The 72,089-nt window shown below is 45.4% G+C and overlaps 1 protein-coding gene across 1 annotated transcript; it reads right to left on the bottom strand.

Moving 5' to 3' along the window:
- Nucleotides 1–23,579: 23,579 nt before the first annotated feature.
- LOC144766837 (perforin-1-like) lies at nt 23,580–62,451 on the bottom strand. The gene is made up of 2 exons (XM_078650556.1): nt 61,877–62,451; nt 23,580–24,891 (listed from the first exon to the last, which is right to left on the bottom strand). Exons 1-2 carry the CDS (start codon nt 62,449–62,451, stop codon nt 23,814–23,816), a joined length of 1,653 nt encoding a protein of 550 aa, XP_078506682.1. The 3' UTR covers nt 23,580–23,813.
- Nucleotides 62,452–72,089: the final 9,638 nt, after the last annotated feature.

The raw sequence follows: 72,089 nt of genomic DNA, 5'->3' as shown, positions 1-72,089 counted from the left end.
TGTTATGCTATGTTATTATGTTAGACAAATACTTGAATATGCAAGATCATTTCAGTGCAACTACTAGAGTAGCCAACAATCACCTGAACACATTAAGGAAAATAAAGCCCTTCCTGCTCCTGGACGATTTTTAATCAGCAGCCCAAGTCCTAATCATCTCCCAACTAGATTAAGGGAGTACTGCTCTTACAGGCTTACCCAAAGCAAAGCTGGCTCCATTAGAGGTGACTTTCGAACTGAGTCGTTTGGATCTTCTGGATTCAGTGATAAGCCTATCAAATTACTCCAGCTCTAAACCATCTAAAATGACTCATGTTTGAAGGAAGAATCCAGTTGAAAATAGCTTGCATGACTCACAAGTTCCTCCATCATAACACCCCCAAAAACTCAATCTGGGCCGGAGAGAGGCGGTCCTTAAGAAGCACCAACTCCTTGTTGCTCAAACCACAGAAGTTCAATAAAAAGAAAACGTACAACTGCTCCTTCTCTGGTTTAGCCCCAATAATTTGGAACACTTTGCCACCTGAAACCAGGACAAACCCTTCTACTTCTGCCCTTCTACTTCTGCCTTAAAAAGAGAAGTAAAAATGCTTCTGATGAACAGATTCCTTCAGGAGCAGTCCTAAAGTCACTCAGCTTGTCCACTTGATTGTTGATCCTCACCGGTTCACCGAACCTAACAGGACGATTGGTATATTGTATCTGTATTTTTACTGTTTCTCATTTTTATGATCTGATCTCTATGTGCAGTGCTCTGATACTCTGAGGGGTCACGTTTGCGCTATATAAAACTCTGTAAATAAATAAAATAAACAGAATTAAAATGCGGACAGGGCAATTGTGCTTTTCAAATATATGGCTAGCATTTAATCCGGAAAAGCCATGGGGGATGTGGAATCTGAATTGTGGCTGCTATAGATGTCCTTGATGCAGTCAACAGCCACTACTCATATGGCTACACATATCAACCCTTGCATTCTTGTCCCGCCCAACAAGGGTGGAGGGGTGGAGGGGGGGGGGGGTTGTGCCAAAAAGTAAAGGACCCAATGTTGGGCCATGCTGGAACTTTAATAAACGTTTCCGCTCTAGGCACCCCTGCAAATTCAAACAGGAGTGTTCCAAATCTGAGGGGAGACAGCCCATCAAACAGTGTTTCACCTTGGCTAGACCATCGGAACAGTGGCAGGTGCCAAGGGGAAGGGAACATCAGGGACCAACTGGGCATAAGGGCTCCTATGCCAGTTATGGTAGAGTGGATGATCACCTGGCTGGAGGTATACCGTGATAGGGAGGTAGTTTATACGTTGGAATGGGGTTTTCGGGAAGGGTATCAGGGACAAAGGGAACGCAGGTGGGCAGAAAATGTACAATCAGCGATGGAGGCACCAGAGGTACTGGCAGCTAAACTGGAGGAGTAGTGGAGAATTGCAGGCCCTTTCTGTGACTGGCCCCTAGCGAATTTGAGTATCTCCCCCCTCAAGAAAGTGCTGGGGAGTTAAAGATGATACACCACCGGTCCTGGCTAAAGGGAGAATGATGTTATCGCCACATAAGACACATAAATCAGCTGTACCCAAATGCTGTTTGCAGAGTTCCAGGTTGCCCGGCATGCTGGCTGGTAGTGTACCAAGAGAAGGTCGGAAGCTACTGCTGCCGGACTCACCCATGCACCGCCTGCAGGGCATTTCTCTCTCCAATCAGCTGCTGCAGCTCTAGCCACTGAATATCGAGAACGTGCTTGGAGAAAGATACTATTCTAGTGATTTTTCAGCACATCAAAATGTACATCAAACTTTTTGAAAACCATGAATATAATGTCCCTCTATGAGCACTTCATCTGGGCAGGAGTGTTGGCCCATCTATAAAAAGGCAAGGGCACAGAGGTGGGCCATTCCTCATCTATTGCAAGAAGGTAGGTAAGAAGGCTGTTTCTGGGAGAAGCTTCATGAAGAGTTGGCTAGATTTGGGCTCCAGGGTCCAGAGTGAACTCAAGTTGAGCCAGAGCTAGGAATCTGGCTCGAGTCTAGCACAAGACTTATGTGGCTCACCAACCTCTATTTGTGCACATGCCTGCTTCATGACGCACTAGTGCACAAGTCAGGGTGTCCACATAATGATGCATTGACATGTGTACATGCACATGGAACATTAAATTAAAGAACAAAATAAGAAAAATGAAATGGCATCTGCATGAAGATGCCATTTCATTTTTCTTATTTTGTTCTTTAATTTAATGTTCCAAGATGCTGGGTATCCCATCTTAGAGCAGTAAATAAAAAAAAAGAATTTAAGGATGTGCATGAAAGCGCATTTTGTGAAAGGAGCGACCTGGCAGCAAACTGCAGCCAGCGGGCTGCAGGCAGACCATCATTCAGACAGAAGAGCATTCTGTTAATACAAGACCCCTGAAAATTACTGTGAGCATAAACCAACTTTGGTATAAAACAACAAGTCTACTCTGCAGATCACATTCCAAAGGACATAAATAACGACCATTCAGAATGCACTAAAAACCATACAAGCATGCAGAAAAAAAAGTTTAAGCAAACATTACAGTCCCCTTAAGAACAGTGCTTTGCAAACGTTTGCATAGCTCATTATAGCACAAGGCATAATCATGCTTTTATCCAAGGGCAAACAGAGATAAGACCCTCCCTACAATGACAAGTCCGAGACAACAACACCACTGTCACCCCTACACTAATAGCAGCAGAATTTGTAATCAACCGAATCCCAGACGTGTCTCCTTGGAAGGGGAATAGATCAGAACACCAAGGCCACATTTACACCAGAATAGGTATCATGTGGGAAAGCAGATATTTTACACAAAAGGAACATCCTTTGTTTGTTATCATATATACAGAGTTCATCACTGCTAACTTGATCACAACGTTAGATGACAATTCATGACATCAGCACTGTTTTCAGAAAGGGGGCAGCTCTTGTCACATTAAAACTCTGGACTAACTCAGAAGTTTCGTTTTTCAAGACAAATTTGCTCAATGGGAAATGAAAGTGGCCACAAAATTTCCAGCAATATTACCTCCACTGGCACAGATGGCTGTATTAGATTCAGCCCCCCAAACTACCATACCAAGCATTGGCATAGCCAATAGGTCTCGCCTTTGGGACCTTATCAGTGTTTGGCCATGCAACAGTTGATGTTGTTGCACCAAGGATATTGTGCTGCATAAGTAAATATTTATAAGGTCCCAAAAGCAAGACCTGTTGGCTATGCCAATGCTTGTTTAACATGCTAGAATATTTAATTTTTTAATATCATGCTACCAGTTCAGTTCATAAACTTTATTCGATTCACATAAGAATCATAAAAGTCAAATAATACATTTCAAAACATACTTTAAAATTCATTTAGAAGCAGTTTTTAAATTTGTACAGTAAATTAATAACATACATTGATTAATAGGGAAAGTTATGGCCATTGCTTGTTCGATCAGGTTCAAATAATCCAGAAAAATAAAACAACAGTATACCTGAGCAACAAAACTGGTTCTAGGAGCCAAAATTAGCTATACCGTTTTCTGATCATGAGTGACACACGTATAAAATTTAACATTGCACAACAAACATCAGGTGTAGACAAAGCTAACAAATGGTCATAGCCCTCTTTATAATGGCAAAGTTGTTTTTCCTTAAGGATCGGCTTAATGAACCTAGTTCTCGGGTCCTTATATAAAGAACAGAAAAGAACAACATGCAACGTGCTTTGGCTATCTTTGTTGTTACAGGGACAGGGGGGCAGTCTCTCACACCAGCTCCCCTGTTTAGGGAACGCAAAAAGAAAGTGCAAAATGTGTAACCTAAACCTTGTCAAATAGAATCGCCATTGCACATGATTTATAAAGGTTAAATAAAACTGGTGATATAAAGTAACCTTAAATTCTTGAGGGCTAGCCAAAGGGTGCACAAGTGAGGATTTCAGATAACTTTTTTTGATAGCAGATTTGATATCCCCCTGGATGTTTTCAGGACTATCAAAAATATCACCCAGGCCTATTTTATGAAGTGTTTCATTTACATAAGACAACCATGGGATCTTATTCATGTGTGTCAATTTTAGGCAATCCCGAAGGATGTCTCTAGACAATTGTAAGTCCTCTGACAGCCATATTTTGCCCCATAATAGAAGAGGGGAGAGACGGATTGTGTCACTCACATAACTCAAACCTACCTCATCATGGGCAAATCTATTTGACGAACTTAGTGGAATAGCCAATACTCGTTTTAAAAATTTATTCTCCATAATTTGTATTGCATCAGGACTTTCGGTTCCCCAGACCCCTGCCCCATAAGTAGCTATTGACAAGCATTTTGCTTTATACAGGGTTTTTAAATGCTTGACGGGTTTTTGGCCTAACTTCCCACAGAAACGAAACAGTCCTTCAATAGAGCGGCTAGCACTCTGGACTCGAGTCTTAATTACCGGGGCCCAACTTAGTTTGTTATTAAAAAGATTTCCCAGATAGTTAAAGTTTTCCACTTTTTCAATGGTGCAGTTGTTTACTACAAACTTTCTGGTTTTGGTGCCCTTTGGGCCACAGACCATTACAAAGGATTTGGTGAAATTTACCTTCAGGTCTAGGTCCAACATAAAGGTATAAAAGGCATCAAGACAATGCTGCAAACTGTTCCCTGTGAGAGTCATTAATACCGTATCGTCGGCATAAGAGAGCATCGGTACACTCCTGCCATTAACCCTTGGAAAATCATGGCAGTGGTCCAACAGGTATTTTTCCAGCCCATTAGTGTAAACTAAGAACAGGAAGGGGGCTAAAATACATCCTTGACGGACGCCCTCAGTCGAGGGGATAGACTTTGTTTTCTCTCCCCCTGGCCCGAACCTTATGGCTACAGTGGTTGCTTCATGGAGTCTACGGAGCAGAAGAACCAAAGGTTCCTCGAAACCCATATCCTCCATCATCTTCCACAGCTTGTTTCGGCAGACAGTGTCGAATGCACTTGAGAGATCCATGAAGGCAAGATGAATGGAAGAATTCTTTGCCTTCATGTATTTCCCTATAATCAATGCCAGGTTTAGGCACTGTTCGACAGTGCCTTTGCCTTTCCTGAACCCATATTGCGAATTTACAATAAGGCCCACCGAATCTGCCCATGTTTCCAATCTGGCTAAAATAACCCTACCCAATATCTTACATGATGCATCAATTAGTGAGATTGGGCGATAGCATCGGGGGTCAGATCTATCGCCTTTCTTAAAAATTGGCACCACTACTGCCTCCTTCCATGACGATGGAATACGACTAATAACAACTGCTCTAAATACATTTAATAAAAGAGGGGCCCAAATCTTGACATTGTGTTTGAAAAAATCCAATGGCACTAGATCAGGGCCGGGAGCTTTTAATGACATACCTTTCAACAGAGCATCTTCTACTTCCTGCAAGGTGAGTGATAGGCTCAGAGACAAAGTTGATTGCGAAACCACTAATTCACTAGGGTCTCCCAATAACAATTCATTAGGTGGAATTCCATGTGGGTTAAAAATAGCCCCAAAATGTGATTCCCATGTTTCACAAGGAATCTGCATCACAATATTATCCTTACCATTACTTATGAAAAGAGGGCGATTAATTACTTCCCAAAATAGCCTACTGTCCTTCAAATCAGAGGCTTTTTCTAAATCTTCCCAAGCCAGATTTTTTAGGTCCAGCTTCCTTGTTCCTATTACTTCTTTATAGGCCTTTCTAGATGCCCTAACTAATTCTATATCCCTAGGTTTCTGATTTAGTGCCACTTTCAGGGATCTATGTGTGGCCGAGCATGCAGCATCAAACCATCTGGGCCCTGACCTTTTGTTTTTCCCAATTGGTTTTGTAAGGCGTTTGGCTACATGCCCACATAATGTTTCAAAATTCTCTATAACCTTTTCGGGATTAGATGTCGGTGATAGGCATACATCATATTCTGAGCTATGTTCAGTTATGATCTCTGCCTCAAGACCTGCTGCATCTATTTTACCCCATTTAAGAGTAATGCCTTGATTCCTGTTACATTTTATGGGTTGATCCCAAACAGAATGTTTGAGTTTAACAGGACAAAAAAGGGATAGGATTAAGGGATTGTGGTCACTGGCAGCATTAGCAACTACTTCCAATTTATCAACATAATGGAAATACCCATTGGAAATAATTACAAAATCAATAAAACTCATCGTACCTCTACTTCCCTGAAATGTCGGTATCGGGGCCAAGTCTGGACCAACCCAGGGTTCCACTATAGCTAGGTCATTCAAAATGATGATATTATTTAAAGCGTCCCCCTGGGGTGTATGTTTGAAATGTGTCAAAGGAAGGTCGTGGGAATCTCTCAATCATGCTACCATATCCTAGCAAGAAAAAAAAAGAAAAACGAAAACATGAAGAAAGTAAGTACATATCTTAGTATATGTTAACTATTAACGCCACACAATTTTGCCTTGAAAATATATCCATCAAGGTACCTCCGCATGGAGGTAAGTATCATAAACCTATATTCCATCATATACTTATCATGGTGCTATTTTGAGGGTCGATGTTTTTGATTACAATATTATGGCGGCACAGCATTAAAAACCTGATATTATGGCATCATATTTTTTTTTAACTAAACATGCATAAAAACTTCAAAGTGACCCAACGAAACCTGTTAATTTTGGGAACATCACATCAAAACGGCGGACCAAATGTCTGTCAAGATTAAACGAACAGCTAGAAACAAACCATTTGAACTAAATTCCATGAAGTTTGCCATTTTTAGGCAGAATCCTAAGTTATAACAAGCACTGGCAACAGCCACCCACCCACAACGTATGGTGGAGGTGAAGCACCCCGAACACTAGATGAACCGGTGCACAAGCAGCGGGCCTACCTCAGCCGGGTCACTCAGCGGAGAGGTCACCTGTGGTCCAGGTGAAGCGTCTCTGGATCTGGCATCTGCATCACGACCTCTCTTTTCCCTCGCGGCTATTCCGTTGTACTTCATCACTGTTGGGTGGTGTCGCGAGGACCTCCGAGAGACATGGAGGTGCTGTGTGAAGGTTTCCGTTCACACACTCTGATACTGATTCGTTAAAAATGGTACTACCCCAAAACCTACTGTTGTAATGACAACATGACAACATGAAACGGAGACAAGATGTAGGTTCAAAGATTTATTCAGGTACAGCGAACACAGCGTCAGCGCACCGCCACCTTCAGCCAGCAACCGCTAACTGACAGGTCAGCGTGCGCCTCACAGAAAAGAACCTTTGGACATCAACATTCCACAGTGATGCGAGGAGCGGAGCCACGATGTAAACGAGATCACAACATACCCCCCCTTTCCTCTACACGCAGGTAGGGAAATAGAAAGGATACAATGAAATAGAATAGTGAGAAGAGAGGGAAAGACCAGGACAGAGAGAGACAGAAAAGCAAGACAGAGAGGGACGGAAAAGCAAGACAGAGAGGGACAGAAAAGCAAGACAGAGAGCAATGAGTCATCCCACCATGAAATCATGCAAATGTTGAGGAAGTCTCCTGACCTGCAAGGGTCTCTGGTAAGGTGAGTGCCTTCAAGATCATGAGACTCCTCATTTACGGTAATTGACCTTTGACTAGTGTTCAAGTTGTCCCCACCGGGGCCTGGTGCACTCGTCTCTGCACCAGTACGAGCACTGTTAAGCAATTGATGATCGTAAGCCAACATGTAGCCTGAACATGAATTATTTCTGACAAAGGTTTTTGGAGAATGGTCTCGTGAGCAACACTTTGCTACTCTACGTAAGTTCCATTTTTCTCCATTAGCCAACACAAAATAAAAGGGATGCACCTCCCGAACATTGAAAGGACCATGAAACTTGCATAGACCTCTGACCCAACATCCAGATCGGACTTTTACCCAGTCACCTACATGAATGCTAGTCGAGTTCTTCTCCTGGGTGGGTCCTTTCATGGAAGCATGCATGGGGTACTCTTGCCACTACTAGTTCTCTTCTACCAATTCTCTGATCCATGGAGGCACTAATTTAGAAGATGGTTTTCAGCCACACATGGCAATGAAGGGAACTACTCCTGTAGTGGAATTCTCAGTTGTGCGATAATCCCATACTAATTTGTTCAAAGTTTCATCAATGTCAAGATTATTTGGGCGAGCCAAACTTATAGCTCCTTTAATCATGCGATTGGCCTTTTCCACAATACCATTGGACTGCGGGTTGTACAAAGTGGTGAGTGAATGTTTGATACCACACTCACTTAGAAATTCTCTCATTTCATTAGAGGTCAATTGGGTCCCGTTGTCTGTAATAAGGACAGTGGGAAAACCTTCCTCTTTGAAAATGATGCATAGTACTCTAATGGTAACTCTAGTGGTTATTTCAGGGAGGAGATTCACAATGAGCCATCTGGAGTGGACATCCATTACGACCATGCCAAATCTTTTACTGGGGTGAACACCCGGCATAGGTCAGATAAAATCAAGGCAAATGCTGTGCCAGACCACCCCTGGGTCATGGATTGAACTTGGGACAGATTGGGGTCCCACCTTAAGTCTTTTCTCGCTCTCGCAACACTCACTGCATCTCTAAACCCAATCTACCACATCACTATTCATTCCTGGCCACCAGAATTCATTTGTTAAACGTTTCTTTGTAATGGTCTGGCCCAAGTGTCCTTCATGGGCTAAATCAAAAAGTATCTTTCAAATACCAAATGGGGGAATTATCTTATCACTGAGCATGACAACTTGTTCTGCGACAGTGGATAACTCGTCAATGACCGCATTGAAGAGTCTAATGCTGACAGGCAAAGTGCTTTCCCTACGTCTGCCCTTCAAAATGAGGTTTAGGACTCCTTTAAGGACCTCATCTTGAGACATAGCCTCTGCCCATTCGTCTTTGCTGACTGCACCACCACTCCACTGAACCACTTCGTCAACACTAGAGATGGTTCCTTCTCTCTCTCTCTTAGACACGCCAGTCTTGTCTACTTCTTCCCAGTCTAAGGACAGACGCGACACACAATCGGCTTGGACATTGCGCCAGCCTGAAATGAATTCAATGTTAAAATTATATTCCTGTAGCCTGGAGGCTAACTGAGCAAGTCAGGCTGATCCTTTCTCTGTTCCACATGGTGACAGTATTTTTAGCAAAGGTTTGTGGTCAGTGCGCTGCAAAAATCTGCGCCCCCATACATACATCCTGAAATATTCCACACTCCAAGCAGCTGCTAGGGTTTCTTTTTCTATACCTGAGTAATGGCGCTCAGTGGGAGTCAAAGTGCGAGAAGAGAATGCCACAGTTTTTTCAGAAGTGCCATCATTCTGTGATAATACAGCACCTATGCCAGTGTCACTTGTCAAAAGGAACCAAAATGCCTGCATTGCATATTTCTAGCTTGATGTTATCAAAACAGTTTTGCTGATCAGCTCCCCAACAAAAGTTGACACCTTGCCTCATGAGTACCTTAAGGGGTTCAATTTTACTAGCAAAGTTTTTTTTACAAACTTTGAGTAATACTCAATTAATCAAATGAATGACCACAATTGGTCTATGTTACTAGGAACAGGAGGCAACTTCATAGATACCAGTAAGTCTCTCTTTGGTTTAACACCATCAGACGAGATGGAATGTCCTAGGTACTCCACCTCAGTTGCAAGAAAATAAAAATTTTCCCTACGTAATGTTAAACCTGATTCCAATATCCTGCCAGGAGCATCTTTCCATCCTCTGAAATACACTTGCAGCCGAACACAACCCGAAGGGCATCCTGGTGAACTGAAATATGCCTTCAGTGGTGATGAAGGCTGTCAAGTGCTTTGAGGATTCATACAATCATATCTGATGATGAGCATGACGAAGGTCAAGCTTAGAAAAGTATTTGGCCCCTTTAAGTAATACCATAAGCTCATTTATGTTTGGTAGTGGAAAAGTGTCAGGAATTATATTTTGATTCAAACTCCTCAAATCAACACAGAAACGCACATTTCCATCTGCCTTCTCCGAAATTACAACTGGAGAAACCCAAGATGAGCACTCAATCGGCTCAATGACTCCACTAGATAACATTTTGTCTAACATTTTCGTCACTTCCCCTCTTACCATGATGGGAACTTTCCTCAGTTTGTGTTGGACAGGAATGGCATTATGTTTGAGTTTTATTTTGTGAACATAGCCCTCCAAATTGCCAAGCTGATCTCTGAAAACACCTCTACCTCCCTCCAAAATATCTTCTACTGAAAGGTCGTCCACCACCATGACTTGTTCAACAGCGTGTGGGTCAATTCTAATATGGAGGTCATATTGGTGATCCCATCCTAAAATAGGGGGGCCAGTTTCAGCTATGTGATTTATAAAAAGGGGTAACCCTGTGTCCCTCAGAACCTGGGTATATGCGATTAACAAACAAAATGGTTCTGTTGGGTAGCAAAAACAATTCCTTTGGGAGAGGCTTAGAACAGCTCAAAAGACAAGCAACAAGCACACACTCTCTGATATACAAAGTTTTTATATGTATTAAAAACAGAACAAAAGACAATATCCTGGAATTACTTCATTCCGTTACATTGCTAGTAAATGCATTAACTTTGTGAAAAGGTGACAATGGTGATTAAGGTGACAAGTGTAATGTATACAGTGACACTTATATACACAACAATTATTTACAATAAAACCTTAAAGAGAAATGACCAGGGGCGGTGGGGGGATTGGTTTGGAGAGGAAGGAGGAAAACGAGGTATTTTTTGTCGTTTAAGAGGCCAGTTTTTTCAAGTAGATATTCCAAGGAAAACAAAATGGTTAATATCCAAGTTCCTGGATTTTTTAACTTGGCCAAGGTAATAGCGTTTAAGTTGGCCAAAAAAAAAAAAAAAGGCTGAAGAGAGGTGTTACCTCGAAACCGGTCCGGTCCTCGGATGCTTGATTCCGTTCTGGGAAGGACATGGCGTTTGTAGTTCGGACTGGACTGTTCCCATGGGGCAACAGGGTCAGAGCTGATTTGCATATCGCCATTGTCTAACCCAGGGTGGTGTGGAGTGCAAAAAAACGATGGATTTGGGCCCAGATCTTTTGACTGGGGGAGTGTGTGACATTGATCCACATTCAGTCCATCACTTGTTGTTTTTGCAATGGACTCCCTGGTTGGCTCAGAAAGTGAGGAGGAGTAGATACCGCTGAGACATCAAGAGCTGTGACATCCATTATGAATCACCAAAGGATGGTACAATGGTAATTTGATTTGTAAATAATGGTGTACATGTCTGCCTACTCCTCTGAATGTTGAGGTGTTTTTGATGAAGTGTTTCTTCCCAAATATAGGGATTGCATTCAGAACAATGAAAAATAACAAATAAAACAAATCTCTGCTTTGGATCAGTAGCAGTTCACTTTTCTCCTATTTTATACCCACTGCTGTTTTCAATGCGATCACTTTAGCAATATAGTAAAGAACTTGCGTATGCAATCTTTGTGCACCAGATGGCAGTGTTTCACCACAGAATAATGCAGACCTCTGCTCTCCTTGCCGGCAAGATCACTATTCTGACAGAAATATGCTTTATCTATTGTCTACGCGTGTCAATTTCATTCAGCTGGCACACGCGTGACCTCATAGTTGCCCGCAGCGTCGCTCCTCTCTCAACTCGCACCACAGAGATTCTGACATAAAATTTTCTTCAGCGCGTCTATTTCACACCTTCAACACGCCCGTTTTCTGTCGCTTATCTGCTATGTCACTCCTCTTCCAAAGCTCACAGCAGAACAGGATAAACTTTCGATGTGACACGCCTCATTACCGGCATGCTTCCATTCGCACACGTCAGTTTCACACAGCTGATGCTCAGATAGCCTCACGCAAATGCTTGACTTTATGTTTCTTCACACAATTCTCCACAAATCATCACGCGCTGCTCCACGATGTTCACTTCAGCGATGATGACTATGTGTGTGGGAATTCTTCTGTGCTAAACGTGCTGTGATTATTTCTAAGGCTACACTGTGTGTGTTTCCTCTCCCCTGGCTGTCCAAATCTCCCTGATGGTGAAGCGCTACTTGTACTCACTGAGGGATTATGAAAATACTCATCTATGTAGCGCCGGACTGGTGACACGCAGTCTGTCACGCCAGACATTGTCTCGCCTCACTGGAAATTCAACGTTGTTACTTCCTCTGTAAACTGCACATGCTGATTTTCCGCTGTATGCCGGGCCGCCTGCTGACTGAAGAACCCTCGTCGCCAAGAACATGTTGTAGCGACAACATGAAACGGAGACAAGATGTAGGTTCAAAGATTTATTCAGGTACAGCAAACACAGCGTCAGCACATCGCCGCCTTCAGCCAGGAACCGCTAACAGACAGGTCAGCGTGCGCCTCACAGAAAAGAACCTTCGGACATCAACATTCCACTGTGACGTGAGGAGCGGAGCCACGGTGTAAACAAGATCACAACACCTACCACCCGATTGATTCAATAGGTGTAGTCTCTCATTGGCGCCTCCCGATCTATGCTTGATCCAGAACGGAAATGACGTAGAGGGCGCCCTGATTTTAAGAGAGCTTAAGGGTCATACAAATGGAAGAAAAACGCAAAACAAATGCACATAAATGAACACGTATAAACATATACGCTAACACTGTGGTAAAATGTTGAGTCTGACCAATCACAGTCCTGGCGATAAAGCGATTAGGGCTCAAAGTGCCCATGTTGCACCCTGGCCCAGTGGGCAGCGTCACAGTGTCTGACCCTGGCCTGGCATCTGGTTATGGCCCGAGGAGCCACCTTTCTCACCGAGCCCTTTGCCTGCGCTGATGCAAGGGTCTTGCCAGGGTGCCATATGGGACACCATCCAGCAGCATCAGGTCAAACCCTGGTTGGTGGTAATGGCTGTGGTGCCAGGGGCTGCCCTCGGGGGCCAGGACACAGGCAGTCATGGCAGCGCTTCCTTCAGCTTCTTGGCGCTTTTATCTAGCAAAATAACACGCATTAACCAGGCCCTGTACAGTGGACTTAATGAGCCGCAGCTCTCAAACGTCCACTGACTGCTTCAAGGGATGTACATCGAATTACACGAGGCTCGAAGCAGTTCGAAAACACAACTGGTGACAAAATGCAGAATGAGCCAAAGAGATGGGTGGATGTAAAAGAAACCGGAGTGGAACATGTAAAGAGTGGGGGATAGAAAGAAAACAAGAAATAAGGGGCATGGCCATCAAGGGAATACATAAGGATGAAAGTTCTGGGTAAGGGGGTGAGATGAGAAAAGGAGGAGCGTTTAACAGGCTCTACAGAAAGATGAACAAGCAATGGCCGCGAAAGTGAAAGTAATGGCGGCCACGCGGCCAGAATGAGACAGAAAGGCTTATAATTCTCCAAACGAACTAAGAAGACATAGGGGAATCAATCCCAGTGTTGTAAACATTAGAAGATTTGTGCAGGACCTGATAGAAATAATTTGCAAATGCAATGGGACAGTTCCCACCCGCACAGACAGTGCATACAGAACAAAGAGTGGGACGAGAACCCAAAGAAACCAGCAAACATTCTAGCTTGGTTGAAGCACTATGAAGAGAAGGAGGAAATCATGAGAGCAGTGTGGTCCAGCCGGAAAAACAGAGCAGGGATCCAGATCTTCCAAGATCTGTTCACCATAACCCTCGTTAAGTTACTGGCTTTAACATGGCAAAAACATTAAATATAGATGGTTCATCCTTTCCAACTCTACTTAGAATGACAAGGGAGGAAATGAGCCACAAAGGCCCTAATGGTGACATATTGGCCTTGAGTCCCACAGGGCAAGGCCAGTGAATTACCACATCCGAAAAGACCAGATTGGCCGGAAGTGCTGAAAGAACAGAAGTGCACCAAGAAGAAAGTGGAAATACTAACTAGGTACAAAGCAGCACTGAAACACATAGAGAAGGTCAGCAACACCCAACCCCAAAGCAATATAGATCTGGAAAAGGCAGAATTACCTAACGAAGAGTAGTAGACAAGTGCAGTCACAGAAGCAGAAGAGACTAAACGGAATAGCCCTCATGATCAGAGATTTCAAAATAAGCAGACAATTGAGATTTAGCCCGCTGCTAAAAAGGCGAATTGAGGACCTGAGGTGAAGTCAACATGCCTGATGATTCACTTTACTTTTGTTACTCAGATTGCAAAGTGAGAGGAGTTAATAAACACCAGTCCCCATGTTTAAAACCTAGGCAGAAATTGGTCAGAAGACATAGCCTGACATTTGACTGTTGTCTTTGAAGTGCAGAAACCACTTCAGGCTGGACTAGGCGCTCCCAAACTTCTTAATTAAAATTATGCCTCCAGGTTGAGCTTCATATTGCATTGGACCAAAAGAGCCCAAACAGGGATGGTGCATGATAGACCAGATGTTGATCAGGGGACCATTATGGGAATTTCTAGAGAAACCAAAGATCCAGAGAGACCCCTCAAGAATTATAGGTCACCAGTGACGAGGGCTAAATTACAGGTCTGAAAGCGGCTTTGATTGTTTCCCTCCATTTTCACACCTCTATGGGGAAATAATGACTTCGCAGTCTAGCCTAGATAGGTTGACCTTTGTTAATGGCAAGAATGGGGAATGCAAAACAGAAGTGAAAACATTCGAGCACTTGCAAATGGAATTTAGGAGAAGAGAAACAAAACGCTTCTAATATAGCCTAGTCAGACACTGGCTCCATTATCATATGGAGGGCAACTAGAGAGCTAAACCCTTTTGAGAAATACCTACTGACATGTGAAGGCGAGAAATACACCACCTCTTGAACATATAAGAGCATAATAAAACGGGCAACGGAGGTAAACTCCCATCTAAAAAAGCATGTGAAAAAGAATTACAGATATCTTTAGATGATAAATAGTGAAACATCCTCATTGTAAAGTAGTGGGGCCTAGGCCCCAATGCAGTAGGAGCAACGACATGAACACTGTATTATACTCAGTAGAACTGGCCCAGGGCACGTGCACCCGACCCCTTTTATTAACAGGGTCACATGTCCTGTGAAGCCTGTGTTGAATGGGTGTGGGGTGGGGTGTAAGCCAGCCCTAGGGGAGTGACTGGTACAACTGAAAGACTAGACCAGCAGGTCACTACACTCATCAGAACATATACTTTTTCGACACAAGCCAGAGAAAGAGAATGGTGCAACTACACTACTGTTGCACACTATACCCCTGCAACGCTGGCAACAACGGACACCAGAAACGGAAGCAATGATTGAGGGGTTGTGGAGAAAAGAGGACCCTTCGCACATATCCTCTGTTCCTGTGCTTTTGCTACCTTCTTAGAAGGAAGTTCTGCCAGCACTTAAAGAGATTACAGACTCTGGGCTGGAGGGTTGCCCAAAAGTGATAAATCTGGGTAGATCGTGGGCCAAATACACCCATTGAAAGGAAAAAATAAACAACTCATTTTGCATCAGCTTCTAGCACCATAACAGATTATTTTTGGCCCTTCCGGTCTAGCTGACAGGACCCACTGAAAACAAGTGGTTGCGTAAACTTGTGTGGATACTGGAGCTGCAAAAACTTAAATCGACCCAAGGAAAAGAAAGATTTTAAAAAACAACAGTGCCCTCGTTTGGACGGTTTTGGAGGAGACTTAAAATAATTGTTATGCCCCAAGATACTCAGATCACTAATTGTACTGGAAAATCTACATTAGAGTAATACTAAAAAATAAAAAACGATACAGGAACAAGGTACAAATATGCCTGTGATCCGTGATTCATACAAGAACCAGGCGAGTGGGTCAGGAATACTTGAGATTAGATTGAGAGGAAGGGGATGGGTGGAGTGAGGGAGGGTCAGTGTGAAGGGGCTTAAAGGAAGGTGGTGGAAGGAAAGTTATAATGTTTGCTTCTATAAAATGGGGGGGGAGATGTATAATTATAAAACAAATTGGTTCCAGCAATATTTTGGACCACTAGTGGCATACAAGTCTATTCGGTAGTCATAATCTCTCCGCAGACAAATGGTTCAGTTAAATTGAGGTTATTATAACACTAGTATTTAAAGGGTCTCAAAGCCGCGACATTGTTATACTAGCACTTTCAGCTGCCCACACAGCCTACATGTCATAGCTGACAGATAAAGAATGTTTCAAGGAAAGAGAAGTAGCGGGAAAATTAGACTCAAAATACACGGAGAATCCGTCCTGCTAACGTGCTTCCGACCCTATTGCCAGATCCCATATCCACTAGATAAACTAGATAAACTGAAAGCTGGTATTCAACAAAAAAGAACAGTACCTCGCAGCCAGATCATACCATCCACACTTACAACAGAGGGAGGTGATGTGAGTGTAGAGCAAGCATTCACATTCGGAAGACTGCAGGGAGACCCAGCGCCACCCCCAGAAGAGCAGATCAATTCAACAAAAGACGGCAAGTGGGATTCATTCACTGCCCAAACTCCCCCAAGTAGTTTTAGATTAAGGTTAGTTTCTTCTGCCTCCCTGTAACCATCCTCCAGACCCGTGTATATGCCTGCCTCTGCCTCTGTGCTCACAGCAGCGCTCTCGGTGGGAATACAACTTGAGGGGAAGGGGAAAAACAATGAGAAGAGAAAGGATACTTAATAGGACTATCACGTATGCAGGAGCTCCGTGAGGTAGGGATAAAAACCAGCACAAGCGCGAGTCTCGCACTTATGGCGCCGCACGCTCCCGCAAGGAAATCGCCAGACGTGCACGCATTGCCATTGCAAGCAATGGAACGTGTGCACGTTTTTGCCCCCAAAGCTATGCCGATGGCATTAGGTCTCTCTTCTATGCTGCGCATGTGTGCTGCGTAGGTGAGACCTAAAAAGTACCCTTGGTGGCACAAATCCATTCCCAGCCTCTGGGCGCAACTATGTTATCACACAAGCGACAGACAACGTAAGGACTAATTGTTTTTTTAATTTGTTCTACTTTTGCTCTGGGGCAATCTGCACGCCTAAGATCTTTGATGCGTGTTCTTTTTATCTTTAAAATCACGGAAGGAAACCCTAGCTTTAGCCTACCTGCAGCCTGTCTTTTTCCGGCTTCCAAGGGCTGTCCAGCTGAAATCGCCTAACGCCATACCAATTTCCATCAGAGCGAGGGGTGGTGAGCGGCGGCCATTGGGGAGGTCAGCGGGCTAGTGGTTGGGTCAGCTGATAAATTGCGAGGCCAATGCGACCGCGCAGCCATGATCACAGACAAGGGCATGGCAAAGCATTCCACCAACTGCTCCCGTGCTCTCCCCTTATTGGGCTGCTTCCTTGTAACTCTCGGGTCCAGGGTAGATGGGAAGCCGGGAGGCAGAAGGTAATGGACGAGCCAGATTTTAAGTGCCTTCTCCTAAACGCCAGATCTTTAGTTAAACACAGCATTGAGTGTGCCCTGCTCATTGAGGAACATGATGTTAAGATGGCCTTTATCACTGAGGCCTGGACTGACAGTTCATCAATGCTTCCCCCCCCAGATTTTCTCTGCCATAGGCTAGACAGACCATTAAGGAAAGGAGGGGGTCTTGCGGTTATCCATCACAAGAGCTTAATGCCCTCATTTATGGCCGCTTCTAACGCAGACTGTGAGGCATTATCAGTTAGTTTGCGGCTCGCACATCAAGATACGTTTAAAGCCATGCTTATCAACCGACCCCAAGGCCCCAGGGGTGGTTTCTGGAATCATTGGGTTCACTCCTGGAGGAGGGTTTCTGCGCCAAAACTTTTACCATCTTGGGCGACTTTAACTTCCCTCTTGAAGCCCACTACGACCCAGATACCGCCGGATTGCAGGAAATAATGGAGGGAGGGGATCTGTCACAACGGGTGGCAGGCCCAACACATAAGGCGGGCCACACCTTAGATGGAATCTTCACCAACTCCCCAAGTCTTTCTGTTCGGGCCATATTGCCACTCCCTTGGTCAGACCATGCTGGTATTGTTTTCACCAGTGTTCGGCCTCTCACCAAACTACCCTGTTCAAAGGTTAGGGAGAAGGTAGCTACTCATGCCTGGAAGAATATGAACAGGAAACAAAAATCAAAATAGGGAGTGAAGAGGTAGTGCTAGAAAGCACTAAGGTGGGCGCACCCTCCTCTAGTCAATTGTATAAACAAACAACAAGGTCCACCTTTAAGAGGTTGCCTGTCAGCCAAGGTATAGCGGGCATACACAGTATTTGTTAAAATACCCCTCACACACCAAAAGGGCCCTTGGTGTCATGCTTCATCATCGGGGTCTTCCCGCCCGCTGCAGGACGGGGCGTGCTACGACTGGTGACTATGCTGGAACACTTCAGTATTGTGAGTGCTATGTGAGGTGTATTTGAGCGAGTGTAAGTAGGGTCAGGAGTGATTTGGAAAAGTGGGTTTTAAAAGTATACCTGGCCTTATGGAAACAAAAAATCTTTATTGGACATAGGCTGGTATCGTTAAAAAAATGTGTGGCCGAGAAAATTAAGCTTAACAATAAGCTAATTCTCCTAGTGGTGTCAACATGTTTCGAGGATGACTGCCTCTTCGTCAGGACGGGGTAAGATCCCTCTGTCACTCACTAATGTTGCCATCAATATGTGCTATGTGTATGTACAAGTGAAAAGGTAATGTATAGTACCTATGTGGTATGGAATTATAGTTTCAGCCCTATCAGTATTTCTGAGTCGTGAGCTGGATAAAGTAGGGGTCAGTGCCCCATGAGCCAGTCTGGAAGAGGGGGAGATGGGATTTCCATTAATCCTCGAGCATTCCTCGCATCCTCCCTCGTCTGCGGCTTCCGTGGTGTATATACAGGACCAGCTTGGATAAAACGCTGTCAGACACGATTCCTAACCTTTCTACCAACATAAAGAAAGCCAGTAGGGCTTTTGAGGGGTGGATTCACTCTGCCTGTCAGAAACTAGTACCTATCAAATGGTGCTCTCCCAGACGTTGTTCCCCCTCCGCCCCCTGGTTCTCCCAAAGTCTACAGGATCTAAAATCAGAGTGTAAGAGGCTGGAGCGTCTCTGGAGAAATGGTTACAGCCCGACCAATAAAAAAGCCTACAAAGATAGTCTTACTGACTATAGAAAAACAATTCAGGAAGCAACAAAAAAAACGTATTTCTCTCAACAGATTGCTGGTGCAAAATCCTCAGTGAAGGAACTATTTAGAACAGTTTCTAATCTTACACCTCCCCCTGAACCTATTACTCTCAGTAGCCCAGAATTCTGTGACTCTCTAGCTTCATTCTTTCTAAATAAAGTTGAAGCTATTTTTACCTCCTTTTGTCACAATCAAGATGAGACCAGTGAGAGGCATTCAGGTCTAATGAAACGAACCACTCTTCTATGTTTAACAAGTTTAGCCCTTTGGAGATTAATGCGGTTAATAACCTGTTGATGGGCTATAGATCTGGCTCTCCTTATGACCTGTGTAAGGCGGCGATAATGAAAATGTTATCATTCACAATCTCCAACACCTTCACCCCCTTACTTAACCAGATATTGGGGGCTGGGCATTATCCGGTAGCCTGGAAAGCTGCCTCAATTCAGCCACTTATAAAAAAAAAATGAATTTAGATCGCAGTGATCCCAACAACTACAGACCCATCTTCCGCCTCCCATTACCGACCAAAATTCTGGAGAAGGCCATGAACACGCAATTAAGCCTGTTCTTGGAGAACAACAACATTCTGGACCCCTCTCAATACGGGTTCCGTTCGGGTCACAGTACGGAGTCCGCCCTGATTAAAGCTACGGAGGAGGTGCGTGAGGCGATGGATCATGGAGGCTCTGCCATTTTGATCATGCTGGATCTGTCGTCCGCCTTCGATACGGTCCATCATGAGCTTCTGATGGATCGTTTATCGAAGGCGGGGGTCGGGGGTGAAGCCTGGACCTTGTTAAGATCTTTCTTGGCCAACAGAGTACAATCTGTAGAGCTTGGGGGGGGCAAGATCTAAACCATTCTCTCTTCCCTGTGGGGTTCCCCCGGGCTGCTCACTTAGTCCAACTCTCTTTAATGTGTATGTAAGACCTTTGGCTACCATCGTAAGATCCTTTGGGTTATTGTTAACCTCATAAGCTGATGTCACTCAGATCGTGTTATCTTTGCAGAGAGGCAAAGAAGCCGATAAGGCCCCAAGCTGCCACAATTGTATGGTGGCAATAACCAGCTGGATGGCAGACAATTGCTTGAAATTGAATGCCAACAAAACAAATTTGATGATCTTTGGGAATAATCCCAACCTCTGGTCCCCAGCTTGGTGGCCCAGCGATACGGGCCCTTCGCCCCCACCAGTTCGGAAGGTCAAAAACCTGGGAGTGATGGTGGATAACACCCTCTCCTTTGGTGATCAGGTCAATAGCGTGGTATCTACTAGCTTTTTTATACTGAGAACACTTAAGAAAATAAAACCCCTCCTCACAGATGAAACCTTCAGAACAGTTATATCAGTTCTCGTTCTCTCTCGCCTGGATTATTGCAACAGCTTGTACCTGACCATCTCCAAGAAACATCTTAGTAGGCTACAGATGGTGCAGAATGTGGCGGCCAGGCTGCTCACAGGCACCTCGAGGTTTCAGTGGGTTAGAAATGGGTTACTACAATTTCATTGGCTCCCGGTTAAACAACGGGCCCAATTCAAAGCCCTCTGTATGGTTTTTAAAGCCCTGAGGGTTAAGGGCCCGGAAGATCTAACAAAACTTATCCAATGGTATGTCCCAGGAAGAGCACTGCGCTCAATGGATGCAAAGAGGGCTGCCGTCCCAAAGACAAAAAAGGCGAACTGGGGCGGGAAGAGCTTTGTTTCAGAGCCATTTTGGCCTGGAATGAGGTTCCGCTCTTTCTAAGGACCGCCATGGAATTTCTACCGTTTAGAAAAGGCCTGAAAACCTGGTTGTTCCCAGTTTAGCTATGGGTCCGGTGCAGGTTTTGGACGCCCCCCAGGCAATAGTGCACAGCGCCAGGACACCTTCGGGTAGCAGCGTGCTTTATAAGCTGATATAACATAACATAACAACAATGGGCACTGCAACCCTTGACCAACTAACTCATCGGATAAGTCAGAGGACTGGAGCTGAAGCCTATCTTTGAATGTCGCTGGACTAAGAAAACTACTACAAATTGACGATGCAACTTTGTTTGTATTAAAGTCGGACATACTCTGCATTCAAGATCCTTGGTGTACAGCTCCATTAATCCTAAGAAATGATCAGAAAAGACATATTCAGCAATGAAAACTAAGAATCATGGCAGACGACTATGCGGTCTTTCGATATACATCTCCACTGCTTTCAAGGCCAATACAATTTTGTCAAACCTTCAGCATTCTCCAAATGAATATTTCTCTGAACGTATCTGATTGCAATCAAAAAGTCTTAACTATAAATGCTTCCAAGGAGATTGAGAACTTAATTTAGTCAAATTCAGCCTTGAAATAACTATTACTGGTGATTTCAGTTACATTGAATGAAAATTATTCACATCCAAGCTAAGACAAATTCCCCAGCGTTCTAACCTAAGGCCAATAAGCCTGATTAGAAACGCAAAACAGGTTCCTTGAAGGTCACGTTAGTTCGATTAACTCAGGGTATGGGGCAAAATACTAGTGCATGGGCCAAGTACTTAGAGCAGACCACAAAGGACTTGAACATGGACTCACCAGGGAGAATCATCCATCAAATGTAGTTTTTAAAGCCACAATACAATTCCAGCTGATAATCTTCAGTTGCACTGCAGGTCGTGCTAGATATAAACAGTTTAGACACGCAGACATGTTAATGGAATCCTATAACATGCAAACTGAGCATTATTTCTTCAAGGAGCCGACAAATACGGTTTGCAGACAAAAAACAATCCGAATATGATTCATGCTATTCCCAGTTACATTTTTAAATGCTTTTTAAAAAAAAACTTTCTTATCCCTCTGCTAATGTGCTTCTTATTTCAAATTGGCAGTCTATCGCAATTGATTTTGCATTATGTTGGCAAGCGGAGTACGGTTCTACATTAAAAAAAAGTTGTCTATTAACATTTGTTTATACTGAATGTTTTTTTTACTGCTCGAATCATGGGAGTATTTACTTTTTGAACAGATCAAGAAAATTAAGCAGGACTTTTCACCTGCCTCAATGGTCTTCTTTAAGATGTTTTAAATTGTAATTGTTTTGGAATTGCATTTGTATAGCGCTTACTACCCCTGACAAGGCGTCAAAGGGCTTTTTTTGGCGAGTAACGCGCTACTCCGGGACCCATCGAGGATTAGTGTTGAATTAGTACAGTGAAACATGCAAGTACATTTTAAGTGGTAGATAAATTAGTCAGTTATTTGGATTCAGAAGGATAGCCGAAGGATAGAAGAGGAAAAAAGGTTTGTATTTATATAGCGCTTATTATCCCTGATGGGGTGTCGAAGCACACTGCTTCGGAAACCCATAAAGGATCAGCGGTGAATTAGTATGGTGAAATATGAAAGAAATTTGAGTGGTGGATATTATGCAGTTATTTGGAGTGAGAAGGATAGCAGAGGGATAGAAGGAGAAGAAAGGTTTGCATTCATATAGCACCTGTTACCCCTGATGGGCGCTTTTCTGGTGAGTAGCATGCTACTCCGGAACCCACAAATGATTAGTGTTGAAAATTAGTATAGTGAAATATGAAGTAATTTGAGTGGTGGATACGTTATTCATTTATTTGGATAGAGAAGGGTAGGTGGCGGGATAGAAGAAGGAAAGAGGTTTGTATTTAATATAGCGCTTGCTACTCCTGATGGGGTTTTGAAGCACTTTTTGGGCAAGTAGTACGCTACTCTGGAACCCATAAGGATTGGTGTTGAATTAGTATGGTGAAACATAAAATTAATTTGAGTGGTGGATATGTTAGTCAGTTATTTGGATTGAGAAGGGTTGGGGAGTGGTAGACAAGGGAATAAAGGTTTGCATTTATATAGCGCTTGTAACCCTGATGGGGTGTTGAAATGCTTTATTGGCGAGTAGCACGCTACTCTGGAACCCATAAAGGATTAGTGGTGAGTTAGTATAGTAGAATATGGAATTTGAGAAGTGAACATGTTAGTCTGTTATTTTGATTGAAAAGGATATTGGAGGATAGAAGAGTGAAGGACTTTTTTTTCCTCTTTTTTAGGCCACAGCAGTAGGATGAGGCTTTTGGATGAGTAAAAAGGGTTTTTGGAGGGGAAGAGTCAGAGGCAATAATATACAATTATAAACATTGCTAATTACTAACTACTTAATTTTTGCAGATGGTTGCAGGTGGTGGGACTCATTTTTTACTTTCACCCACTGCGAGGGAGAGTATATGGGGAGAGGATTAAGAATAGAAAGATAAGAAAACAGTAACAAGGGAGAAAAGGCAGTCATTAAAAATAATCTGCAAGAGCAAGAATGCAGAGACAGGAAACTGGTGGTGGGTGAAAGACAAGTGGTGGAGAAAAAGTTAGGCAGGCAACCTTAGCAACTGGAAACCCGGTCCATTTGGCAGCAGTGGTGCTTTGGCTTTTGTTTTGAAGATATTGGCTGGAACTCGGATTTGAATTAGGTAGGAGTCCATGTTGGAAAAAAAAACTCTGTGAAGGATTGAACTTTCGCATGAGGGTCGAGACTATGAGAAAACACTCTGCTCCCCTACAGCTGATCCTCAGCAACCTGTTCTTTATTACTGACGTCAAGAAAGGTGCCGCCTGCTCTAAACAAATTATTGTAAAGTTAGTTCGTACAACATTATTTATACTGATTGCACGGACTCCAAACTTCCGGCATAAAAAGTGATGTTCACACTTTTCCTTATGGTGGATGCCCCCCAAGATCAGGGAACCGTAACCTGGTTCTGCTGCCCCTCTAGGCCGTTGGTCGATATATTTCGCAATAATGTCCATACTGACTAGGCAGGCACTCAATCTTCAATTTGAAAGATATGCTGCCATCCTTCAGAGCGCAGACGTGTGATGTGGACCCCAAAGCTGCCACGGCTTCTACCTCGCAGCTCCCTAGCAAGTCATTGCCAAACAACCCATCTTCATCCCAGGCCTCTATGGTCAGCAGCTTGCCAGGTGCAAGCCGGAGCGCGCCAAGCTCGAGGCTCTCATCCCATTGAGGGTTGTCGTTGTCATCAATAACTGATGTCCTCCTGCTTTCCTTGCCGAAAGTTGCCCGGACATAGCCATCAGTTTGTGTTACTGTGTCTCCATACAGGCCTTTCCCGCTCTCCACGAAGACGGACATGGCTGCCAGTCCCTGATGATTGGGGCAGCAGTCCTTAGTGAGCTCTGCGCTGGGTGTGCATTGGCACCGGCACTCACCAGACTGCCTTGAGAGAGCCCCCTCTGGACAAGACGGGCAGCGAATGTGCACTGCTCTCTCCACAATGTAGTCCATGATTGCTCGCTTCAGGTTCTCCTTTGTGGGACCAGTGAAGGTCACAAGCTCGTGCAGCGGGGCCAGGGTGTAGGAGACCACATCTGGCTCCTTGTGCAAAGCACCTGCCCATTTCTGATAGGTCTGTACATTTTCTGAGATGTGGAAGGTGGGAGCTGCCTCTGGATTTCCTCCCATTGTCTCCGACTTTCTATCGCTGTACTTTTCTGAAAATGTCTGGTTGGACAGCTTACTGTCACGCAGTCCACGGCAGTGATCTGCCTTGCCGGCCAGGTCTGGACTAATGCTTGCGAATGCCTCCATCCCTAGACAGTCCTTTATGTCCTCACCAGACAGACCATCAAGACCCACCTCACAGTGCTTCAGCGCCGTCACTTCCCGGACCCGCCCACCGAGCTCCACCTGCCGTATGTAATGGGTGCCATACTTGCTGATCAGCGAGTAGAAGAGGGGCTTGCTGCTGTGGCTGTACACTGGCGGCAGGAGCTTCAGCCAATCGGAGAAGTAGGTTTCTGGAGTCGGACAGTCTGCCACCTGGTATCTGAAAGGCAGTAGGAAAAGGGTTGGATTTTAAATCAAGCAACACAATAATCCAGATTACCGACCAAATACCCAACAATAAGTGGCATAGAAGTACTTTACAGCCACTATCAATACCATTCTAAAAGTGAGAAAACAAATACTCATTTTCACAGCTGAAATAGTTTCGACAGATAAAGCATAACAACTTAATCATAGTAGGTATGAACCAATAATATTGGAGGGGCGGGTAAACTAGCAGACAACAGAGTGTGAAGGTAGTAGAAGGCATGAGGTGGATTTACACAGTTGGGTTTCTCTACTACTCACAAGTGAAGAGGTAAATGGCTTAAGCCCTTCGGGCAGTACAACTCAACACACGGCCTGTCTGTAGGCCACGTTAGGCTCACATGCTTTGTCTGTGTGCATCAGGCTCTACTCTCTGCTCCAAAATCCTCAGTGCCAGGAACTGGGGATAAATGAAATTGTGATTTATAAAGCGCACTACTACCCATAGGTGTCTAGGGTTGCACAAGCAGCTGGAGCAGTTTGTGGCACATATGTGCATTCTGTCCAAGGGACAGGGGCTCCTCAGAATGCCCATATGGCATATTTTAGTGCCTACTTTAACCATATTTACCAACGTTGTAGGATGAGTGTAATAAGAAGCTTTGAGTCAAATATAGATTATTGAGGTTCTTTAGTTTCAGAAGTAACTGCACCCACGACCGGACGCTCACGCCGCATACCAGGATCTCCGACAACTGACTAACGTTGTTGGAATTCTGGCATGCCACGTTCAGCACCAGATCGTGGAACTTAGTACAAACGATGGACAGTGTTGATGAACATCCTCGTGCCAGGTTTGCAGCACGAGGATGTTAACATTCAGGATATTACAACTTCTTCCCCCTTACAATAAAGCAAATACAAATTACAAGAAAAATTGTTAGTAAATACTGGCCCATTTTAAAAACAGATCTGACTTTAGCACATGAACTTGCAGCTCAGCCAACTATCACTTTCAGGAGAGCACCCTCTATGAGGGATGCATTAGTTAGAACTAGCCCTGAGACAGTTAGTTCTGTTAACTGGTTAAATAAGAAGTTTTTTTTTAAATGCAGTTCATGCCGTGCATGTAAATTTGGGATCAATAAACAGACTTTTTTAGATCCCTTTTCTGATAAGCCTAATCAAATTGTAGGCCATTTTACATGTAAGACAGATTTCGCAGTCTATATTTTAGAATGCAGTTGCGAACTTTCCTATGTTGGCAGTACTAAACTTCCTGTGTTTAATCGTATTTTGCAGCACTTACGGGCAATCGTTAATTCAGATTCTTCTTACCCGGTTGCCCGACATTTTAAACTAGTGCATCAAAATAACCTTCAGGATTTAAAATACTATGTTATTGACTCAATTCCGAAATCCATAAGAGGAGGAAATCGTGAAAAGAAACGACATCAACTCGAGAGTCAATACATTGTACGCCTTAATACTAAAATGCCGAATGGGCTTAATACTGGAGAGGACTTTAATTAATTTCCTCTAAACTGCAAATTATAATCTGCTGTCTTTATAAATAATTTTAGACATGCGTGTGTATATATATGATGATTTTCAATTACTCTTTGAGACTCTGCTGTTTATTTATTGAATTTTCTAAATAATCAAATTTGGAGTTTTTTAATATCTGTACGTATGTATATATATATATAATTGTTGAGTTTTATACAGTGTAATATAATATTTATTGTATCATTGGTTTTATGAATTACACCTAATGTTGAAGGGTTTTATTAGTTTAACTGGGTTCTTAGTTTGGCTAGTAATTTTCTTTGGCAGGGGTGTGATGCATTTGCCTTGAAAAATTAATGTCTATTATGATGTGTATTCTCTACTTATGATGGTTATATAACAGATATTGACAATATTGCTTATGATTTGCGGCATTTTTTAATTCCTAAGCAAATTTTCTGTAGGCATTTGACATCGGGCTCTGCTCATTTTGTATTATATTTTCGCATTTGCTCTTCTGATTTTAATTGGTAATTTTTGGCTAAATACTAGGGTTATTTTTGTATTTAGTCACTACACTTAAGGTGTACCTCAATGTTGGCTCCTTTATTCTCCCTCGAAATACAATGTTTAATGAGAGACAGATTTTTTTGCTGCTACTTATAGTCTATTTGGGCACTAGCCCCGGAGTTATAACTGTAAATAGCATGTATTTATTTGTGTTATTTATGAGCACTTTTCAACTTTATAGTCTGCTCTCTATTTCTATACGTTATTGGGAGTGTCTACATTGTAGCCATGAGGTATTTAAGGGCGTGGGCTTTTTCAGCATGCCATGTGATCAAGGCCGGGGCAACCTGGTTAAAACGCGACATGTTGATGGAAAATAAAATTTCACTTTAAGAATACTACCTTTGGTCCGTTCCTGATTCGAGGCACCGGATGGAGATTTTTGCCTGCTGTTGTGTCTCTCAAGGACTTGGTTGTTATATATATATATATATATACTGAATAACAGGGGCGTGGCTTGAGCGCCGATGGCGGAGTTCGCCTAGTGGCTCCGCGATCGAGCCATCAATAATCCTGGTCCCGGGGGCACCCTGGGAAACCCGAACCCCACAAAGGAGACCCCTGTGGCCCGAGCACCGACCGGCGCGGTTGGAGGTCCGCGGCGGTCTCTGAGACGGAGAACGGACGGATCGGGAGTACTGCGCGGCGGAAGCCAAGATGGCGCCCGCTTCGTCCTGAATACCTCGGAGACGGCCGAGGACCCGGAGGCGACAGGCGCCCCCGACACCCCCAGCAAGACAGACGATCCTTCCCCCACTGGGGGGACACCATACAGCCTGCCCCCCTAACGGCCCCTGGAGGGACTGGAGACGCCCGGCGGCCGGACGAGGAGAGCCCCGGTCCGCTGCCGAAAGACGTTGTTGAGGAGCTGCGGGGGGGGAGGGGTGACGCGGACTGTTCCTTGCCGCACGGAGGTTGCCGCGGCGGCCCGTCGCTCTAGCTCTGGCTCCTGGCTTGGTGGAGGGCGAACCGCTCTAAGGTCGCTGGGGAGAACTGTGGAGCGCCCTCGCCACCCCCTGATGCACGGACACAATGCGTGGCGCCGTGGCGCTCAACTGAGGAACGACCCCTGGGGGGACTGGAGACGCCCGGCGGCCGAACGAGGTGAGCCCCGGCCCGCTGCCGACAGCCGTTGTTGAGGAGCTGCGGGGGAGGAGGGGTGAAGCGGACCGTTCCTTGCTGCACGAAGGTTGCCGCGGCGGCCCGCCGCTCTAGCTCTGGCTCCTGGCTGGATGGAGGGCGAACCGCTCTGGGGTCGCTGTGGAGAACTGTGGAGCGCCCCCACCACCCCATGCTACAGGGACACAATGCGTGGCGCCGTGGTACTCAACTGAGGAGCCGGCTAACGATGTGGGGACCGGGGGCTCTCTGAGGACACGCTGCTCCCCGAGCTTCTTCCCGCCTGTCCGGGACCCCCCTGCCCCAGACACTGGGGCTGAGAACATACACCTGCTCAGCACGCTGAGGAGGAGGGGGGCAATTAGGCCGCCGACGCTGCGCTCTGCCTCACGGTCCCGGACTGACCTACCGGTGGACACTCGTCTTGACCGCCGACTGGGGGCCTGCTCTCCTCAGGGGCCTGCTGGTGGCCGAAGGGGGACGGACCGAAGAGCGACGCCGTTTCTTGCGGCCCGCGCCGCATCGAAGGAGACCCCCGGCTTGACCGTCCCCCGCTCCTGCTGCGACCCCCCCCAAGGCCCTGAAAGCTATGGGTAAACCGAGGGGACCTAAGGGAAGCGCCCAGACCGCCTCCGACATGGAGCCGCCTGACAACGAAGAGCACCTACACCTAGAAGGACCAGGGAGCCCACATATTCAAGAGCAACTTGACAAAATCCTGCTGGCGATCACTGAGACTAGATCGGCCCTCCGGGAAGACATTGCTCAAGTTGCGACGGGCTTGGGTTTGCTTAGAGCTGACTACGGCAAGCTCTCGGACAGGCTGAAGGAGGTAGAGAGTTCAGTGCGACACCTAGAACCGGCACAGAAAACCTTGGACGCCACGGTGAAGGACGCCCTGGCCCGAATAGAAGCCCTAGAGAAGCGTGCAGAGGATGCAGAAGGGCGAAACAGGAGAAATAACATTCGGATAGTGGTCCTTCCCGAAAAAATTGAAGGTGAGGACATGGTGGCGTTTCTAGAAGATTGGCTACGGACGGCGGTGGCGCCGGAGGGGCTATCCCCCTTCTATACCTTGGAACGTGTACACAGAGGGCCGGCCAAACCGCCGTTGCAAGGCCGACCCCCCCGTCCGGTGGTGGCGCGGCTGCTCCATTTCCGCGACAGAGACTTCCTACTACAGGCCGCCAGGCAGAAGGGACCTTATCAGGTGGACAACAGCCGTATGAACATTTTCACGGACTATACTTACGAGACACAGAGACGTCGATCCTCCTTCCTGGCCATCAAACGAGAACTACGTGCTGAGGGCATCCAGTACTCCCTTCTTTTTCCGGCACGACTCCGCATCATCATGGACGATTCAACCAAGTTCTTTGACACCCCAGACGATGCGTGTAGTTGGCTTGAATTGTACAGGGCTGGCAAGGATGGTTTTGGAACCTCTTCCCAATCCACGATGGAGGACATTCTACAGCGGAAACCTAGGAGGTTCCGATATCGCAGAGGCAGGACTACTCGTCCCTCTATGGTGGAGACTGCGGCGGAGCGGCGAGGTGCGCTGGAGATGGTCTCTTCTATATCTGGCCCCCAGGGAGACCATGGGACTGCACAATCGGAGCCTGGAGAGAGTGGGGGCCACTCGGACACGGAGGGATCTGAATCAGATAGCGTGAAGCTCCCAGTGGTCACCCCAGAGACAGCGGAAGACCTACTTGATGAACAATGAAGCTTTTGGGTGAGCCAGTTCTGATTTGGGGAGGGGGGTGGCCGATTGCATGGGGGAGATGGGACTCATAAGGGGAACTGTTAGATAACTGACTGCGGGGAGGGTTGCGGGGATTCCCTACATAGGCCCTGATGGCATAGGGCTCGATCGCAATGCAGCTTGCAGTGGGGGGACCCCACATCGACGCTCGGCCCCCATATTGCCCTTAAGGCACACCTGCGGTGGCTACCGTCAGGTTAGTAAGAGGGGGTTTTTTTGAGGGTACAGTTTGGATGGGAACTAGATGGTACTATTTGGAACCTGTTCTGGGGGGGTTGGAGAGGGATTCATGTTTGAAAGTTGATTTATTGATGTTGAGGGGGGAACTCGTCATCGGTACAGATTTAACTGGGTGCTTGCCCATGCTTGTAGTATGTTCAGAGAGACAGGAAGACACGACATGGGACAATGGCTGATCTCTCAACTCTGAAATGCATCACCTGGAATGTGCGGGGTCTGCACACCATGTCCAGACGACATAAGGTCCACGCTTACCTAGTGCGCAGAGGCATACAGATTGCACTACTGCAGGAAACACACCTCACTAAATCTGAGGGGCTAGCACTACAGTGTAGATGGCGAGGGCAGGTGTACAACACCACGTACTCAGCTTATGCAAGAGGCGCGCTAATATGGATAAAAGCGGGGGTACCCTTACAGGTAGATAGTCACACTGTGGATCCGGAGGGGAGGTACGTAGCACTAGCAGGGAAGCTGGGGGGGAAGAGATGTGAACATTTGCTGCATTTACGCGCCTAACACGGACCAGCTCGCCTTTCTGACTGCGTTATCTGGCTCCCTGGCCCGCTACCTATCAGGACCCATCTTATTAGGGGGCGACTTCAATTCGGTGGTCGACGTTAACCTGGATAGATCTCATCCTCCCCTTCTGGACTCCCCGACCCATCGGGTGGCCAAGGGCAGGTTAGACTGGCAGACTAAGTGGGGACTGACGGATATCTGGCGGGCCCAACACCTGCATACCCGGGACTACTCCCATTTCTCCGGCATGCACGAGTTGCATGTGCGTTTAGATGGCCTGTTGGGGTCGAGAGAAGTGGCTTCTTCAGCTGTGCGGTCTGAATACCTGACGAGGACTATCTCCGACCACAATCCGCTATTGATTGATCTCCGGTGGCTCCAGGGCACCCCCTGTGTGCCGACCTGGAAATTGCGACCGAGCTACAGGAGGACCAGGTGTTCCGCAGTGACTTGGAAGACAAGATCACGAGATACTTTGAGATGAACGAGGGCACGACTGATGAGAGAGCTACGGAATGGGACGCCTTTAAGGTTGGGATTAGAGGCTATTGTAGAACGCAGAGAGTTGGTGTGCGTCGAGTAATCCTAGAAGATCTGGCTAGGGCTGATCGGGTGCTCCGCGACCTGGAAATTACCCGCCCTGGCCGCCCGGAGCTCCAACAACAGACCTTGGCAGCAAAGGAGGCGGTGGCCGTAGAGGTTGAGCGACTGCGAAGCTATGGCCACAAAGCTTACCTGACTAGATCGTTGGCTGAGGGCGATAAATCGGGAACGCTGCTGGCTTGGCTTGCCAACCCAGCGAGACGTACCTCGCCCACTGTGGCCATGCGTACAGCGGAGAACAGAGAGGTCTATACTCAGCCCGAGATCCTTAACTGCTTCTGGAGTTACTATAAGCTGCTGTATCGCAGTCGATTACCGCCGGACACTACTCCGACGGACGCTTTCCTGCGCGATCTGCCGATCCCCACTCTGGAACCAGAACAGGCGAAGGACTTGGGGCGCGATGTGGAGCTGGGAGAGATCAGAAGCGCCATAAAAAAGGGGGCGCGATGTGGAGCTGGGAGAGATCAGAAGCGCCATAAAAAAGATGGCGCGAAATAAAACACCGGGCCTTGATGGCCTCCCAGTGGAGTTTTATTCCACATACATAGAACTCCTGGCCCCCAAACTCCTGCGGGTTTACAAGGAAGCGAAGACCCTGGGACGCCTACCGGGCTCAATGCGAGAGGCCCTGGTGATACCTCTGCTTAAACCCGATCGCGAGGGCGCAGAGCCAACGTCTTATAGACCGCTCTCAATGCTCACAGTCGACTATAAGATCTTGAGCAGCATATTAGCCGCACGACTGCTGGAGCATATGGGCTCTCTGGTACATACCGACCAGGCGGGCTTTATCCCCGGGCGTAATACTACGATGAACATCCGGCGCTTGTTTCGACTATTGGAGGGTGATCACACAGATGCTCCAGATCCCATGATCCTCTCGATAGACCTAGAGAAAGCCTTCGACAGTCTGGAGTGGATCTATCTCCACAGGGTCCTTGAGCGGTTTGGCCTGGGTGAGGGATTCCTGAGATGGACCACGGTATTATATGCCTCGGCGGTGGCTAGGGTGAAATCGGGCCCGTTGATTTCTCAACGATACCCCGTAGAACGAGGCACGAGACAAGGCTGCTCGCTATCCCCATTGCTATTCGCCCTTGCAGTAGAACCGCTGGCTATATCGATCCGCACGGGGGCCCATTACAGGGGGTTGCAGTCTGCGTCGGGCCACCAGTACATTTCCCTATATGCTGACGACCTACTGCTTTTCCTTGAAGACGCTAGGACGGCCCTAACCGGATCTGATGCAGTGCTCACAGCTTTTGGTGAGGTGTCGGGGCTTCGGGTAAACTGGGCTAAGACCTGCCTGTTTCCGGTCTACAGCGATAGTCCCCAGCCGGACATTCACAGGGAGATCAGATGGGAGCCTGTTTGTTTTAAGTACTTGGGGGTGCATGTTTACCATCGCCCTGCTGACACACTCGAGGGCAACATCTCCAGAGGCATCCGGGCGCTTAAGGGTAGCATGTCCTTTTGGTCCATCCTACCCCTTTCAGTGGCGGGACGAATAGCACTACTGAAGATGGTGGCACTACCCCGCCTGCTGTACTACTTCCGGACACTTCCGATCTGGATCCCTAGATCTAGCTTTCAGGGCCTGGACTCTATGATAGTGGCGTTCCTGTGGGGCTCGGGCCGCCGCAGAGTGGCGCTCAGGACCTTACTGAGACCAAAGGCGGAGGGGTGGCTGGCGGCGCCCGACTTTGAAACGTACTATTTGGCTGCCCAGCTACAGACCTATACCCAGGAGGTGGCGCGAGAGTTTCGAGGCCCGGAGGAGACACAGGGCAGTGGCATACCCAGACATGTCTTATCATATATTGCGCTGCAACAGAGGCTCGATTTGAGGGACCTCACCCAGGAGGAACGCACCATACGCTCGTGCTGGAATCGAGTACATCACAAACTGGGAAGGCCGCGGCCTTATGCCCCGGAGATCCCGTTGGGAATGCTCACTGCATTGCCCCATGGCGGTGACTGGTCTCGACTGGGAGTTTGGGAGGAGATGGGTATACAGACCCTAGGTGACCTCTATGAAGATGGGGCGTTACTGCCCTTCCAGGCGCTTCTGGACCGCTACGACGTCCCTAGAGGCGATTTTCTGCTCCACGCGGCAGTCACAAGGGCACTTCAGGCACAATGGAAAACTGGTCATGAAGAACCACAGCTGTCGGCGGCATGCCAGTACGTCATGATGTCCGCGGGGACGGTTAAAGCAGTGTCATGCTTGTATTCCAGGATGATCGATGAGAGACTGACCCCCCTAGCGGTGCTTAAGACCCGCTGGGAGATTGACATAGGGAAGGAAATCCCAGGGGGCCACGTGGGCCCAGCTGCTGCGTCGGGCCTGGAAGGGCACGCGTAGTGCCCGATTCCAACTGGTCCACTTCTATATATTGCATAGAGCCTATTTGACCCCGGAGAAACTACAGAAATATTTCGCCCTGGAGGAAGCAGCCTGCCCTAGATGCAGGACATCCGGAGCGGACCTTTTTCACATGCTATGGTCCTGGCCTGGGTTGACCTCCTACTGGTTGTTTGTGGGAGACACGTTATCCGAAGTGACTGGGAGATCGTTGCAGATGGAGGCAGCTGTAGGGATTCTACATTGGTTTCCACATACCCCCAAAAATAAGATTTCTAGCAAATTTATCAATTTAGGGTTGCTCCTGGCCAAACGGGAAATCACCAGACACTGGAAGGCGCGGGTTGGTCCAACAGGCACTAAGTGGCGCAATGAACTTCTCAAGTGGGCAGGGAGTGAGAGCACGTTGAGGTACCAACAGGCGAGGCGACGACGAGATGAGCGAGCTCTAGAGACAGCGCAAGCTTGGGAGACATTGGTGCAGGCCCTGCGCGACCATAACACACATACTGACTCTGATAGTGCCGATGAGGAACAGCCTAGATCCCAATAACATGCTATTGGTGAGATATACCCAATAGGAAGGACTAAGTCTCTTATCACATACTATTTGACTGTACACTATATTACCGATGACGGGAGGGGTGGGGGAGGGGGAAAGAGGAAAGGGGAGCGCCAATCGCTTCCATCAAACATCAGAGATCAGTACCATCAAGACTGGAAATTCACTCCTCTGGGGGGGTAGGACTGTTTGGAGAAGGGAGGGTATTTTGTTTGGGTTGTTTGGAAAAGCAGAAGTGACTTATTCTTTTTCACCTGTTTTACACTGTCGGAACGTGGAGATATTCACTGAAAACTAGTGACACATGCCGCCCGACCCCCGGGTTGTGGGCTAAATGGCCGTGTATAGATATTGTACCAATACCGCCGACATTGATATAGATCACCTGCCAGGTGCCAAATAATATGTTTTTATTGCAGGAAACAAATAGAATCACATTTACCAAAAAAAAAAAAACTGAATAACAAGTGAACAAGATAGAAGAAGGATGCAAAATATGAAGAAACATTTTTTTAAAGGAAGAAAGATGTTCCATATGTTTAGACATAACAGTCATTATATTTTGAAGGTAACTTTCTACTTCGAGTTTTCAAATCAGATGATGAGACTAGTGTATCATTATGTGTTGCGACAGAATTGGTGTCAGGGACACTTTCAGGACTGGAATGTAAGTCACGAACAAATGTAGGAGATGCATTTTCATAATTAGGAACAGTATCATGAATAAAATGAATCCAATCAAAATCATCTAAATCCTGACTGTAAAGATTAATTAAAGAATCAGCTTGGGAGTCAGAAAGAAGGACAAGTGATCTTTGATTCGACCACCCCTTTTTACCAAGGAGAGCTGAACCTTTGCTGACACCAGTGACTTGAACAGGTGGCGAAAATTTTGGAGACCCCTTAGGTGTCTTTTTAGGATTTTTAATGAGAACCCAATTACCAACCTTGAGCTGTGTGGAATTGAAGTGTTTGCCAGCATCATGAAGAGATTTCATACAAGTCTGTTTATTAACAACTCTAGATGCCACTTCCTTGTTGCAATGATGATTATTGACATGCTTCTTAACTAACCAATTCGGAAACAAATTGGTGTGAGCAGTTCTACCTCTCAAAAGAGAAAATGGGGAAACACCTGTAGTACAATGGGGAGAGATATTGTAAGACCAAAGTTTCGAGTCCAGAAAATCTTGGAAATCATGTTGAGAGGAAATAGCAGTTTGAATGGCATCTTTAACTAATCTATTGGCTCTCTCAACCAGGCCGTTAGAGGTTGGCGAGTAAAGGGCAACCTTAAAGTGTTTCACATCTCAATCAGTGAGAAAAGAGGTAAATTTTTAAGAAATTAAATGGCTTCCATTATGTGAAACTAAAACAGAAGGAAATCCTTCTACAGAAAAAAATGTTTTTTAAAAAATGATGGCATTAGTGGAAGTGGGAGCATCACTAAGCATGTGATAAATCCACTTAGAGTGAAAATCAATCAGCAAAGTTATATACCTGATGTCATGAGGTAACAAATCATAGGGTCCAGCGAAATCCAGACCAACTTTGTCGCAAGGTTTTGTAGGAAAAGGAACATGATGCAGAGGGGTGTTGATGACTTTCCATTTATTGTCTGATTATAAGCATTCAGGGCAAGAGTCAATATGAAATTTTATCTGAGATTCTAAGGATGGCCACCAATAGTAAGACTTAATGAGTTGAGAAGTTTTGGATATTCCTAAATGGCCTTGATGAGCAAATGTAATGATGTCATTCCTGATATCAAAAGGTGGAACAAACAAATCATGTCCCATGACCATATCATTACTTAGAGATAATTCGGAAGCAACCATGGCAAATGCTTTCAACTCATTAGGTAGTTTTCTATTTTCTGGCCAACCTTTAACAATATAATCCGAGACCAGTTTCAGATTCTCATCTTTTTCTCGCGCTTTTAACCAGGATTCTTCAGTGATGCTAGAAAATGAATTAATAGCATCAAGAGTTGCAATTACACATTCTGTGTCTTCAGAACTCTCATTTTCTGAAAAAACATGCAAAGCCATGCGAGAAAGGCAATCAGCCCAGAAATTTCTTCCACCAGAAATATGTTTTATTACAAAATGAAACTCCTGAAGCTTAGACAGAAGTCTAACCAACCTAGATGATGTTTTTCCAAACCATTACCAGTTAATTGCTGAGTAAGAGGCTTATGATCTGTGAAGAGTTCAAATTCACGTCCCCAAATTTCACTTTTGATTTTTTCAATGGCCCAAACACAGGCAAGAGCCTCACGCTCAATAGTGCTGTAGTGAGTTTCAGAAGGTTTTAACATCCTTGAGGAAAAAGCTATAGTGTGTTCCTTGCCTGAGACCCATTGGCCAAGAACTGCTCCTAATCCAGTGAGACTTGCGTCCACCATAATAAAGCATTTTGAGGAGTCATGAAAAGGGTGAAGAGCAGGAGCATCAGCAATGAGCTTCTTTACCTGAGAAAAAGAAGAAGAAACTTCCTCAGACCAGTCAAATTTTGATCCTTTGCGCAAAAGAGCATGCAATGGCTCAACTGTCTGGGCCTATCCTTTCACAAAACATGCATAATATTCTGCAAGCCCAAGGAAAGATCGAAGGGCATCTTTGTCTTTTGGAGGAGTGGCATGGCTAATGGCTTTAATGAGGGAAGTTTTTGGTTTAATGCCCTCAGAAAACAGTGTATGACCCAAATATACTAGTTGTTGAGCAGCAAATTTGCATTTCTCGATCCTGATTGTCATTCCTGCGTCATTTAGCTTGCTGAGGACAGAATGTAAGTTGTTTAAATGTGTCTCCCAATCATCAGCATATACCAAGATATCATCTTGGTAGGCCTGAACTCCTGGGATGTTTTTGAAAAGGTTGTCCATGATTTTCTGGAAAACGCTTGCTGCTGAAGCCAGGCCAAAGTGTAATTTAAGATACTTAAAGACACCAAATGGCGTAACAAAAGTGGTAAACTCCTGAGAATCAACTGTCAGAGGAACCTGATAGTGAGCTGACTGAAGGTCAATGAGTGCCCCTCCCAAATTGGCTAGAAGTTTGTGGATTTTGGGAAGGGGGTGGCAGTCAACGAGTATCTTTTTATTTAACATGCACAAATCCGCACATAATCTGACGTCACCAGATTTGTTTCGGACAATAACAATGGGAGAAACCAACTCAGAGGAATCAGATGGAGCAATTACACCCTCAACACACAATGTTTTAAGAACAGATTTTGGTTCATCTTTGGCACTAAGAGGTACAGGACGAACCGTATGAACAACAGGTTGGGTGTCAGATTTCAACCTAATTTGATGTTAGAAGCCTTTAACAGTTCCTAACTTTTTTAAATACATTTGGAAATGTATCTAGAACCTTTTTGATGTCAGATGAGTGGTCTGTGAGAGATAGTCAGCAGCAGGAATGTAACCTTGAGGAGGATCGCCTAAAGAAATAAGATAGTGGAGAAGTGTGGCTCACTGGTTAGAGGCAGACCTGGAAGCAGAGGTCAGACCGGGACCAGGGTTCAATTCCCGGCTCGGCGGGGTCTTGAGTCCTAAAAATGTCCATGGACTCGACAATTCTCGCTCCGGTGCCTACTCAATTCACGGGTTCACACTCTGCGACTCTGGGCAATAGCTTGCTTAATCTCCACAACGGCCCCTCACGGCGGGATGCCTGACTTTCACCTTGCGGATACCCTGCCGGGGTTATCTCACAGGGGAATACCAGGACGGGTTCCCTAAGCAAGCGCTTAGAAACCGCTCGGTGATTTGCGCTATATAAATTCCTGTACATTTACATTTACATTTACATTTACATTGTAAGAACCTGGGATAAGGAGCAAACCCATTTTCGCCTGATCTTGCCAATCGATGATGTTCTGTCCTTTAACTGCAACGTACACCTTTGTAAATATTGACCTTCCTAAACATTCAAGTCTATAATTAAAGTAACCTAGCATATCTATATCGAACTCGCCAAAAGCCTTTGGGTTGACATCCATTGGAGATAAAGAAGTTGATCCTTCCCATTTTTTGTGGAACATTACATCTGAAAGAATGGTTATAGGGGAACCTGAATCAGCCATGATGGGAATTTCGATATTGTTAAAGAATGCAGTTCCCAATGGGCCTTTGACGAATTGATGAGTGGAAATAGAATTACATTCAATAGAAACTACCATGTCTTGAAAGTGAACTGAGCAGTCATCAATCGGGTCAGAGTAGTTAACACTATTGACTGGTAGTTTTCTTTGCAGATCTGCATAACCCTTGAAAAGGACCAATCTTCTTGCAAAGAATACATTTTTTTCCAATGGCAGGACAATTAGGGTAGTTACTTAAATGTGACTTGGATCCACATCTAATACAAAAGGTACTTTTCTTTACAAACTGTTTAGTTGGTCTATGTGCAGAAACAGCATTAACAGAGTTAGTAACATCCTGTGTAGAAACCTTAAAAGAATTGATAGGCTGTTCCTGTTGGAGGACCTTGCTCTTGGCGATGTCAATTGTTTCTTGAAGAGAAGGTTTCCTGCAACTAAGAAGTTGTTCCTGAATCTTTCTTGAGAAACAAGCAAACACAAATTGGTCCCGAATATAAATTTCAGGATCAGCTTCAAACTCGCAGGTTGATGCTAAAACTCACAATTCTGCGATATACTCTTCCACCGACTCATCTTCACGTTGTTTCCTCTTAAAAAAATTGTGTCTTTCCAGCATAATATTTGGTTCCTGGTCATAATGTCTAGCAAGACGTGATAAGGCTTCTTCATAAGAGTTTCAATGGTCAGCATCACCAGCTTCACCAGATGGAGTAGGAAATTTAGGCAAGTTTTCAAAAACGTGTTGTGCCACAAGGTCTAAACACCCGTATAGAATTGCAACCTTGCGTACCGGTGAAAATTTAACGGCATCAATAGTTACAATATGATTTTCAAACGCTTTTACCCATTGCCGCCATGGAATGCTGGGCTTTCCAGGATGTTGTAGAAAAGGAGGCGGTTGTGTGAATTGTTGAGAAGAAGCCATTCTTAATTTAAGAGTTGTTAAAGAATTTAAGAGACTTGTATACAGTGATAAACAGTAAAGTAACTAAGTGCTACAAGAAGTGTATGTAAAAGTTAATATGAAATATACCTTGAAGAATAAATGAATGCAATACTGTGATTGCATGAAAATATTAATATGAATACATCAGTAAATATCAAGCAAGTATTGAAATTTCTACACAATATGGAAATAAAAGCTAAAAATACAGTACAATTAAATTAACATGTAATTGATATAAATCTGGTGTGGCTGTCATCGTGGAGCAGTGCAGGCAAGATTCTCAAGGCTTAAAATGTAAAAGATATGATGTAGATGGTGTGCCTGTCAAGGTAGTAAAGTGCAGGCAGAATTTCAAAACTCCAAGAAAGTTACAGTTTAATAATTTAAATGGTGTGCCTGTCACTGTATAAGAGTGCAGGCTGAGTCATACCTTAAAGCAATGAGGCTATGCAAAGCGCGGTCAGGCTCTACGAAGAGATCTTCCCGGCGTGGCGTTGAGTAGCTTGGTTACCTTGGTAACCAAAATGCTGTAAGGAAGATGGCCGCCGAGGTGGGAGCGTAAGCATTGGAGGGACGTCAGTAATGAAGTGTGGACGTCACTTGGAAACACCGGTTGCTAGGGGTGTCACCGATACTAGAACAATTAGACCGTAACTATATAACTTGAGTAGATACAGGAGATTTATAACAACATTGTTTTTATTCACAACGTGTACCATAAAAATTATTTATAAAATAGATACATAGTACATCAAATTTACATTTAGTGCCCCTAAAGGGATGGACAAGGAAAGGTAGTGATGGGATGGTGAGGGTATTGAATGGACAATGTAACAGTGGTCACTAAAGACCTCAATAAACCAAAAATTAAACGATTAACACAATAAAAAATATATACAATTCATTGGTTGATTCAAAACACAAGCCTCAACATAAACGCAATCACAAATGATAGGTCAAGCAAGAGGCTGAGCACCAAAGGAAGTGTCACTTCCTTTGGTGCTCAGCCTCTTGCTTGACCTATCATTTTATAAATAATTTTTATGGTACACGTTGTGAATAAAAACAATGTTGTTATAAATCTACTGTATCTACTCAAGTTATATAGTTAAGGTCTAATTGTTCTAGTATCTAGGACCACATTGTTTGTACCAAATATCCACCCAGGTCCCAGTGACTTCTTGGGTTAACCCGTGTTTTTACAGCGCTAGGGGTGTCACCGGCAGACGAAAGCAGTGACGTAGCGTCGACCTCCTTCAAAAGAAATAGCAGGAGACTCCTCCAAAATTTCCCGGAACTGGCAACCACGACATGCAGGGAAGGTGAAGAGAATGAAAACCCAGGAGCGTGGAAGTCTTCCGTTCGGGGCAGGAGAGAGAAGGTATTAACTCCGTAAAGCTCCACAAATTCTTCTGAAATAAAGTTGGTGGGTGCAGTCTGTGGGGTAACCTCCTTGTCGCCAAATGTAATAAGAAGCTTTGAGTCCAATATAGATTATTGAGGTTCTTTAATTTCAGATGTAACCGCACCCACGACCGGACACTCATGCCGCATACCAGGATCTCCGACAACTGACTTACGTTGTTGGAATCCTGGCATGCCGCGTTCAGCAACAGATCGTGGAACTTAGTACAAATGGGGCATAGTGTTGATAAACATCCTCGTGCCAGGTTTGCAGCACGAGGATGTTAACATTCAGGATATTACAGTGAGCCAGGTGAAGATAATGGATCAGTTCAAGCATATTGAGAACGCGGCCTCAAGGTATTTGGTATTTGGAAATGTGACCAAAAGACAGGCAGAGAAAGGTCCAGAGTTGGTAATTGACACCCATCGACACACTGTTATCCATCTTCGCACTGTTTTGTTGGAGGGGCTATTAATGAAAGAGGCGTGCAGGCAAGAATGATAGGCAATTTTTGCATTTTTCACATTTATGGTGCAAATTGTAAGTGAGAGAGAGCTAAAGAAGTCACAGAAGAACACTCACATTTGGCGTATTTTTTACCAAAATTATAGTGATGGTCGTAAGTGATGTCATATAATATTTAGTTTACTGTTGAGATTACACAAAGAGACAACAAATCACTTTTGGCCCACAACCGTCAATTCACAAACATGCCAGGGGTAGCGGAAGTGACATCACACACCCTTTCATCACAAGGATGACTCTTTGCCTCAGGATCCATGATATATTTTGCATTCATTAATTACTCAGCTATCAAACTGCGGGATTAACAACTGAAAGCAATTTAGGGATCCTATAGTTTCCTTTGTTGTACACATATATTGAATGAAAAAACGGTTTATTGCGATATTTGATTTGTTTTCTATTTTTACTAGTGCGTGTTAGTGTGGCCTCAGCTACTTTTTTTGTACTGGGGAAAATTGCCCCGCTGGCTTACCCTCTAATGATTCTTTTATATATAGCTACAAGTATATATGTACATCTATAGACCTATATTTATGTGTATGTACATACATGTATGTGTGTGTAAATATATGTATGTGTATATATACAGATATCTGTATGCATATATCTAGATCTCTATACCAATATATATATACACACACACACCTTTGCTTAATCGCTTAACTTACCTGCTTTTTCCCATTGTTTTATTCACAATGTGTTTGTTCTCCTGATTTTTTGTGCAGATTTTGTTTCTGTTCAATATATTTGGGACAATATCATATCTCATGATTGTCTAACCCTTATTCTCTCAACAGGCTCTTATTTACTGCTGCTGGGTTAAGGTAAGTGCAAGTACTGGGAATTAATCAAAGTAAAAGCGAGAATTACAGGCTGATTATTTTCTGTTCCTGCTGCTATCTTCATGAGCCCTCAGTACAGGCAGTAGCAGGATAGTTGGCATAAAATGTGCAATTCCCCTCCCCTCTCCCAGATCCCCCCGTGTGGGGTTAAGACCCGGTGAAACACGCGAGACAGTAGTTGGTCTTCATAGCGTAGTCTTTATTAACTTAAGATACCGCCAATTTCAGCATTGGCTCACTACTGTTAATCTCATGACCAACTTTATTATTGATTTATTTATTACACCACAAGACGCAAAGAAGATATATATCAGGGTTATACATTTTGCATTTGCATTTACATTTGTCTCTCCACCGCTTCTTAGCCTCGGGTTGTGCCAGCAGGCCACAACCAAGATACCCTGCTCTCTTTTGTGCTGCCCGCCCACCGGCCAACAGAGCCGCAGGTATATTCACCACTGCTTATGACTAGCGCCGGTTTCCTGGGTTGGGCCAGAGAGTCCAGGGCCACCAGCAGATCAGCCCCCTCTCCCGTCAGCCTGGAGCCCCCAATAGACTGCACGCCCTGTTCTGGGGCCAAGCAGCCGCCACCAAACGGAGTCCCTGTCATTTCTCTTGCCCAGGACCCGGCCTAATCAAAAACACTGAACTTATAACTTCCGTGACGCTCCAATCTTGTTCTTCCGATGGCGAATGGACAAAGAGGGCGTCGTTATTTCCCCCTGGCCTTTTAAACCCCCCGCCAGCATGGGTTTTCCGGTGCCCCCCGCATGACGTGCTTCCGGGGGTCCCTGAGGCGCCCGCCCTCTTCACTTCCGGGTCGCTTGACCCGGAAGAGCTCCTACCATGTTCCTGCCCCTTGTTGCCACTAAAGACACCATGCCCCCTAGGTGGGGTGGTTTACGGTCAGTACTGCCAAAGATACCAATGAAACAAGCCAGGGATAGCTATGGGTTAAGTAACCAGGTGCATATAAGGATACAGTTATTCCCTCATTAGGAAATACAAAAAAAAGTGAAGCTGGGCATAGAGAGAGATAATAGAGGTGTGCTTGCCACAAAGTAACACATTGAGCGTAATATAAAGAAATTTAGTGAGAGGGGCCCCCCAGAAAAATAATATCCTGTATCTTTAAGCAGGATAAATAAAGAACATAAGTATTAAATTGTAAAGAATATTAGTCCTGAAGAAGGTGGGGGTGAACCACTCTATGCACATCGAAACACAGCATAGACAGAATCTTTATTTATTTTCTGTATTGTATTTTAATTTGTGAGTGTAAAACAATGCGATATGATAACAAAAATGTAAGAATTTTTTTTTTTAAATGTGAGTCATACGATTTTAAACATCTCCTTGGGTGATTAAATTGAAGTGAATTAGAAGGGTATGAGACATTGTACACATATTGTATATTAATGTTTTTAAAGGTTCTTTGAAAACTGTGCAGAACATTTGACACAGGGTGGAAATAATTGATCCCTTTTAACAGTATTATTTCCTTATTAATAAACAGTCACTGTTTTGCATTTTTAGGAAACTGAGTCAGTTTGTTATTTTAATGTATATGCATTTAGCTCAAGTGAGTAAGTGTGGTTTAGGGGTGATTGACACACACAAAAGGGAATCCTTCCATGGTTTTAATGTGATATTATCCTGACCCTTTCGGCAGCGAAGGGTAACTCTCCTTGGTTTGAGAGCAAGCTGAATTGCACCATTTACTGCACACCAAGAGGCTTAGGATTCCAGACCCACGAAGAGAGTGTTGCCTTTAAAATTGTTAATCAAAACCCAGTTGTTGTACTGTACCCTATGATGACAAGTGAAGTTCCCCTGCATCATAGAGATACTTTGAGTTTTGAAAGACATTGAACTCATTAAACGAGTTGAGCCTTTCCATACCAGTATAAAGCCAAATGCAAAATATCTTAGAACACCACGGTATTATCTAACCCTTGAAATGATTGCCAGAATAACTCCAATAATTGAGACAAAGATTCAACCAGTCATTTTGAAAGAGATTATGGGGAGTCCACGAAATTCACCCATTATGGGTCTCAGAAGCCTAGGGGTATGTACCACATAGTGCATGACCTTAGCAAGATCAACAATATAAAGATTCCTTGCTGTCCAGTTGTACAGAATCCTGCTGTGATATTGTTTAAATTGCAATTTGAGGCTGAGAAGTTCTCTTTTATCGATTTATGCCAGGCTTTCTCCTCCATACACTGGCATGAGGACAGTCAGTTTGTCTTTGAATTAAGGCTCAACAATTGTGTTTTGCCAAGTCCCACAAGGGTATAGGGAGAGTCCTTCCATTTTCAACCAGATACTTAAAAGAATTTGGAGTCTTTGGCTATGTCCTGTAACTCTGTCCTGGCATAGTATATTGACGACCTGCTGGTTGCGTCAAATACTCACGAAGCTTGCAAAACTGACACTATTGCACTGTTGAACCATTTGGCTAAGAATGGACATAAAGTGTCCCACAGTAAGTCAGAATGTTTTGGGAATGGTGGGCTTATGTTGCCAGTGGATACCCAACTTTTTTTCAAGTGGCCAATCCAGGTGATCCTAGTCACCATGACTGATGTGAAGTGTGGAGGTATTCACAACTGGGTGCATGCTGCCCACACTTGCCAAATTCTGTGTCCCCTTGATGATATAACAGCACCTCTCCCAGAAGTACCAGTGGTGGTAGAGAGGCTATGGGAGCAGGTTAATAAAGGTGTTGGGGACCACCACAAATCTGAAATAACACTTGCTTGGCCTGGAGAGTTGGCTGTCAAAGCTGAAAACAAAGGGGCTAGTTCTGTGGTTGTGACTGACCCAGACTTGGACCAGAATGAAGGGCCTAGGGCTGTAGAACCGCGAGTGTCAGCAGACGATCATTAGCTGAGAAGGAAGCAGAGGGGTCCCGCAGGGAGCAGGTGACCTCGTAGTCATCCTGGAGGATTCTGATTTAAGTAACGTTGAAGGAGAAGGTACTCTTCCCCAGAATAGACTTACTTCCTTTCAAATGACAGAGAGAACGAGTTCTGAGAATTCAGGAATCATTGTGAAAATTCAACTGGCACTTTGGGAACTTGATCTTCAGTTTAATCTTATGTTTGAATTTCCTCTGTTAGTCAACTCAAGTCAAGAAAGCTTTATTTGATTGCTACATAAGACAGCCATAAAAGCACATAGGAAAAAACATGTCAATACATGATATACAATATTAAAAATATCATACCAGTATAAAAACACAACAGTACATGGTCTAAAATAATAAAAATATAATCTCAATATGAACAAGATATATAATACATATTAAAGTTAAAACGTTATTAAATTCACATGTGCTTTATCCAATGAAAATGATTAAGTAGACAAACAATTCCTATGTCTCAGTAACTTACTTGAAGAAAGTCTTATTCTAAAAATGCTGTGTGCATTTTCAAGATGCTGTAATGCAAGTAAAGCAGGTCGGTATTGACGAAGCCCAAACATTTTTAAAACTGGTGCCAAATACATTCTCCTTGAATGAGTATAAAATTTACAAAATAACACCACATGAATCGTAGATTGATTGGAGTTATTATCACAAAAGCAAAGATGGAGGTTTTGAGCCCGGTCGTTCATTTTAGGCAGGGTAACTAGTCTATGAAATACCCCCAACCTGAATCTAGTTAATAAAAATCTATCATAAACTCCAGGTACAAAGTTTAAATAGGGCTGAATGTTAAAAGTAGTGAAAATCAACTGATTATGGAGTACAGTAGGTTTTAATATCTCAGATGACATTCTGATGGAATCCAACAACAAAAGACCCTCTTTTCTAAATTATTTCCTTGTTATTTGCCGAATAGATGAAGGGTTAGTAAAATACTCTAGACAACCAAGGCCTTTTAAAAAGTTACGGACATATTTTATCCATGGAATTTTCTAAACCCCTTCCAATTTTAACACATCTAATAAGATATCCCTGTTTAACTTAGCCTCTTCTTTGGTCCAGAGCCTGTGCCAGAGAAGTACAGGCACAAGCTTTATTAAATCAGAGATGAAGGGGAGTCTCTGCGTCACATATACATGATGAGGTGCTATTTGGGACTGATAAAATATATCTTAGGAAGGAATTTTCTATGCGTTGGATTGGAAGCAGATCAGTGAACCTCCAGACTCCTGCCCCATATACTGCTGATGAAACACACTTTGCCTTATAGATCTTAATAAGATTCTGTGGTGGTCTTTTTCCCAGCTTTCTAGCAAAGGTAGTAAGGGCAGGTGTTCTTAGGAGCACCAGCTTTTTTTGCTGAAACTGCTTGTACCCAGGTGTCATTATGGGCAAAAAGAATTCCCAAGTATGAGAACCTTTCAGTTGCCCCAATCTTCTGCGCGTCAACAAACATATCTTTAGATTTCTTGATACCAGGGCCGCAGAACATGATGAAGGTCTTGGAGGAGTTTACTCTCAAACCAAGATTTTTCATGAAGTGAGAGAAGCTGTCTGACACCTTCTGAAGGCCAACCTATGTGCGGGACATCAACACCGCGTCATCCACATACAGGAGCGCTGGTATTGGACGTCCTGCCACTTGTGGAAAATCTTTCTTGTCTTTAAGAAGGGCATCCCCCTTCCCATTAATATAAAGGTTAAAAAGAAACGGAGCCAGGACACAACCTTGCCTGGATCTGCTCTTAATCGGGAATGCAGCCGAACACTCACCCTTCAGTCCACAGTGCACACGTGCCTTAGCATCACTATAAAAGCGTTTAAGAAAATAAATAATCTGAACCTCAACCACCATGTCTTCTAAAATAGACCAGAGTTTACTGTGAATCACACAGTCAAATTCGGCTGTGAGATCCACAAAAGATAAAAATAGATTCCCCTGCTTTGCCCTCGTGTATTTCCCCACCAGGATGAACAGATTTAAGCCCTGCTCTATCGTTCCGAGACCAGCACGGAAACCGTACTGCAGGTCAGACAGGACAGAGTTCTCCTCCGCCCAATCCTGGAGACGTTCCAAAATTATACTACCTGTTACTTTTGTTACGGCATTGAGGAAGGAGATAGGCCTGTAACATCCCAGATCCTCCCTATCCCCCTTTTTAAAAATAGGTAGGTAAGAAAGCAGTGCTACAGCTGGCAGTAATCACCTGGGCTATGATGGGCCCCCACAGAGCAATATTTGATTTAAACAAATCTACGGGGACCCCATCTGGTCCAGGGGCCTTCCCTCCCTGACTTTTAGAGAGTGCCTGCTCCACTTCATCTAGAGTGAACAACAAGTCAGTGTAATGATGAGGTGGCTTCAAGTTGTAATCCTCTTGAACATTACTACCCGACATGTCAGGATTTCCCTCATCATTATATGCTCTTGAAAAGTGCTTGATCCATTGATCCTCACTAATAGCTATTTCAATGGTTGGGCCAGCCTCACATAAGAGAAAAGGTGTTTTGACGGCCTTCCAGGATGCCAACCTATCGTTCGCTAATGAGGCCGTGTGTAATGCCTCCCAAGCCTTCTTCTTCAAGGTGTTTTTTTCTAGCCTTAATTGCTGGTTTGTAATCCCATCTAGCAGTCCTCTGATCGACCAGGTTTCTTGGCGATTTGTGTAACTCCCTTTTTAGGTGGGAATATGCTTGAGTACACCTGGAGTCAAACCATCCACTCACATGTTGATTACTATTTTTACACCTGAGGAGGGATTCTTTTATAGTTTTGGATATCACCAAGAATAAGGCTAAAATATTATCTGGGGTGGCTGTTTCGAGCAAACATGTCTCAATGGCAGATTTACATCTATCCACCACTGTCTTAATTATCACTGCCTGATCTACCATGAACCAGCGCAGAGAAAAAACATTTACACTCCCAATAGCTATATTTTCTAGCATCTGATAATTTGTGCTTGATTTAACCATTTTACCTGAGGTTAGCATAATTGACGGGCACAAAGGAAAGTGATTGCTAAGGGAGATCTCTGAAACATTAAATGAGTGGAGACTATGCGCATAGTTACTTGACATTAAAACGTAGTCTATGGTAGAAAATAGGCCCCTACCACTAAAAGTCCAGGGCATAGGTACATGTACTGGGCACAAATCTTTAACAAAACCCAAATCAAGGGCACAAATAATTCATTAAGTTGTTCCCCTAAGGCAGAATGCCAAAAATGGGATGAACATACCCCTCTTCATTTAAGATCCCGCATAGATTGTCTTGAGCGTTGGCTCATAGCGCACAATTAAAATCACCTGCCAATAACATCGTCATATCTTTCGCCTTACTTTTACGAACAGATTTCAACAGATTTTAAATTTATGACAGTTCCCACTTCAGCCTGGGGGATATTATTATGAAAATTGGTTAGGACTATACAGTGTTTTATATCTATATCCAATATAAGTATTTGATAATAGGGATTGTTAACACACATCGTTATTTCCTTCACTTTCAAAGCACTCGATATATACGTGCAAAGACCACCCTTGGCCCTCCCACTCAGACCATCTATTGCTGCTGTATGGTAAGTCCGATACCCATTCATATGGACTGCCTCTTTCGACCATGTTTCTTGAAAACATAAAATATCAAATTGTAAAACAAAATCCCACCACAAGTGGTTGCTTAACTTGAAATGGATGCCCGCAATGTTCCATGAAGCAATATGACAAAGAGCTGATTTTCCACTATCTAAGGCAATAGTAGGAATTGCTATCCCTAATGGATCCTCAGCTACATCACAATGTGATTGAGATACATTCAGACAGCCCACAGGGTTAGGAGGTATTTCCAAAGTTAAATCGCTCGTGCCTGAATCCTCATCCCTCTGGCAAACATTAATGGGGCTAGAAGGGCAGTCATTTCCTACCCGGGTCAATACAGGCTTACTCTTACTTTCAGAACAACCAGCTACGGGTTTGGGTTGGACTTAAGTCCCCAAAGCCAGTCAGTCAACGCCTTCCAGTAGGTTCAAAGCATCAAAGCAATTACTCACTGGAACCCGAAATCTAGACTCCCTATTCCCTATAAAATCTCCTACTGCAAATGGGGGCCAACAAGATTTAAAGTATGTTGGTTGTTGATAAAAAAATAACCATGAGGGAGAATATTTATGTCATTAGAGTTAACAGGCCCAGTGCTTCCCCTATCCAGTATTGCATGCACCAAAGATGGCGAACCAAAAGTTAGAACAACACAATCACCGCGTAAAGTTTTTGCCGAGCTACCCACCCACCCTATTCTCCGTGCCATTTTAAATTCTGAGAAGAGGGTATTTTTAATGCCAGTCCTTAAACCAAAGAAATGTAATGACTTGTTCCTCAGGGTCGACCAGTGTTCAAAGGCATTATGTGATAAAGGAGGTACATTTGTCAGGATAACCATATACGGGGTTGCTTCGGGGGGGGCAAATTTAGATTTTGTGGTAGTTTCGTGGCCTGCCTCGATGATCTTGAATATTTATATCTCTCTCTAAATCTTCATTCTGTCCAGGCGGCTTAGCGTCTAATACTCCACTTTCTGTATTAGCTGCATTACTAAGTTCTGCTGTTGGAGGTCCTGTTTTAAGGAGGAGATGCCCAGTTTGAATAGGGATATGAGATGCACTAGGAGTAATGTCATTAGGAGGACTCCTGATTTGCACTTGCCAGGATTCAGAAGAGCTTACAACTTGACCATCCTCCCTACCCTTCACCCTGTTATTTAGCGGACCTGGGTTGGACTTAGAATTAGCAGCCAGTGGGACCGGGGGTTTACGGCTTACCATCTCCTCCACCTTGGTCAGCCTAGTTTCTACCATTGATATTTTTTGTAGAATTGGATCCAGTAATACTGTTATCATTGTCTCCAATCTACCCAAGAAATTCCCCTCTTGACTGCTATCCACAAACTTTCCTATCACAGTAAGTGGGGTAATATTAGTAGCATTAGAATAGAATAGAATAGAATAGAATAGAATAGAATAGAATAGAATAGAAGTAGCATTTATAGAGCGCATGGCTACCCATGGGCATCCCAGTGCTAAAAATGACAGAAGCTTTTTGAGATCTATCTAGGGAAGAGCCAGGTTTTCAACAGCTTGCGAAAGGACATATGGTTAGTTTCTTTCCACAGCTGAAAAGGAAGAGAGTTCCAAATATTGGCGGCATTATAAGAGAAAAGCCGACCTCCACTTCTGGCTCTTTTGATCCTTGGGACAAAAGCCAGGTGCAGTTCACCTGATCGTAAAGGCCTATTGGGACGGTATAATTTGACTAAAGGGGAGATGATCTTGGGTCCCTTACCTCCAAGCAGTCTGTGGGTAATACAGAGAGGTTTGAAGTGGACTCCCTCCCAGATGGGCAACCAATGTAAAGCTTTCATGGCTGGCTTGGCTGACTGTCGATATGGCGTATCCATAAGGGTTCTTGCTGCACATGTTCTGGAGGGGCTTTCGTTAGGTTCTCTCACGTCTGTGATGGTTCTCAATTTCTTCCCATTTGTTCTTTTTACATAATCCTTGACTCTTTCTTTTTTTTGGGAGGTGGTTCAGCAATATGATCTGTACTTGCTTTAGCTTTCGGACCTCTAGTAGTAACTTTAGACCTAGCAGGGCTATGCTCTATGCCAGACGAAAGAATAGAAGGAAAATACTCTATCACGAACTCTGGATCATGTCGCTGTAACGGGCTGGTCTGAGGAGAAACTATCTCATAAGTGGTCATTACACTAGATTCAACATGTACTGGAGTCAAAGAAAGTCTATTCTGGGAAGGGAGGGGTTCAAGTGATAGCCTGCATTCTGTGAGTTGAATCTCCTTAATTAAGACTGATTCTGCCCTCTGTAAAAAAGCATCAAGAGTCCCTACAACACCCTGTCCTGCTTTCCGCTTACTCATGGTGGGAATATATCATCACAAGGATATAACGTAATATGTAACAATGTCAATACCAAGCTCTTACTGTTAGCGTTGTGTGAAAATCCCATAACCAAGTTCTGAAGGGGTGGCCCAGCCTGGCCTCTTATGGTCTCGGATGGGCCTGCCCTTGGTCCTGGCTTTGCCCGAGCTCCACCTGCGTGCGTCCTGCAATGCAGGAGCCCGTGAGCACTTTTAAAATGCCTCCTGGGGTGGCAACAGCCGCAAAGAAGATTGGGGGCAGTAGTCCTGGCTCCCCTCCTCTCCCCTCCGTTGATGAGCAGGCAGTGGCGAAAAAGAGGTCTGGCAAAAACAGGCTTCCCGCGATGCGGGAGCCCGTGAGCACTTTTAAAGCACCTCCTGGCACGATGTGATGGTGCTGGTGGTGACTGCTGCAAAGGTGATTGGGGGCGGTAGTCCTAGCTCCCCTCCTCTCCCCTCCGTTGATGAACAGGCAGTGGCAAAAAAGCAGGTCTGGCAAAAACGGGCTTTCTCTGTTAGTGAAATTGAGTGCCTTGAAATATCTCATTCTGGATGTGGCCGAGTTTCTTTTCTTGGATGTGAATGAGTTCTCTGTGCTAGTTGATTAACTGAGACACTTAATTTTGGTACTGATTGTCAGTGAACCTGAACCATAGAGACATTTTAATAGACTTTGTAGGTAAGAAAGAAGATTCATGGAATCTTTGTATATAATTTTGCTGCATATCATTTGAACTCAGGTGGAAACCAATAGAAAATACTCCACAGTTGCTATGTTCCAACTAACTATTAGATTCTAACAAAGAAATGGAAGCCAATTCTAATACTATTAGGCATAGATACATACTACTATTAGATGTTGTGGTCATATTAATCATTGTGCTTATAGGGTTATATCCAGCTACATACAAGTCAGTAAAAGTTAAGCCCACTGTTGTCCATACTACACCACATCCTGTTGATAATAACTTACAGTTGCGGGGGGAGTTAAGAAAATGCACACAGATCTATCACGAGGAGATTATGCTTCAAATGTCATATTACTTTATTCGATAAAAAATGTCATCATAAAAGTATGCAATTTATACAATACAATAAAAGGATAAAAACAAGAGCCCACCAATCCTTGTATACATACAGCATCACATACAGCCCAAATCTGAAATCCATAAAATATGCACTAAAAACGGATACATAAAAACCACAAAAACTTGCTACCAGGGGACCATCTGACAGTTATGTTGTATGGGGGTAGGCTTGGCACTTCTCATGCGTGTCTGCCATGCACTACCCAAGTATTTAGCTACCCCACATACCATAGCAGTGGAGGACGTATCGGTGCAGAGGACTCGTAGGGCCATTTTGTGACATCTAAGTCCCAGCCCCTTGCATAATGGTTTTAACCATATCTACCTGGCGACCCTATATGCCGGGCAGGCGAAGAGAAAGTGAGCCACAGACTTGTTGGGGGCTGCACAGCCAGGGCAGACTTTTGATAGACCGCCAAGATTGTTCCACCTGGAGGTGAAATCATTCACCGGGAGGGTCCCAAGCCTAAGTTTTAGGTAAAGTGATCTATCCAGGGGTTTCCCCATGAGGTCTAGGAAGGGTTCAAGTTTCCTTGTCCATTTAATCTCCAAGAACCGCTCAGAGAGAGGACCCCCTGTACCTCTGCAGGTGGCTGCCTCCTGGACCCAGTCCCAATATAGCTTCTTGATCACAAACTTGGGAGGCGGAGTTTGGCTAATCCATCATTCACTCAAACCCAATTGGACAACCAACTGCCTCAGGTTGCACAGCCACTTGATCTTGTTACCCGTATTGAGCAAAATAAGTTCATCTAAAACTGCTGCATAGTTGTGGAGCTCCCGGGTGCTTCTCAGTCGCACCCAGAAAAGTAGTGGACGCAAGCGCACTATGTCTTTAAGAGGGCGCCTACCCAAGTCTGGCCGTAGTGGGATTAGCGGGGTGGAAGCTGGGAGGGCTACCAGATCTCTAAAAAACTTGTTTTCAGATGTAGCTAGATTTGATGTGTTCTCGAACCCCCACAGCTCGGATCCGTATAGGGCAGCCGGTAGTACTTGGCCTTCATAGATTGCGAGAGTCGGTGAAACGGGTCTACTCGTTGACTCCCCTGTTCCCTCAAGGCCACCCCTGAGACTCTTTTATGGTGTAGTAACATTTTGGCCATGTGATCCTTCCAATTCATCCGGCTGTTTACCCTAACACCCAAGTAATCAAAAGAATCTACCATCTCCAAGGGGACAACATTAAGCGAAACTTTGTTCCTAAATCTCTTGGAGGGTGAAATGGCCATAAGCTTTGTTTTAGAAGTGTTGATGATGAGGCCTCTGTCAGTGCAAAACACACTAAAACGGCCAAGAGCTTTTGAAGGCCAGTGGGGGATTTAGAGATCAAGATGGTATCGTCCGAGAAGAGTAGGGTAGGTTTTTTTTCCCCCGCCAGGGATGGCGCATCTGCCGCTTCCTCCCTCAGATGGTCCACCACTCCATTCACAAAGAGGGAGAAGAGGGTCGGCGCCATAACACATCCCTGGCGGACTCCGCTCCTCACGGGCACCCTCTCTGTCAGTTGTCGCTGGGTGCCCCATCTGATCCTCGCATAATTCCCCTTGTGGAGCTTCACAATAAATCCCAAGAGTGGCCCTGGAAGGCCCATCTTCTCCAGGATATCCCACAGCCTTGCACGAGGGACCATGTCGAACGCCGTTTGGAGATCTATGAATGCCAGGTAAAGACTTGATGGCCACAGCCTTCCAATAGATCGCAAAAAGACGGAAGACCTGGTCCATCGTGCCCACCTTTTGTCGAAACCCTGCTTGGAAATGAGAAAGGACCTGCTCCTCTTCCATCCAGACACCCACCCTGGAGATGATGACCCTGCCAACCACCTTCTGGATCTCGTCTATCAGACTGATCAGTCTGTAATTGGCAGGGTCATCTCTAGTGCCCTTTTTATACACAGTTACCACCTCTGCTCCCTTCCACGAGTCTGGCTTCAAATGTTTATTTTAGATTGCTATAGGAATATTTTGACAGTATGAATGTGAGAGATTGTACCGTGTGCACTCAGTTGCCTGTGTCTATTGCAGAGGGTGTACCCTACCATCATATCCCTTAAAAATATGGCATTCCCTGGAGCCTTTTATTGAGCTTATTCTATAGACAATGTATTTCTCAATATTATTTTTCGAACTATGATTTAGTTTTTTCAGCAGTCCCTGTGCTTAACCATATGAATAAGAATCCTTATTTCAAAGGGGCTGAGATTGCATGCAAGTATTTTTCATCTTGTAAGTCACTGGACACTGCATAGGCATAGAGACATAATTTGACCTGTCATGTCAGATGTGGCAAAGAATTTCTTGAATTGGAGGAGGGCAGAAGGGGAGATCCAGAGTCCAATTCCTAAAGTGATATAGATCTTAAGAAACACCATAGGTGGAACAGTGAAGAAATTGAACATCAGGTGAAGGAAAAGTTGCCTGCCTTGACCTTAGATTGGCAAAATAAGGAAAAACGGTGTATATATGTTGATCAAAGTTATATAGTCTTGTTATTACAAAGTGACTATGAACATGTTTTTGAGGCGAGAGGGAAGTATTACCTTTCTTTGGAGGGAAAGGATCCTGGAGTGTATTTTTTTTTGTGGACAGTATGCATATTTCAAATTGCCCCATGAAAAGCATTGTACGTGTTATCTTGGTATAGTTTTCCTGAGAATTTACCACAAGGAACATTTCAATGATCCTGTATGGAAACGAAATCTAGAACTAGGTGGGGTGCAGCAGAAGTGGTAGGAGATATTTTCGGCACTATAATCCCATTTGTAGTAGTGATTCTGGAAGAACCTGAAAATTAGAAAGCGGTCTACAATAGTGGATAAACTGGCTACTAGTAATGTAAATTCTTTATTGTTTGTTAATACTGAGATGATTGTGATAAGGTATATGGTTTTACAGAACTGACTTGCGTTAGTCCTTTTACTCGCAAAGGAGGGCGGAGTCTGTAGGATGCTCAAAGTTCAGCAATGTTGTATTTATATCCCAGATGAAAGTCAGGAGCTTGAGAAGTATATTCAGAACATATCTGGGTTGACCACAAATTTGAAAGAGTTAGAAGACAGGAGCATTGGAAGCCAGTGGAAATGGATTGTCTGCGGTAGGTAAATGGTTTGGAAACCTGGGAAGTGGAATTTTGAGTGCCATCTTGAAACCCCTTCTGGTAAGTGCTTTTTGTGTAATATTCCTATTTATAATCTTTAAGGGATACTAGTATACACAGGCTAGGGGGTGAAGAGGAAGAGAGCAGATGTGGAGTTAAATGAGAGAGTAAATACTATGATGACATGAAATGTCTAGAAGATTCTAGGCGAAAGATGCTAAAGACTACAAGGTTTTTGATAGTCTGTCTGATAACATCTGATTGTAATCTGTGATGGCTGGATTCGCCATCAGAAGGGGGACTGGAGCAACGTAATTTTGGCTTCACCCTTTCATGTTTAGTTAGGCCACATATATGTGTATGTATGGTTTTATGTACTCGTGTGATATAACTTTATTAACGTAATGTAGGGCACTTGAACAGTTACAGAAATGGCCTCTACTATGTAAACTTGACATTTATATAAGTGTATATCAACGTTTTCTTTACAGTAATGAGTTGTAGTTCTCACATATATCTACATTTGTGTGGTTTGAATAATATTGTATTTCTTATATGTTAATGTATTTTGTTAAATGATGCTCACCATTTATTTTATAACTCAAAATATATCCATTTGAATAGTGCTCTACACTTATATTGTTACTGTATTTGTATCTGTAATAATGCACTTAACTGTGTACTTAAATGCTTGCCGTACTAAAGGTGACCAATGGCCTTAAGCTTTAGGCTTTCACAATGTTTCATTTTAACGTGAATGCTTTACTTTGGAGGTAATGTTTCTCTCCTCTACAGGTGCAGAGGCATTAGTCCATGGACAATGAAAGGCACATTATGTGGAAGAGATAGTGAGTCCTCAAAAGAAGTATCTCATGGTAAGGATAAGAAGACTTAATGGAGGAGGGGAGGACTACTGCGCGCGCGAAATAAGGAGACAGGAGGAGTTCAAGGATGTTTTATTCTGTAGACCAAAGGAAAGAAATCTCAGGCGTAGTTGACGAGTTTACTGTTTGAAGATGGGACATAATTGGACATGTGACCTTGAATTCTCTCAGGTTCTTTTGGTGGTTATAATTGGGCATTTCACTTTAGATCTGTTCAGATTCCCCTTTAGACTCTAAGTACAGACCTCTTTGTGACATCTCTGTTGTGTGGCTTCATTCTATACAATATACTTTACGATTGAGAACTTCTACAGAAGTTCTGCTATTCTGACACATTTTCTCTGCTTCCCCGATTTAATAGGGATTCTCTGACTCCCAGTTAAAATAGCTTTAAGTAGGTCTTCTCGGACAACCTCATGTATAGGCAAGAGGATCGAAACTTTCAATCTACACATCAGACTGTATTTCTCATTCTGTGTATAGCAGCTACCAAATCCTTATTTATTTTCTGTTATTGAGGATCAGTTTTATCCGTTGCTTCATATCCTTTCATGATTCTGCATTTTTATACCATGTTTCTGCAACTAATTTATATCAGCTTGGTTTTGAAATAATAATCAATCCATACTTAATCCCATCAATCGACTCTGGGCTTTACTGTGAGGCCAAATGGGTTACACTGTAATTGGTAATTTGTAGTTAATCTTAACTTCTTTTATCCCTCACACACCTAGGACTTTCCATTGCAGGGGGCCATGAAGAAGGAATCCATGTTCCATGCATTTTCATTTGCATCCCAACAAAAGAAATGTTGATTTCAAATGGGAAAAGGAATCAGTACCAGTGCCTAATTTGCAGAGCAGCTCTATTTCTTGGGCACTTGTACTAATTTTTATCACCAGACTTTAAACCTGAACAATAAGGAAAAAGTTAAAAAAAAAAAGGAGTGGGTAGAGAAAGACAGGAAAACAGTAACGCAATGAGAAGTGAAAAAGAACCTACAAAAGTGAGATGAAGAGACAGGAAATGTAGGGTGTGGGAAGCAGGAGGCATGAGGAGGAATATAGACTAGGCAGTGGAAGTCCCAAGCAACCCTATCATTCAGCAGAGAAATTGAAGCGCTCAAATGGAAAACGTTGGGCTTTTGCTTCTTTTTTTCACTTTTTACACACAAATTAAGAACTGGAGTGGTCAAAGCTGGGCTTGCCTTCATCAAGATGTCCTATATCCGAGCCTATTACTCATTGTTGTGTTGGGACCAGGATAGAACATGCTAGTAATCCCCCAGACCGAAGAGTACAAGTCATCGGTAGCCGCGGTTGTATGGAGTTCCCCCACTATATTTAGAGAGGGCACTCCGTTCCCATTAGCCATAAGAAGCCGAGAGGTGCCACCTTTTGCTTCAACACTGCAGCTGCTTGCATTTACAAACATTGTGCGCCTCACAGTGTGTAACCTGGCCTCAGGGTGTTATCAAGCCCTTCCTGCTGGAAGCATCCATTCTATTTGTCATAGTGGCCCAGGAGGGGATTCTCTTTAAAAGTCTTATCGAAGATGTAGCAAGGAACTTCACACCATTAACTCTTCCATCGCCTGAGGAACTTTAAATGTGAAGTGCGTGTGTGCTTTGAAGATGAAGAAAAGAAAGCAAATATGTAGGAACAGCAATTTTGATAAAAAAATACAAGCATTTTGTTTATCTGGTTTCTGCAGTTTAAAATGCAATCCCAAGTTGCACGTGTTTGTTTAAAAATAATGACCCCTTCAGCAATTTCTGAGCTAAACTGCACACCGAAATTTCGAAAACATACATTTTATGCATAAAAAAAGTCAAACAAACCAAAACCTGAAACCCCTATCGGCAAGTAGAGGATTGGGATAGACAGGCTGCCATGTTTAATGTCCCAACATTTAATCAGTTTGATGTTTTACAAGGGATGGAGGACATTGACGGACTCCCTGATATTATAACCACTCAAAAATCTGGATCATCCATAAACCCATTCAATGTAGGTCCTGTCTCGGACATGAGTGAATCAATTGCGATAGAGAGTAAGGATAAAGAAGGATCCACAGATCCCATAAGAAAAGAGCAACCCCCTAGTATGTCTAGTTTATCTAGAAGCTCAGAAAAAGATCTATCTCGAGAGATTATATTGGAACCTGAGGACACCCCGGGTACGTTAGCCATTTTAAAGAAGAAGGACACATTGGCACTGGTGAGCTGGAATATAGCTGGTCTAAGGTCTAAGCTGGGAAACGAAAACTGGATTAATCTTGTGACTGCTCAGGATGTTATGTGTTAACATGATCAGGTTCTATAGACCAGGTTTCTTGTAAACGGCTTTAGGACCTATTTTTCCTCAGCAATTCGTTCACCCCATTAAAGGGCAAAGGGGGATTAGGCACATATGTATCAAGCATGTTGTCATATACTAAAATTTATGTTGTTTTTAATGATAGGTTTTACCATATTCTCCATATTTCCATTGATTCTGAATTTTCCTTGGTTTTAGTAAATTTTTATAATAATGTCCAGTTGGAGGAAATGGATAACACTTTTAAAAGATTAGGAAGGCATATAAAAGCCATGTTGACCCGAAGTTCTAGAGATGTCTGTGTAATTTGGGCAGAGATTTTAATTGCTCCCTATGTGCAAGAGCGGAAAAAGGCACCTGTGGTGTTGTGCTTTACAAAGATACTTTTTTGTCCCACTTTGAACATACCAAGTGTAGAGATCATATAAACGAAATCAAGTTTGGATCCGATATGGGGTTTGTAAATAGATTGGTTACCCCAGAATGTCCATTTGTCCCCACTTTTTGTGGTAGAGGGGATACAACAACGATTGATTATATAATCGTGACTGTGAGACACGGGGCAATGATACAGTCTTGTAGTACTCTTGATAACTCACTGAGTGACCATTATCCTCTTAGAATTGTACTGCAAAGTACTTATAGTACTCTATGTCTGTTAGGTACCCCTGACATACAATTGGATAACATCACCTTGTCAAGGAAAAATGGCTATTCCTTAAAATGGTCAAACATAGTTTCTGAGGACTTTCTCAAAAAACTAGTGAAGAGCATGTGGCCACAGTTTGAGGCATGTACTGATGTAAATATCGAGGAAGGCGCTGTTGTAAATAATTTCTTATTAATTGTCACACAAATTAAAAAACTTCTCTGGGTTGAAACTAAAGGCCCCATAAAACCCCGAGTAAGCTGGTTCGATTCAGTGTGTACGAAAGCATATTCAAATCTAAAACATGCATTACAAGCGCCAGACAAAGACAGGACGTTAATTAAGGAATGCAGATATATTTATAAACAGGCGCTAAGAAAGAGGAAAGATACTATAAAACATGCAACTTGGGATGCTCTGTGTGAGGCCTCGTTAAGTCGAGATTCAGCAGCATTCTGGAAAGATGTAAACTCCCCCTTCTCTAATTATAATAGTACTCCCACAATAGAGGTAGCAATTTCCGCACCGGAGTGGGTGAAGCATTTCGGAGATTTATATTCTGCTGAATGCTTGCTAGGAAATCGCTCACTTTCTGCAACTCCTAATATTGAAGAACCTAACTTAAACAATACCCAGGCACATGATGATTTCTCTACAGAAGAAGTCAGCGCTAGTATCAAGGCAAGTTCGGGGGGCAAAACACCAGGCCCTGACGGGTTCCCGGTAGATCTATTCAAAAATGATATTGATTTATGGGCCCCGATCCTGGCTAGAGTTTTTAATTTTACTTTTCAGAATGGTCCCCTGCAATCGTGGCGCGAGTCACTGATAGTTCCAATATTTAAAAAAGGGGACAGACTTAGCTGTCAATGTTATCGTCCTATTTCACTTCTTGACAGCACCATCAAAGTCTTTGGAAGGGTCATTTTAAATAGGCTTCAAATATGGGCGGATGAAAACAATATAATCAGCGATTTACAATACGGGTTCCGTAAAGGGCTTAGTACAATTGACCAGTGTTTGAACTTACACATTTTAATAGAGAAATATATAAAGGCCAAAGAGGGTTGAATATTTTGAACTTTTATATATTTAACATCTGCTTTCGACTGTGTCTCACACAATAAACTTTGGATGGTTCTGAGCAATATGGGGGTATACAGATCAATTGTAAACTTTCTAAGGGAATTGTATCAGGACGCGTCTGCAAGAATTAGATTTGGAAAAAACGGTGAATGCACTGATTCTTTTGGTATAGGCAGTGGCGTACGACAAGGCTGCGTGCTAGCCCCACTCCTCTTCACACTCTACATAAATGACGTGGAGAAAACTCTTTTAAAGGAATGTAGGGATTTGCCTATGGTAGGAGATAGACCAGTGCCCGCATTATTGTATGCCGATGATGCTGTCCTGATGGCTCGAACCCCATTGGCCATGCAAGCCCTGGTTACCTCCTTTGCAAATTTTATGAGTGGATTAAACTTAAAGATAAATTGCTCAAAAACTTTTACTATGATTTGCGGAGGTGGCACAAATAAAAAGAGGAAAGCAGTTTTTATTGGTGCGACCCCAGTTGATTTTACTCCAACTTTCTCCTACTTAGGAGTTTTGTTTGATCACACTGGCAACTGGAACATTACACTCAAGACAAGAAAACTGCTGTATTGTAAAGCCATAATGGCGTTAAAAAAACTTTAGCCATAAAATCGGAAGGAAGCCTATAAGGGAAATGCTAACTGTATATAAGGCCACTTGTCTAGCAATAGTGACCTATGGCGCGGGCTTGTGGGGGCATGCCAATGTGACATGTCTACAGGTGGTAGAAAATCTTTTTATGAAGTACCTTCTGGGTGTCCCAAGAAGTGTATCCACGTACTCTTGCCACACAGAACTTGGGGAACCATATCTAGTAGATATTTTAAGAACTGCCCCAATACTGTTATGGCATAGAGTTTGGACAACTGACGAATGTGGTCTAAATAGTCTGGTTTTGAACAATGTGTTAGGCCTAGAAAAGAAGAATAACATTTGTTGGCTGTCATACGTGACGAAATGTTTAGGGAACCATATATTTTTTTTAATGACCCAACCTCTTTAATAATATCTCAAGGAAAGCTCTGAAAGAAAAGTGTATGGGATACTTACATGAACGCAGAGCGCAAACAGAAATGAAAAAGAAAACTGTATTGGCACATGCACAAACTGTTATTTCTGATACAATGCAGCCATACGTCAAACTTCAGATGAGCGATTACGAGAGGTTTTTATTAACTCGTTTTAGGTTTAATTTATTGTTTCGGTTATTTAGTTTCCCAGACACGAATGATTGGTCAAAACACCTGATCAAATGTCCCTGTGACAACCTGTCAGAGCAATCAGACATGCACATTCTTTTTTTTTGTAAATTTTATATTAAGCCTAGAAGAAAATTGGCATCCCCCTATTGAAGATTATGGATGTAAATCGCTGTCGCCCTGCCTTTCTAGCTGTACAGAAACTGGACAATATTTTAACTGTCGTATTTATTTCCTCGTTTTTAAAAAATTCTTTTAAATTACGAAAAACGATGGTATTCTGAATTACAATGTATTGTTAACGAAATTATGCTGAATTGTTCCTGGAATTATGTAGAAATCTTTTTGGTATTATGACAAAGTGTTTATGTATTTACAATGGTGCTTATAATTAATTTACTAATTGAATGTGATTTTATATGTACTTTTATGGTTATTCTGTTTTAATAACCGAATAAAGAATTTGAATGAAATATAGCATAAAAAAGTCAAAAAAACCAAAACCTGTTGTTTTGCATGATTATATTTATTTGGTGTTGTTGTGAAACAGGCCTGCTCTAACTTTATGAGGGAGGACTATTATAAGGGCACGAAAGTATGTATTACTTCCGGTGGCTTTACTTTGATTGACATATGTTAATTATTCCCCACACTATTCCTCTTAGGACGTTGCCCTGCCCAGACCACAATAACAGGAGTATCCCATACCTGTAATAGACACAGGCGACTTCGCGCGTGACGAAGATGTACCCTCCGTCACGTTCTCTTTTGACTGTGAATTGAGCCAGCGTGGCGCGAGAGGCGGCCGCCACTACCACAGCGTCGGGGTCCACGTGCAGCGGAAGGTCCCCCAGGCCGGCCCGCCAGTCGCTGCCGATCTCGGCGCTCAGCCAATCAGCGTAGGCCGCCGCCGACTTGAAGATCTCGTTGGAGACTCGCAGGGCACAGGTGGGGAAGGAGCGCCACTCTGCCACGCCGGTTGGCAGCTTCTGCGGGCGACCATTCAGCAGCCGGTTGGGGCACAGGGTGCACGTCTTGTCCCTGCTCAAGGCACTCTCCAGCGGGGTGATGCGGCCGACGGTCCGGCGCAAGGTGGTAATGTCAAAGCCAGCTCCCGCCAAATCATGCCCTGGAATGAAATCGGCTCCCTGGCACTCCTGGTGGGTGCCGGTGAAGCACTCAGGATGGACAGCAGGAAGCTGGTGCATGAAGAAGAAGTAACTGATAAGTACGATCCAGTGGCGGTCACAGCCCATCGTCGGTCCTTCGGTAGCTTTGTACATTCATAGGTGTCTTTCCCAGTCGTTTTTAAACTGTAGCTTCAACCTGCAAGAGAAAAAGATGCAGAAAGCGTTCAGTCATGTTTACATTTTCACAGCATCCTCGGGCGACCTCGTTCTATTCAACCTTCTATTTGACTCATCCGTTGACCCACAGAAACCCCCTAGAACTTGAGATGGCTTATCTGCCATGTTTTCACTGGCCTAGCCTGATGCATTCTCTCTAAATCCAACCATACAACCCCGGTGACAGCAAGTGAAACCTGGTGGGGGAGAGGGCTGGGGGGGGTGGACTCCATCCTGTCCCTGGTTACTAGCCCATATATTAAATTAGGAGTAATTGCAATGGGGAAGCGGGGTATCACAGCAGTTTTAATGTTTATTCTGTTGGAGCAGGGGACTCCAACCTTTTCTGTAATAGGAGCTACTTATTTTCGATGAAACTCATAGAGATATACGAATATTACTAGTGTTGTAATACTGGCCCCATCAGACACGTTTACATTAGTGGCCACCATATGCAAGAGTACTACCATGTTGCCTGCAGTAATGCAAAAAAGGCATTGTCAATTTTAAATGCCTCTACATGGATAATAGGTATCAGCCACAGCTGCGTGCAATGCCTCTGGCACCAAGGTAGCAACATTTACAAAACGTCTCTCCAGTGCTGTATGATGTATCACTCAAATATCAGCTTTAAATATATTTTAGAAGTCAGTCATTTTTCTCCATATATATTATCTTATGAGTTCTTGAATAAAAAACACATTTGCATCTTGAGCATAAACTCAATTTGGCTATAGGTGTATTAATTCAACCAATCAAAATCTTCTAATTTAGCAGGCTACATAAACACTGGAGAGCTACTTACTAGGGTAACCAACTGGCATGGGTGCAAATTCAGGACGGTCAGTGTAAAAATTCAGGAGAAAGGGTCAAAATTCAGGACAAAAATTCAGGACAGAAGGTCAAAATTCAGGACAAAAATTTGGGACAAAACAAGTTTTACAGACATATCAGAGGAGGTGGCACAATAATGTATAAGTAAGTAAATAGACAACCAAAATAAATACAAGTCCAAATAAGTTTATATAAGGTTGAGACAATCGTGCACTTCAAAGTTTTTCAGTATGTGCGCAGCTTTGCAAATCTGCAATCAATATTTGAGCTAGTAACAATAAACATTAAATGGTATTTGTTTTTTTATGTTGAAATCTGTTTAAATGTGTAGTGAAAACGCTGTTAGTTATGTTATTTTTATTTTCTCCAGCATGGCGCCAAGACAAAAGCATAATGCTTTGCCTAGACCAGGGGGCTCCAACCTTTTCTGTAGTGAGAGCTACTTCTGCTCAAGGAAAGGCTTCCTGAGCTACTAGTAAACTTTATAACTGTAAAATAGTGACTACGCTATGACCACACTAAGCAGGATTATTAGTAATTACCACCCAAGTATTTCTGGTGCGGTTCCCATCAGAAATGCAAGGAAAACATTCATCAATATAAAATGCCTCCACCGGACTTATGAAGTAACATTCAAATCTAAACATGTCCTATTTAACAGAGTATATAAATATGGCAGTAGGTCTCCCCAGCTCAGCTTGAATTAGTATTCATCAGTTTCTGAAAGTGCACTTCTTTCTATGAAATACCACTTTTCACTGTGGGCAAACAGACTCAATTTAACAGAAGAAAATCCATTCTTGAAAACAAAAACTGCCTTTAAAATATAATTTTTCAGATTTTAGGAAATGCACAGTCCCAAAACATCAGCTTTTCATTTTCATCAAGTACTCCTATGTACAAATGCCTCATATGGACAGACTACTTTGAATTCCCAGGTATTGGTCTTGTGCCACAGATGCTCACACAAACAAATGATGGACGGAATGCTGAATGAATCATACATTCTCCCCCAGTCAAGAGATCTGGATTAAAACCATCGTTCTTTTGCTCACCATGCCACCCCAGTTTAGACCCAGCCATATGCAAATCAGTCTTGACCCTGTGCCTCATGGGAACAGTCCAGACCGAACTGCCAAGCCAGGTCCTCCGTGGACCAGAAACACGGATGTCTGTATTATGCCAATAGTGCCCACCATTATACTAGGGCCACAGTTGGGCCAAGGCTTGAAACCATGAGGGTCAAGGCAGAGACCATATAGCAGTCATGACCATTATTACGCCAGGAATACGTAAATGTAGGCCAGTCATTCTCCCAGTATGTAAATGATGGCTGCCAGTATACCACAGCTAGACCAAAAATACCCCAAATAGTCAAGGATGACCTTTATTATGCCATTGGCACTATTATGCCTGGAATGGGCACAATTACGTCAGAGATAACACCCTTATGGTGGGGGCTAGCATAGACATTTGGTGGTCCTTGACACCAGGCGTAGCTTTCAAGAAGCAATAGTGTTTATTAGGGACGCACATAAATGGTGATGAGTCAATTCATTTTCTCTGGTCTGAATCATGCCCTGTTCTCCTCAGGTCTTGAGCTGGTTATACATCCAACTGACACATTTTCACTCTGACTCTGACTCCTGCAGTTCCACACTTTGGTGGGTCAGCACTCATTACTGCTCAGGCTACTACTGTCGTACTTCTTTTATGGTCAACTGGTCACACAAATGTTGTGACTGATAAAGCAGGGATACAAGATGGTCAATCTCCTTGTGGCTTAGTTATATTGAGATTAGATACAGACTGTCAAGTACAGGCCCTTTAGGCCGATACTTTGTGTGTTTGAGTGTTTAGTATAAGTTACTGCCATATGTGTGGCTTGCTGTCACTCTTAGGATCTTGAGATCAGCAGTGTTGCCTTCTTTAATAGGCGCCTACTCTCCGAATTTGATACTGGGCTTGGCTTCATCTCTGAGAACTACTTTGAAGGTACTGGCAAGCTACCAGTAGCTCCCGAGCTACTCGTTGGAGACCCCAGGCCTAGACAGTCCCATGCAGGAGAAGGCAGACCACATGCTGTCACTACAATTGGGCCCATTGTCATTCTACAAGTGCTCAGAATGACAATGGGCCACTCCACAGTCTGCACAAGGGAGGTCCGGGAGGGGCTGCTGCAGGCAGCCTCTTCATTTTAAAAGAGAAGTGCGAGAGGCCCCGAGTGAAATCTTATAAACTCAAGGGGCCTCTCGCATAAGAAACAGCATTCCTTACTGAGATGTCCCATTTCGATTTTAGTATGATGTCAGTAAGGCGTCCGTAATTTGGGGTCCCCAAATTACGGACGCCTTGTGGACATCATACTAAAATGACGGACGGTCTGTGAAATTAACGGACGGTTGGTCACCCTACTACTTACAGGTAGCTGGAGAGCTGAGCCCGTGTTAGAAGGACTCTAAACGAGGTCAATGAATGATTTCTTTGAGGTTGTCTATCACGTCCTCACGCTGCAGGAATTTAGCCAAGCCCATACTACGACCGACCACTAGGTGGCACTGCAGAATCGCGTTCCGCCTCCTCACCCAAGGGCCTCTGCCAGTGTCATACTGCGACTTTAGTTTTATACAATGACAAGACAGGCAAGGCAGCCTATTCCGTGGTGCCCTGCATCCCTCGAGACAAGGTACGAGTGTTAAGAAGGGTTCCTAACGGATACGTCCCCCACACACGGGGATACCACAGAACGTCCTAAACCTTATTATGGCCAGACTGCCGGGCCCCGGGGGAAGCAAAGTCGCAGACTAGTCTTCCCCCGGGGTCATTCGCGCTGATAGGCCAGGTAGGGGAAAGGGAGGAGTTAGGGGTTGGGGGATATAGGCGCAGGGGAGGAAGGGAACTTCCTCTTCCTGCGCCTGGCACCATCGGGAGGGTCGCAAAAGGGAGGTTAGTTTAGCGAGGGGCCTTACTTGTAGTGCAGTTGGGTGGTAGCTGGGCCGGTTGTATAGGCGCCGGGGGCTGTTCCACACGACAGCTGGTTTCAGTTGCTCCGCCGGTAGCGTGCACTTTGGCACGATGTCGGGAGTGACGTCGCAGGAGGTCCGGGAGGCCTTACTGTTGCTCGCGAGGGCCGGGCGGGAGGACCTGCTTCGCCCGGGGGTTTTGGGTCAGGCCTGGGTGGGGGCCACCAGGGGCACGCGCACTGCCTCTGCCGGGGTCTCGGCCGCGGTGGCGGCTTGTCAGGAGGATGAGCCGGTGGCGGACGAGCGTGGTTTCGAGCGGAGGGGGGGCGGAGCGCCCAAGGACACGGCGAGGGGCGGGAAACGCAAGAGCCTGCCCCCGCGTGCCTTCCCCCCGCTCGATTTTGTGCCTGGTGCGACAGGGGCCGCTGTGGGGCCCGCGCCCCCCGCGCTTTCACTTCTGGGCCCCCTGCAGGTGCCGAGCAGGTGGCGGGGCTGGAGGACACCGCTCCTGGGCCTGCTTTAGAGGTGGAAGGTGCCCCAGGTGGGGCTGTGGCGTCTGGGTCCGGGGAGCAGGCGGCTGACATCACCCCTGGGGCTGGCATTCGAGGGGGCATCACAGGGGAGGACGGGGGCCTGGAGGAGGTGGCTCCTATCGACCTGTCCACTGGCTCCAGGGCGGGCACCCCCGCCCCGGCAGGTCAGGCGGCGGTGGGGGCCACGGGGGGCGTAGCTGGGCGGCCCACCATGTTTCCACTGGCTGGAGGGCCTGGGTGGGCCCCGGGTTTCTCGCAGGTGGGTTTCTTCCCCACGGGGGCCGACTTTTATGGTTATGGTCCGCCCCCGCCCCCCCAGATCTGGGGCGCAGCTTCTTGGGAGGAGAGGGCCAGGGGGGAGAGGATCCTGGAGCAGATCCGGGAGGCCCGGCGGGCGGAACAGGCCGGGGCCAGGTTGAGTGCGGTTTGGCACCAGGAGTTTGATGAGTGCCCCTCCCCGACCTCTGAGGAGGAACGGGAGGCGGAGCAGGAGGAAGAGCTCAGGAGAGTCAGGGCCAAGAAGTCTGTGGGGACCCCCCTCCGCAGAGAGTTATGGCAGGTGTAGGGACGGCCGGGACGGCTTTGAGGCCCGATGGTGCCGGGGCCCACTCAGGCTGGAGCGACCTGAGGGGTGGGAGGGGATCCAAGCCGGCGGCTGCTGGCAGAGCCCGGGGGTGCCTGGCGGAGCGCAAGACGGCTCCGAAACGCAGGACTGAAGTAGCAGGGCAGTCTGCGGCGGCTGTCCCTCCACCGAGGGCTCCGGCCCCTGCGGCGCATGTGGATGTGGGCGTGCAAGTTCGGAAGGGTGCGCAGAAAGGTGTGAAGAGAGCGGTGAAGGAGGTTGAGTCTGTACGGGTGGATCAGGAACCGGTGCTTGATTTGGATTATGGCACGGAGAGTGATGACTTGGAGGAAGGGGAGATGCGGGATGACTTGGTAGGCTTAGGGAGCGCTGCGGACAACGGCGACCTTGGTGTTTTACAGGCCCCGGCGTCGACGCGGACTAAGGCTCGGACGACGGTGGCCCAGGTGGCGGTGCCCAGAGGACGGCCCGAGGGACGGACGGAGACACTCACAGGTGAGGGTGCATGGTGGGCTGCTTGGGGTGATGGTCCCCGGAGCGGGGAGGGGCGCAAGAGGCCTTGCAGGTCTGTGGGGGTTGGTGATGGGTCTGTGCGGGGGGGGGAGAAGCCATCGGGCAGTCCTCCTGCGGAGGGTAAACAGGTGGACGGTAAGTTGGTGACGTTGGGGGTGCAGACGGACAAGGCTGGGGAGAAGGAGGACAAAGGGGTGAAGGTCCCGAAGAAACTGGCGTACATGGGGCTGGCTATGCCGCTGGGGTCTCACCTCTCTGAGAAGTTGAAGGAGAGGATTTGGAAACATGAGTTTGTGGACGTCTTTAAGTTGCTCCATAGGGAGGTGCAGGCGAAGGAGGGATCCAAAGAGGAGGAGTGGGAGCTGACTCAGCGCCCTAGGGTGCCGGTGACGATGGAGAATTGGACGTCGGCTTTCTTGATCTTTGCCAGTGTCTATTGCCAGAAGTATTTGGATAGGGCGATTGCGCTGTTCAAATACATGGATGTAGTTCGTAAGGCCCAGATGCAGTTCAGGGGGTTTGCGTGGCTTAGCTACGATGAGGAGTTTCGGGCCAGGGTGAGTGCGAATCCGGAGAAGTGCTGGGGGGAAGTGGACCAGGAACTTTGGATGCAGTGGATGGCGTCGTCGCACTCCACGGCGTCCACGCATACGGCCAGTGGTCTGCCGGTGGTGTATCGGTCCTTTCAGCCGCGTCCTGCCCAGGGTGGGGCGGGGGGAGGCTCTGTGCCCAGCACCATCGTCTCTGGGCAACAGTCCAAGCCGGGAGGTGTTTCCACGGGAGTCTGTTGGAGCTACAGCAGAGGGTATTGTTCCCGGTACCCCTGTAAATTCAAACACGAGTGCTCCAAATGCGGTGGGAAGCATTCCCTTACCCAGTGTCTTACCCTTACCACGCCCTCGGAGCAGTGGAGGAACGCTAGGGGGCGTGGGCACCCTGGACAGAAGGGCGCCTACTCCGGTTAGGGTGGAGGCGATGGCCCCTTGGCTCTCTTGTTACCCGGATCGGGAGGCTGCTGCGCGGCTTTTCTGGGGGTTCACGGAGGGTTTTAGAGTGGGCTATCAGGGTCCTAGGGAGCGACGTTGGGCCGACAATTTGAGATCAACTGCCGAGTGTTGTGGCTGAGAAACTGCGGAAGGAGGTGTTGGAGGGCAGGGTGGCTGGCCCGTTTCCTGACTGGCCTTTGAGCGATCTGATCGTCTCGCCGTTGGGGGTGGTGCCGAAGAAGGAGGAGGGGGAGTTCAGGTTGATCCACCATCTGTCTTGGCCGGAAGGCAGGTCAGTGAATGACTTTATTGCGGAGGAGGACTCTAGGGTGCTCTATGCGTCAGTGGACGATGCGATCCGACTGGTGAGGGTTTGTGGTCCGGGGGCGGAATTGGCGAAATGCGACATCAAGTCGGCCTTCCGTCTGCTGCCTATTCACCCGGCGGATTTTTCGCTCCTGGGCATGCAGTTTGGGGGGGACATCTACGTGGACAAGGTTTTGCCCATGGGGTGTGCCATTTCCTGTGCTCTCTTTGAGCTCTTTAGTACTTTTCTGCAGTGGGTCATGGTCCGGGTCAGTGGGTGCCGTGAGGTTACTCACTACTTGGACGATTTCCTCTTTCTGGGGAAGGCGGACTCCGGGGATTGCGGCAGGGCCCTGACGCATTTCCAAGAGGTGGCCTTTCGTTTCGGGGTGCCTCTGGCGCCGGAGAAGACAGCTGGTCCTAGCTGTTGCCTCACTTTCCTGGGGATTGAGTTGGATTCGGTGCAATGGATGGCGCGCCTCCCTGCGGCCAAGGTGACGGAGATACTGGCATGCCTGGACTGGGCGGTGGGGGAGAAGCGGATTCCTTTGAGGGCTGTTCAGAAACTTCTCGGCTTCCTCAACTTTGCGTGTAGGGTAGTGCGGGCAGGACGGACGTTCTGCAGGCGGCTCGGCATGGCCATGTCGGGGGCAGTACTTCCGCATCACAGAGTCAGGATTTCCATGGGAGTGAGGGCGGACTTGAGGACATGGATTACTTTCTTGCAGGATTTCAATGGTGTGTCCCTGGATTTTGATGAGGAGAGGGCGGTCTGGCAATGCCAAATTTACTCCGATGCGGCTGGCTCGGCGGGGTTTGGTGTTTTCTGGGACGGGAGGTGGTGTGCGGAGGTCTGGCCGGCTCCTTGGTTGAGACAGGGGAGGAGCATTGCCTTTTTGGAGTTCTTCCCTTTGCTGGTGGCGCTGGAGGTTTGGGGGGAGGAGTTTCGGAACAGATCTGTGCTTTTCCATGTGGACAACATGACTGTGGTGGAGTTGGTGAATCATCAGAGGGCTCGGGACCTGAGAGTGCTGCGTCTGTTGCGGAGATTCATGTTGGCCTGTCTGCGGTTGAATGTGGTGTTTCGGGCTAAGCATGTCCCTGGAGCGAATAATGACATTGCGGATGCTCTGTCTCGTTCGCAGTGGCAGCGGTTTCGACACCTGGCGCCGGGAGCGGAAACTTGCAAGACCGAGCTGCCGGCCGGCATCTGGGCCTTGGGGGAGTGAGGATGATTGGACTGGTGGAGGGTTCGCTGGCTGAAACTACGAGGAGGACATATCGTTTGGCATGGTCGGAATTCAGTGTTTTCATGGGCTGGAACATGGGCAGTGTGGTGGGTACTGAGTCTGATGTGAGGCAAGGGCTGAGACGTTTCGTGTTGGTTTGTGTTGACAGGGGTTTGTCTGCGGCTACGATCTCTGGTAAATTGGCAGGGGTATCTTTTTACTGCGTGCTGTTTCTAGGGTTTGATCCGACCAAAGATGTGATCGTAAGCAGAATGTTGCGGGGTTGGGGCAGGGAGCTTGGGAGTGGGGGGGGTAGGCTGCGTGAGGCAGTCACGTTTGAGTTGCTGGTTCGGCTGGTTGGGGTGTTGCCGGATTGTTGTTACGACCTGGTTGAGGCCGGTCTTTTCCGTTTGTGTATGGTGTGGATGTTTTTCGGGGCTTTTCGGGTTTCGGAGTTGTTGGGTTCGAGGAGAATGTCTGGCCGGTTGTTCGAGGAGGTCCGGGTGGATGGGGGCCGCCTGGGGATTTGGTTGCGATGCTCGAAGACTGACCAATTGGGCAGGGGGAAATGGGTATGGCTGAATGAGACTGAGGGCGGGGTGGTGTGCCCAGTGTTTGAGTGGCGTTTTTTCCTGAGGTCGGTGAGTGTGGCGCAGGGGGAGATTTTTGTGCATGCATCTGGTGCAAGGGTGACGGCGGGTCAGCTGCTGGCAGTTTTGCGCAAGGCTTTGCGGAGGTTGGGATTGGATGCTTCTGGGTTTGGGACTCATTCGTTCAGGATTGGGGCTGCGACAGCTGCGGCCAGGCTGGGGTGGTCTTGGGACAGGATATGGCAGATCGGGCGGTGGAAGTCCCGATGTTGCGAGAAGTATGTGCGGAAGTGAGGGGTACCTGTAGGTTTGTTGTTGGACGTGTCGTTGTTTTCCTGTTTCTAACATCTTTTTCTTCGTAGGTTGCGTGGGTGGACCGGGCAGTAAGACGGTGACTTGGATTGTTGGGCACTCCTTCGTGCATTGGGATTCCAAATATGCGGAGCGACAGGTTTACGGCCGTAACCTGGGACTGAAAGGACACTTGCACGAGTACCAATGGTGGGGCAAAGGTGGCATGCGATGGGGGGCACTACTGCCCTGGCTCGCGAAGATGGTCCCGCAGAGGGGTTGCCCTGATTTGTTGATCATTCATCTGGGGGAAAACGACCTGGTGCAGCTGTCTGGTTTGGCTCTTTTGCAACTCATGCAACGGGATCTGGAGGTGTTGAAGGCCAGGCTTGCAGGGACCTGCATTGCCTGGACGGAGTTGGTCCCCAGGAAAGTGCGGAGAGGGGCTATGAAACATGGGGCCATCGAGAAGGCACGAAGGAAGCTCAACAGGGCCATGAGACTTTTCTGTGGTGACAAGGACATTAAAGTAATTGCGCATGAAGGGATTCGACTTGCGGAGCCGTTAGTTTTTAGGGACGACGGGGTGCACTTGTCACAGTTGGGCAATGCTTACTACATGATGGAGATGAGGGATGTGGTGAGCAAGTTGTGGAACGAGGCTATCTGGTGTCCCAGGGTGTGACTGCGGGTGCGTGGCGGACCGGGACCCTTGGGGGGGGGGGGTGGGGCAGTGAACCGCCCTAC

The sequence above is a fragment of the Lissotriton helveticus genome, chromosome 7 (assembly GCF_964261635.1).
Source record: "Lissotriton helveticus chromosome 7, aLisHel1.1, whole genome shotgun sequence".
Classification (NCBI taxonomy): Eukaryota; Metazoa; Chordata; class Amphibia; order Caudata; family Salamandridae; genus Lissotriton; species Lissotriton helveticus.
This window is presented reverse-complemented; position numbering and strand designations above follow the sequence as displayed.

Excerpts from the sequence above, each read along its gene's own strand:
- LOC144766837 (XM_078650556.1), bottom strand. The coding sequence starts at position 62,451 with ATGTACAAAGCTACCGAAGGACCGACGATGGGCTGTGACCGCCACTGG. Across the intron at positions 24,892-61,876 it reads GTCGCCTGTGTCTATTACAG|ATACCAGGTGGCAGACTGTC; the intron begins GTATGGGATACT and ends ACTGCCTTTCAG.